Consider the following 61017-nt stretch of genomic DNA (forward strand, 5'->3'; position numbering starts at 1 on the left):
CAGCTGATAAGTATCTGGATGCTGTGATGAATGAAGCTATGTTTGCTGAATGGCACACACAGATTCTGAAAATGACATCAGAAGTGCTTTAGCTTGCTGTGATAAAGATTGGTAGAAGCTGAAGAGATGATTCCAAAGTTAAGAGTAATGACTGCTCTTCCAATAGACCCAGGATCAAGTCCTGCACCCATATCTATAACTTCAGTTTCAGGGGATTCAATCCCATTTCCGACTTCCTTGGACACCAGGCAGGGATGTGGTACACAGACATGCATGCAAGCAAAACATCATACACGTAAAATAAAATGTAGAAAAGAGGATGAAGAGGCACCAACAACTGGCAACATTCAGGACTGCCTGAGCTGATGACAAACGTGAGCCGTCAGCTTTAGATAGCAAATTGGATCAGTAGTGCATAGAAGTGCATACCGACAACTGGGGAATTCCAGCTACACTGAGTTCGTACATATCCTTACACGTGGAGCAAAAGACAAAGGTGACTAAAAGGAACTTCCAATTCCAGCCAATCATTCCTTGTTGCCACTTTGTGCATTTCTGGGATCTTTTTTCTCTTAGCATCCTTTGCATGCCCTTATATTACAGTTTTTATTATGTACTTACTGCAGTTGAGCACATATGTATGTTTACAATTAGACTGAACGAGACTGTCATTTCCAGAACAGAAAATGTGGTGACTAAACTTAACAGTGGTCTCATCGCTCCCAAATAACAATTCACACAAAACCAATATAGTTTTTCTATCCATAATTTTCTCTGAAAAACTATAATTATCCACAAAACAAATTTTATGGGGAAAAAAAGGATATAAAAGGAAAGGCTCAGGGCCAATTCTCATTCTTTTTTATTTAGGTAAACTAGAGACATTCACCATGTATGAATAATGTGGTTTTCTACATTTACTTAATGAATTTGTAGTTTTTCTCTGCAATTCAAAGTTTGAACACACCAGGCAGTAGTGGCACACTCCTTTAACTCCAGCATTTGGGAGGCAGAGGCAGGCGGATCTCTGAGTTCCAGGCCAGCCTGGTACAGAGAGAGTTCCAGGACATTCAGGGCTACACAGAGAAACCCTGTCTGGGGTGGGTATGAGGGGAAACAAGAAAAATAAAGTTTGAAGATGTTGAACTTGTACACATTTATTCTTCTTTGAACCTATAGTCCCACCTACTCAAGAGGCTGAGGGAGAAGTACTACTTTAGCTCAACAGTGTGAGGACACCTCACAACACCCAAACACACACACATACACACCAGATAATCTCTATGGATCCTAGGCTAGCCCAGTTTACACAGCAGGTTCTATGCTAGTAGGACTACATAATGATCTCCTGCCTTGGAAAAAAAAAAATCTAAAAGATGAAAAGTTAGGAATGATGATTCATTCCTGTAATGGGTTTGAGGCCAATCTAGGATATATAGTGAGTTCCAAAATAGTTACTATGGCAAAGGGCCTGTCAATATAAATATAATGGGGGGGGGGGTTTGAAGAAAGGATGAAAGGGAAGATGGCAGAATTATCCTATATTCCCACATTTGTCTCACACTTGTGAGGGTATGAACTGGTGTCATGGAAATCATTGTAGAGGTTTCACAAAATACAAACAAAAACCCCTAAAACTAAAAAAAAGAACTACCATATAACTTATACTCAGCAATACCACTCCTGGGCATATATACAAATGGCTCTATAGCCTACCTAATAGATACTTGCACCTTCACATTTTTTGTTTTTGGCTTTTTGTGAATTTTCCCCCCCTGCTCTACTCACAGTAGCTAGAACATGAAATCAGCCTAAGTATTCACTGCCAAAAAAATGGATAATGAAAATGTGATACATAGTGTACTGGCTGGTTTTGTGTGTCAACTTGACACAGCTAGAGCCATCACAGAGGAAGGAGCCTCACTTGATAAATGCCTCCATGAGATCCAGCTGTAAGGCATTTTCTCAATTAGTTACTCAATGGGGGAGAGGGCCCAGCCCATGGTGGGTGGTGCCATACCTGGACTGGAGGTCCTGGGTTCTGTAAGAGGTAGGCTGACCAAGCCATGGGAAGCAAGTCAGTGAGCAGTACCTCTCCACAGCCTCTCCATCAGCTCCTGCCCCAAAATTCCAGCCCTGCTTGAGTTCCTGTCTTGACTTCCTCCAATGACGGACTGTGATCTGGAAGTATAAGTATAAACACTTTCAACCCCAACTTGTTTTTTGATGATAGTGATTCATCACAGCAATGGAAACCCTGAGTAAGACATATACACAATAGAATTTTATTCATTCATAAAGAAAAAATATGCAAATATGCATACACTGGAAAGTGGAAAGAAATGGAAAATATACGTATTGAGGTAACCCAAGCTGTGCTGGTTAGTTTTATGTCAACCTGGCACAAGTTAAAGTCATCTGGGGAAGGGGAACCTCAGTTAAGAAAATGCCGCCATCAGATTGGCCCGTTGGCAAGACCATAGTTCATCTTTGTAACTGATGATTAATGTTAGAGGGCCCAGGCCATTGTGCACTATGCAGGGTTGGGTGGGTGCCAACCCTGGGTTGATAGTCCTGAGTACTATAAGAAATCAGGCTGAGCAAGCCATAAGGAGCAAGCCAGTAAGCAGCACTCTTCCATGGCCTCTGTATCAGTTCCTGGCTCCAGGTTCTGCCTTGAGTTTCTACCCCAACTTCCCTCAATTGATGAACTATGATGTGCAAGTAAAAGTTGAAATAAGCCTTTTCTTCCCCAAATTTATTTTGGGTATGGTATTCCATCACAGCAATAAAAATCCTAACTAAGACATAGGCTCAGAATGAAAAATACATGTTCTCTCTTGTATGCAGAGCCTAGCTTCTAATTTTCCTGTATGTGTATTTATGTGAGAGTGAGTATAGGAGGAGATCAGGAAAGTAGAAAGGATCCCTTGAAGAGAGGAAAAAGAGGTTCAAAGAAAAAAGATAGAAAGGTAACAGAGCATGTGATGTGAATGTGAAATGGGATATTATATGGGGCAGAAGTGTAGTGGTATAAGGAGACAGCAAAGAAGAAGGGATTGGGATGAGAAATAACCAAAATTAGTACTATGAAAATGCCATTAAAAATAGATTATGCTAGGGATGAAATTAAAACAAATCAAGCACACAGGAACACACACAATATACTATATACCAGGTATTGTTCTAAATACACATATTCATTTAATCCTAAAAATGGAGGCAATAGGCTGAATATGGTGGTGAGACCTTACCTGTCTCAAAACTAACAACAAAAACATGAGATACTAAGTTGTTTGATTGAGGTTTCACGGTCAGAGAGTTGGATAACATGGTTCAATGTTAAAAATGCATGTCCTAAAGCACACAAACTTCTGATCATGGCCATCAAAAGCAGAGCACTGAGACTCCACTGTATGAGAAGAGCTATCTGATAAAGGCAACATTTTGGCCCTAAGCTCCAGGAGGCAGCTCCATGTGGGAGTTGAGATTCTATGTTCTATGATGTAGTGATGACCTCAATAAACTGCCACTAGGCTGAAGAAAATGGAATGGCTCCTAGAAGACCTGCTTAGGGATAAGGGAGATATGGGTCTTCTCCAAGGCCAGCTGACCCATGCTCTGGCCTGCAGACACTGCAGCAGCAGCATCTGTCTCCAGAGTCCAGGGAATCTGGTGATACTATTCTTGTTCATGGTTTGGCAGATCCGAAGATGGTGGCAGCTTGGGACATGGCAACAGTTTCAGCCCTGGTGTTCTGGCAACATAATGATGCAAGGCAAGGTAGATGACCACTGACCTTGCACATGGGACAGGGTAAAACTACTAAAATGATATGTGAGGTCAAATGGAAGATTCTTGTTATGGATGTGCACACAGATAAGGGACTATAAGCCTATGGCTTAGTGACTGGGTGAGTGATCAGTGACATAGGTTTGAAAAGCAAGTGAGTACTCACTGACCCTAGGGTACACGAGGAAATGCTGATCTCTAAATGAGAGCTGGCTCTGACATTAACAATGGATGAACAGCCTGGTAAGCAGCCACTTACCGGCAGTGGCTGCCTTACAGCCACTGTAAGGCAGGTGAGCTGCATGTAGAACAGAGACTAATGAAAGGGTGACACATCACGTATCTCTAAGGAGCTGTCATACCTAATAGTACCATGCTCTATTCCCTAGGGCCTACAACTTCTACATCATTTGACCGTTCTTGATTGCCTGTGGAAGCAAAAATCAGAGGAGGAAGAGGATGGGGAAGAAAAGGAAGAATTATCTCTGGATCCACAAAAACCATATTTTCCTTCCAAAGACCCTCCCACTGGAAATCAACTCACTGCAGCCCCAGCCCAGCCATCCTGTAGTTTTGAGGGCCTCCCCAAGGCCACAGAGCCACAAGAACAAGTGCTTGCACAACCCTCAAGCCCTTCCAGATCTTTCCCTACCTTCCAGATCCTGACCAACCTGCCTGTGAGAAACAAGATAGCTTCAGGGAGGTCCCTGCAGCAGAGAAAAAGCCAGCTCTTCTGGGGTCTTCCCTCTCTGCACAGTGAGTCCTTGGAGACTATTTTCCTGAGCTCAGAAGGCCCCTCTCCACGAAAGCTATCTATTTGTCCTTCTGTCTTCTTCAACAAGGTTGCCTTCCTGCCTGTGTACAAACCGTTGTTTCCCTCTTATCACTCCTCAACTTGCTATCCTACCCCTGAAGCCCATATGATGGAAGATCTGGAAGGAACAGCACCTAGTTCTCAATCTTCCCCTCCTATCCCACTAGTGTCCTCCAATCTTAAGCCTTTGCCTATGGCCTGCAAGGGGATTATATCTGACACCAAGGCACATACACAGTGGTTTTCACACAACAACGAGGTTTCCTGTGTCTCTGAGAGTCGAGCTCTGTACCCACAGCCTCAACTCCAAAACATCAGACCCTCCACATTCTTATGTTCTTCTGAGGCCTGGAGAGAGATGTCAGGGGACCCCAGCCTCCATCAACACAACCCAGAATCACCTTCTGCCTCTCTGTCATATCCTGCTAATCCCCAGGAAGTCCTAAATAGGTTTAAAGTGCCATGGATAACCATGAAAAATGAACACCCAAAAGCCTCTGAATGTACAATGCCAACTGCAAGCCCACACCCAACTTGCCTGACAAAATGCCATAGAGTCAACCCTATTGGAGACCTGTCTGGATTGAAAGCTCTCTGGGAAACCACAATGCAAAAAGAGAACCCTCAGAGATATGAGATCCCAATCTTGGCCCCTTGTCAATTCACAGTACCCATGACTGAACCTCAAGGTACTGAACCCCAAGGTACTCACCTTCCAGGAACTCCCCCTAGATATGAAACTCAGAGGAGATACATAGTATATAAAGACAATCCCCAAGCTTTTGATCCCTTAATGTCAGTCTCCTATCAACCATCAGATGCTCTGTCAGAAGTAAAACATATTAACCCCAAAGGAAGACTGTCTGCACCTAAGGACTTCTGGGGAAACATAGGATACAAAGGGAACCCACCTGTTTCTAAGTCTCCAGTGTCAGACCCCTGTCCTCTAGATACCCTGTCAGGATACCAGAAGGAGAGTCCCCTTGAGGACCTGTCTGGATATGAGGCCAAATGGCAATGCAGAGAAAACTCAGGCAATCTCTGGGCCTTTAAAACTCCAACCTTGAATAACTTCAACATGGGTTTCTATGAAACCACCCCTGAATGTGTCCCATTGGGATCTAAGACTCACTTGAAGGGTAGACCTAGTACAAAAAATTCCTGTGTCTATGCAGACCTAGTTTCATCTCCTAGCCTTCCCTCTGCCTCTCTGCCAGACTTTGCAATAATGGGGCCCCAAAGAGTCTTGTTAGAACCTAAAGCTTTATGGGAGACAAAGGAGCAGAGAAAACATCTCTGGGTATCTGACTCCCCACATCCTGCCCACATACCACCTCTAGTGCCACAAAGAATCAATACTGTGGATGACTTCCCTACATCTGCAGCTACATGGAAGGATACTGGCAATACAGGAAAATGTTTGTCTTCTGAGCATCCACTTCGGAACCTCAACCCATACCCAGATCTTGCACAGCAAACCCTCAGACTTAGTCCCATAGAGAACTCATTTAAAAAATCTAAAGCTTGGTGTGGGGACAGTCAAAGAAAAAACCTACTGACCTCTGAGCTACCAGCTCAAAGCTTATCCCAATACCTGCTTGGAGCTAGACCCTCAGAAATCCTATCTAACTTTAAGCCTGCTGAAGAGCACATGCAGCAGAACGAAAACTGTTCTGTCTCTGCATCCTCAGTTTGGGAATTCAGTCTACCTCCAAACTCTCAGTTAAGTGAGCCTTCTGAAGGCCAGTGCAACTCTAAGCCTATGGAGTCAGCAGTAGAGCAGAGAAGGGATTTCTGGGTCACTGAACTACCAAGCCCCAGCTTTTTCTCTGCTCCATCACAAGAGCCACATTCCAACATTGAGTTTTTATGTAGAAATGTACAAGAAAAAGAGGCCTCCCAGGGTCCCAATCCGCCAGTAGAGAATCCTCTGCAACCAACTTCCATCCTAGCTAAAGCCCCAAAGTCTGGCCTACAGAAGGAAAAGATACTCTCAGAAGCAAAAGTAGAGGCTTCGTCCTCCCAGAGTGGGGCTGTCCCAGAGGTGTGTGACCAGCCTGTGATCCACGCCTGGCAATGGAGTAGAGAATTAAAGCTCAAACTGAAAAAACTACAGCAGAGCCCCATTTTCAAATCCCCAGGTTCCTATCACTCATTTTGCAGCTCCCCAGTCCTTAAACCCCTAACTCCAGAACCTTGGGGACTTTCCTCTTGTTCCCAACAGACCCATCCTCTTAATCTGCACCCCTGCTTTTCAAGTTGTCATGCCCCCAAAATTCAAAGGACAGAACCTCTGCCTGCCCAGGACCCTCACTTTTCCCACTCCCCTTCTCAACCCCAGCTACAAGCTGCCAGCAGAGCAGAACAAGAGTCTCAGAAAAACAAGAGGATGGAAAGGAAGGTAATGGTCCAAATCCCACCCCTGGGTCATGCTTACATGAAGGCTGATGAAAACTGTTCAGCAATGGGAGAGTCCTCTGAGGTTCTGATCTCTGGCCAGAGACAAGACAAGACTTTAGAAATACTATCAGCCCAAGGAAGAGGGAGTCCCAGAAAATGCAAAGCAGAGAGATGTGGACGAGGGGATGCAGAATTAGGATCATCCACTGTCACAGGGGAAAACCACCCTGCTCAGGCCTGCAGACCAGCAGAGGCCCCTATACACACATTTTCTAAAAAGTCTCAGTACAAAGCTCAGAGTTCACACACTGCTCTTGCACAGCAGCTTCTCCCAAATGCTTCTGGTCCCTGGGATCAACAAAAGACAAAGGTTGGTGATGCTCAGAATCCTCGCCATTATAAGCGGTGCCCATCCTCCACATCCAAGGCTCCCCCTACCAGAGGTATTCAAAGGTTGTTAACTAAATTTGTTGGTGTTCATAGACCCCGCCGACAAAATCCAGTCAGTAAAAGTATGGCAGTAACGGCACCCAGTATCCCATAAACCAAACCAAACCAGTTGTGGGTAGAGAAATAGAGACAAAGAGAAAATCCTAATAAAGTAGTTCAACTAGACAAATCCCATTTATGTCTTCTTTAAAGTCTAGGTTACGGAAGATGTCAGTTCCCTATTCTGCTAGAGCCATATCCCCTCTATTGGTTAGGTTCTGGAACAGCAGCTCTCAAGCTACAGGTCACAACCCCTTTGGGTGTGGGGGAACTGAACAACCCTTTCAAAGGGGTTGTCTAAGACCATACGAAAACTGGTATTTCATTATGATTAGCAGTAGCAAAATTAGTTATAAAAGTAGCAATAAAAATTAGGTTAAATGTTCACAGCATTAGAAGGTTGAGAACCACTATTCTAGAAAAGATAAAGCATTCTGTTGTTTGTCTTTTCAAACTTTAAGGAGTCCACAGATCTCTTCTCTCTAGGGTAAAGCTGCAGGGCCAGAGGAACAAAGTCTGATGCTGCTGGAGAGAAACACTTCATACCAAGTGAAAGAAAAACACATTCATTCACCTAAGTACCATGATATAAGCAGCTGTTTGTATACTGCACCTAGTCCTTCTCTTCATCCACTTGACCTATACATTTTATTTTGAGACAAGGTCTTGCTATGTAATAAGTCTCCAACTCATTATCCTCCTCCCTCAACTTCCCAAGTTTGGGGACTCCAGGTGTGTGCCATTTGTAGCTTCTGTATTTTTCTGACCATTTCTCCTCAGCCTTACATCTCAGCCCTGCTTTTCTTTCACTGAATCAGCTAATTTATCCCCAAGGCCACAAAACAAGTGTCTTTTCACATTTCGAACCCTTATTGACTTTTTACGATGTCTATTTCATGATTTATCTAGGGCCTTGAACTCCTTGGCAAGTGTTCTACCACTAGGATAAAACCATTTTCACATGTTTAAAAACTGCCAATTTACAATTTTTAACCCATTTTCCTGGTGTACTATTGGTTGGATATAGTACTAGCTTTCTCTGGTTGGTTTAACAATTCAGACAAAATACATGTATGCCAAAAATCCAACACATCTCTTATAGCTAAAATCAAGGAATTGGCTGAGATAGAACTCCTTTCTGTAGCTTTAACTAATACTCACCTTGGCTAACTCCTTTTCTCCATTTTCAAAGCTTTCAAAGGCAAGATTTCTCTCATTGCATCTCTACGGTCTCTCTTGTCTGTTGCTCTCCCTTTTGGGGGAGGAGTAGGGCTTGAACCCAGACAGGGTCTTGAACCTTCAATGAACTATAGTCCATTGAGCTATATCCCTAAACCAGCTTCTCTCACTGTTAAGGATCCTTACACCTAATGTGAACGTACTTGTACTTGTATTATCGCTTAGTTTATCAAACCCAGGGCTTTGTCCATGATAGGCAAGCACTCTTATAGGCCAGGCTTCTAAAGTAATTTCTGCAACATTTTAAATTTGTATATTTAGATTGGTAAGCAAACATTTTAGTATGGAATTGAGAATCTAATTCTCCCAAAATGATGTCAAATTTCCTCAATACCATAGAGCTCAATCCACTAAAGAGGCCATAATACAAAACAGGGCAATTTCAAGCATCACCAAATCTGATCCATAAGACCTCATTTTTTCTGACTTTGTGAAAAACTTATTTTATCTTTAACCATTCTTATAACTTACACATTTCCCTGTGAAAGGAGTCAAAATCACTCAAATTCTAAGCCCACCTTGTTTTTCAAGATAGGGTTTTTCTGTGTAGTCCTAGTACCCTTGATCTGAGATTCCTGACTGCCTCTGCTTCCCAAGTGCAGGGATGAAGGCACACTGCCACTGCCAGACAACATGTATAGCCCAGGCTGGCTTTAAACTACTACCTCTGCCTCCTTCAGCAAATCCTATGGGTATATATCACAACCACACTAAGCCCATCTTCTTAGTTCTTCCTATGCTCATCTGATGTAATCCATCAAGCCCTAACATACTCATAAAACCTGTTTCAGATCCATTTCCACTATCACTTTCTGTAAGTCTTTTTTCACCAAGTCTGTTGCCCTAATCCTTTCAATCTACTTTCTACTGATAGAGTTCTCTAGAAGTCACAATTTCAAGAGTTTGTCAAATTTTTTTGAGAAAAAGAAATTAAGTGCAGCTATCACAGTGCTCACCTAGCATGCACAGGACCCTGAATCCAACCCCCACAACTGTAAGGTAAAGCACATCTACCTCAACAAAATACTTCTGTCTCCACCCCACCCCCACCCCCAGAGAGAGGGTTTCTCTGCTGTAGCCTTGGCTGTCCTGGACTGGCCTTATAGACCAGGTTGGCCTGGAAATCACAGAGGCCTGCCTGTGCCTCCACAAGTGCTGGGATTACAGGTGTACACCACCACCACGCCCCACTCTCTTTTGTCTTTTTAAGACAAAGGTTAGAGACACAGGTCTCACTGTGTAGTCCTGGAAGGCGTTGAATTTACAATCTCCTTGCCTCAGTCTTCCATGAGGTTAACAAAACAAAACAAAACACTGATATGCATGGTGGCTTACAACCAACTACAATCCCGGCAGCTGAGGTACAGATATGAAGATCACAAGTTTGAGGCCAGCCTGGAGCTAAAGTGAGTTCCAAGCCAACCCTGATTCAAAAACACCCAACAACAAACAAAATACAAAGGCATGTGGTAGCGGCAAATACCTTGCCCTTGGAAGGCAGTTCTAGGCCAGCCTAGTCTACAGAAAGTTCCAGGCTACAAGAGAAACCGTCTCAAAAAAACCAAACCAAGCAAGCACAAAATAAATAAATAAATAGATAGATAGATAGATAGATAGATAGATAGATAGATAGATAAGTAAATAAAAATAAATCTTTGAGCAAAAAGAAAGATATAATTCGTGGTACTCGTCTAGTCACTATAGCTGCAAATGACATTTGGCTTACCAGCAAAAAGTCTGAATATGGTATGGCTTTCAGACTATTTTTTGACCCACAGGAAAAGAAAGATAAAACTTTGAAAGTTATGGCCACTGAGCTATGGTTCAGTGAATAAAGGTGCTCAATGATAGACCTGACAGCCTGTGTTCAATCCTCTAAACACACAAAGTCAAAGGAGAAAAGCAACTCCTCAAACTATCTTCTGGCCTCCATACTTATATAAACATGGCCAGCAAAAAATTTTATATATACAATATATATTATATACGTCTATTTTAAAATACATATTGTAAAATATGTATTTTATACATATGTTCACACACACGTACATAAGTGAATGTAAAACAAACCAGTGTAATGTAGTAGGAAGCCAAGCATGCTGGTGGCACACCTATAACCTTAGTATTCTGGACACTTAGGCTGAAGTTCACTTTCAATTCAATGCTAACCTGGGACACACAGTGAAACCTTATTTAAAAAAAAAAAAACCAGGCATAATGGCATATGCCTTTGACCTTAGCACTCCAGAGGCAGATAGATCTCTGTAAATTCAGCCAAGTCTGCACAGACCCTGTTCCCTACCCAAGAAAGAAAAGCCAGAAAAAGTATCTCAAAAAAAAAATTTTTTTAATGCTATATACTAGAAGAGTAGTACATACCTATAATCCTATAGAGGCAGAGTCAAGGAAAACCATTAAGTTCAAGGTCTGCCTGGGCTTGGAAATGGGACATTGCCTCAATAATTACAAAAAAGAAATTTTTTAAAATAAATTTATGTGGCACTTACGGTTTAGCTTAGTGGTAACATTCACCTAGCATAAGCAAATTCTCAGCATGGTGAAGAAAAACACATAAACAGACACTTATTTACACACCTACCTATATAAGACAAATAAAATGACTTCTAACCACTGGAATTATTTTTTGCTAGGCATGGCAGTGTGCACCTAAAATCCCAGCACTTGGATAGTTGAGGCAAGACAATCATCACAAGTTGTAAGTCAACCTGAGTTAAGAGACTGTCTCAAAAATAACTGTTTTTTTTTTCTCATTTCTATAAAACATTGCCACTTCCATAAGGGTAAATTATAAAGCTGTGTATTATAGCACATATTTCTAAGCCAAGCACTTGAAAGGATGACAAAAGAACTAAAGTTGAGGCCAACCCTTAGGGTAATCTTAAGTTATATGAGCACAATAATGTATATATAAATGACAAGACTTTAATTTTCTTTAAATTACAATTTTCTTTAAAAGGGCCAGCCTTGATGTTGTATACCTTTAATCCAGCACTAAATTCAAGACCAACATGGACTACCAAGAGCTCCAGGCAAGACAGAACTACATAGTGAGATCCTATTTCAAATAAGGCTCAGGGGATGGTTTGCTGCCAAGACAATCAATTTGATTCCTAGGACCCATGGTTAAAAGAGAAAACTGACTTCTGAAATTTGTCTTCTACTTGCACTTGTCTATCTGTGTCTGTCCCTCTCTCACACACACAGACATACCCACTAGGGGCCAGAGTGAAGACTCAGTGGTGACAGCACTGGCTGTTCTTCCAGAGGACTTGTGTTGATTCCCCGCACCCACACCACAGTTCACAACCACCTGCTGCTCCAGTTCCAAGGAATGTGACATTCTCTTCTGGTTTCTGAGGTTATTAGGCACACATACAAGATAACACACCCAACCACACAAATAATTTTTAAAAATAAATTTAAAATGCAGAAAGTAAAAATAAGGGAAAAAGGAAGACAGTGATTTTTTTTTTTAATGTGTGGTACTGAGAATGGAACCAAGGCCTTGCATAGACTAAGCAGATCTATACCCCGGCTCAAAAGTGAGTTAATAGCTGGGTGCCATGGCACCCAGTGTAGTCCTAGCACTCTGAAAGGCAGTTACTACTAAATCTGGCAATACTACTTTCACACTACCTTCATTTCCCACCTTTTTTTTTTAAAGTACAAAATGCACTTTTGGAATCTGAGGTGTTTTAGGTGGTTCCCGACCTCTCCAAGCTCACTCAGGTACATTCCTTTGTGTCTAAGCTTGTATCACTCAATCATGCCCTGTAACCTTTTATTCAAATGTTCTCCTCCATATCATTACCTCTACAGCTTTCTGAGATTCTTTATTTTGGTATGGTTTCCCTTGTTTTCACCCAAATTTCAGGGTCAAAAAAGATAGTGTGGTGGTTAAGAGCTCTTTCTCCTCTTCCAGAGGACCCAAGTTCAGTTCCCAGAACTTCCACAAACCACCTCTAGCTCCAGGGAATCCAACATTCTTCCGGCCTTCTCAGGAAGCACACAATGAATAAATTCAAACACAGAACTGAAAACTAGGCTATAGGTAACAGCAGGATGCTTGCTTACTAAGTAATCACAAGGTTCTAGGTTCAATTCCTAGCCACCACTACAAGATTAGTGATTAGCTGGGAAAGGTGGTACAAGCGTTTGACACAAGCATTTGAGAGCTCTGTTAAGTTCAAGAGAAGTCTCATCTACCTTAATGAGTAACAAGATAGTCAAGGTTACAATATCCTGTCTCAAAATTTTTTCACTTGACCTGAGAAGTTTGTGGCATTGTACATCCCTTAGCTGGACTTTCTCAAGGAAAATTCTTGGAGCTTATCTTGGATCCAAACAGATCTTAGGATGTTATTTACTCTATCTCAGCCTTTATTATGTTGGCTCTCTATTCTGCAGGGCAGTGGTGGCACACACCTTTCAAGGCAGAAGCAGGTGGGTCAGCCTGTTCTATAGAGTTCCAGGACAGGGAAGGTTGTTACACAAAGAAACCTTGTTCATAAACAAACAAAACACACAAAAAAGAAAGAAAATCCCCGAAAACCCCCAAGTTTTGTGTAAGCAACCGCAAAGGCCATCTTGTCTCATACAAGGTGGAACGACGTAAGGACTGACACTCCACACTGTTCTCTACTCTACTTATATGCAACAACATTTACACAAAAGCAGAGTTTAAAAACCGAATGTGAACTGTACTTGTTTTTTTGGAGGGGGAGAATAGCTGAGTAGGATGCAAACTTCCAAAAAAAAGAAGAGGCATATTGGCCAGAACTCAGGCTCCATTTTGACCCAACATTTATTGTCCTTTTACAACATGTCTTTATTTTTAATTTTTTTTTTGGTTTAGAAACTGCTTATGATTAGTCTTCCAACATGAACTCAAAAGCATGTAAAATAAAAATCAACCTACTTTCTATATAAACACCCAGCAAACTGTGGCCCCTCATACTCCTACCCGGGTTGGCTAGGGGTAAGGGAGAGGTTGGACAGCATTGAGTACAGATGCCTTACTGTGGTGATGGTGGGAGCATAGTGCCTTGGTTCACACCCCACAGGTCACCTGCAAACCCCAAACTACAAGAGAAATGGTGTTAGGCCCCAAGGCCCAATTCCTTGCTGGTAATCCACTCTTCAACTCCCAAATGAAAATCACTTTTATTTTATCGCTTTTGTAATTTTTCTTTTTCTTTTTTCTTTTTTTTTCAACAGAAAACCCCCGTCCAGAGTTTGACTGGAGCTGAACTGTTCAGACTGAGGAATGGAACAGGCCATGGGCGCAACCCTTGTCCCTTTTGGGCAAGCGCCCCCACCCCCAGGGAACAAGGTCCAGCCAGGCCAGCTCGCTGCATGCTGGCACATCACTTAGCCATACAGGTCATCGTCATTGTCTTCTGTGTACACACTGCCACCTGTGCCACCTCCACTGCCCTGGCTGGGGCCAGCTCCACCCTGGTTCCCAGAAGGGAATCTGTATATACAAGAAAAAATAAAATTAAATTAAATTAAATTTAAAAAGGCCAAAAAAAGGATATGGATAGAGCCTACCAAGGTTTCACAACTATTGCTCTAGACTCCTTATGATTCCCACCAGTTTCTACAAGTACCCCAAGTAACTTAGGAACTACCCATTGTGCCAACAAGATTACCTGAAGCTGCCGAAACCTCTACTTTGCTGAAGTGTCTGGGCAAACATTTCATACTTCCGAATGTCATTATCACTGACAGAACGACGGGCAAAACGCATGGCTTCCTCAAAGTGATCTCTGCGGATCTCAGGCACTGGATCATCCTCTTCTACTTCCTATAAAGTTGGTAAGCACAGACCACTATGGTAGTTAGGACCTAGCTTGCACTCTATTCCTAGCCTGCCTACCCTCCCATTATTGCAAGTAGCTTATCAGTCTGTATGTGACTCCAATCCAAGCTAAACCAGGAGCCAAGCCAAACTTCCTAAAAGTAGACCATTGCTCTGCTAAAAATGTGCCAGGGCAACCTGTAAATGGGAAAACTATATAGAAAGAATTCGTATCAGTGTTTGCCAGGGGCTTAAGAAAAATATATTAAATGGCCCAAGGAACTTTCTGTATCCTGTTGTTGAAGTTAACAAATTTAGGTATGTGAGAAACAAGCACCTAAAAGGGGTGTATAACTAACTGTAAGACTATACTGCCGTAATAAATCTTAAATTCAGAATCAAGGTGTCTTTTGTTTGAAAAGGATTTCTCAGTGTAACTGCCCTGGAACCAGCTTGTAGACTAGGCTGGCCTCAAACTCATAAGATATCAGCCTGCCTCTGCCAGGGTGCTGGGATTACAAATGTGTACCACTGCACCTATCTGATTTTCCTAATTAAGACCCTACTAGAAGTTACTTAGCCTCTTATTTTTTTTTATTCAAATCTCTTTTCAAAACCCATCTTAAACCCTACTCTTTTACTGAGAGTTAACTCCAATTGCTATGGTTTATGGGACTAATTTTTAGTGTCAACTGCTTTAAGCAGTTTCTTAAGAGGACAGAGTACTGTCACAAAGACACTCACTCTAAAAAATAAGAAAGTGACTTGCTCATTTTTAATTCATTCACTAATCTCCAAACAGAATGGAAGCACAGTAGTAAAGAAGTTGGATTATATAATTTCGTAGTTTTTACATTCTTATACACACATTTCCCTTTTGGGAGCCCGTGAATTCCCTTCCCAAGTAGGACAGAAAAGTCCAGACTCTTTTTAAAAATCCTATTCCAGGGGGCTGGAAAGATAGCTCAGCAGTTAAGAGCACTAGGCTGCTCTTCCAGAGAGCCCAGGTTTATCAACTCCCAGCATCCATATGGCAGCTCACAAATGTCTTTGACTCCAGCTCTAGGGCATCAGACACTATCACACAGACATACACATGCACAAAAAAAAAAAAAAAAAAAAAAAGAAATCCTGTTTCATCTGTCTGTCATACAATCATACTTTCATTTCCCTCAAGGCATCAAGTTTAAACTGAGCATATAGAAAAGCCATCTCATTCTACATGGTTTCATTTCCTGTTTTTGATAAGGGTCTCATGTAGTCCAGGTTGGCAAGGTACTTCTGTTCATCCTGTCTTTACCATTGATAGCAAGAATAGGCATACACCACTCTTCAGCTTAGCTGTTCAGTACTTCCTTTCTTGAATACCCTGCTTAACATCTCAGACAAGGGATTTCCTTTTACCTTCCACTCTCAACTCTGGGTCATGAAGAAGGGTATCTATACTGACTCACCATAGCTGATGGATTTGTCTGCCTCTCTCTTTCTCGCCTAATCTCACTCTCAATAGATTCACGAATGGCCAGTTTACAAGCGCGTTGGCAAATCTCTGTCAGATCAGCTCCAGAAAAGCCATTAGTCATCTTTGCCAGGAACTCCAAATCGACATCCTAAAGGAAGCAAAAGAACTACTTCAGCACTGTGCATTCCTCCCATGGAGCACACACATCTTTGGGATACTCACTCTAAACATAATTTATTCGGTATTCCTAAATTGTTCTAATGTTCACAAATCTTTCATGTTCTCTTTAGCTAACCCAGAAACCCCCAACATCCTATCCAGGAATCAAAAAAAAAAAACAAAAAAAAAAAAAACAAAAAACCAACCACAAAACACTTCACATTAGTTTCATAGAAAAAGTCCCTATGGCTAACAACTTTGCACCTGCCTTGGCAACTGGGGACTTGCGCAAGTTGGCTTTTAAGATGGCAACACGGGACTTCTCATCAGGAAGTGGGATGTAGATGAGCTGATCAAGACGACCAGGTCTTAGGATAGCAGGGTCAATGATGTCAGGCCTGTTGGTAGCTCCAATAATAAACACATTCTTTTTTGTAGACATGCCATCCATTTCTGTCAGGATCTGATTGATTACTCGGTCAGCAGCTCCCCCACCATCTCCAATATTACCACCACGAGCTTTGGCAATTGAATCTAACTCATCGAAGAAGAGTACACAGGGGGCAGCTTGTCGTGCCTGTGAGAGAAAGAAACCAACTCAAATACTAACATAACTAGATTTCTCAGACTTCAGAGAGAAAACAAAGTAATCAACAATGCCAACTGAGCTGTGACTCTGGAGACACAGCCTCTTACCACACCTTGTCCCCAAATGCCATGACCACTAGCCAGCCTCTAATAGCTCACCTTGTCAAAAATTTCCCTGACATTGGCCTCAGATTCCCCAAACCACATGGTGAGCAGCTCAGGACCCTTGATAGAGATGAAGTTAGCCTGGCACTCATTAGCAATTGCTTTGGCCAGCAAGGTTTTCCCACAGCCAGGAGGTCCATAGAAAAGAACACCTTTGGAAGGAGTCATGCCAAATTTGAGGAATTTGTCTGGATGCTCCACAGGATACTAAAAGAAAAGCAAACATCATTTAAGGGTAATCTCTGTATTTAAATAAAATATCATCCTGTGTTCTAAGATCCAAGTTTTTTACAGACAAGACAGGCCCGTGTGCTTGCTAGTCTTAAATCAACTTACCACACAAACTAGAAATTATCTAAAAGGAGGGGACCTTAGTTGAGAAAATGCCTCCATAAGATCTGGCTGTGAGGCTTTTTAGTTATTTATGGGGAGGGACCCATTCATTGTGAGTGGTTCCATCCCTGGCCTGGTGGTCCTGGGTTCTACAGGAAAGCATACTGAGCAAGCCATGAGGAGCAAGCCAATAAACAGCACCATTCCATAGCCTTTGCATCAGCTCCCGTCTCCTGCCCTGTTTGAGTTCTTGTTCTATTTCCTTCGATGATGAACAGAAATATGAAACCCCTTCCTCCTCAACTTGTCTTTAGGTCATGGTATTTCACTGCAGCAACTAACCCCAAGATAGCTCCTTACTACCTCAAACTGGTAACAGCATGCTTTTAAGTTGTATACAATTCTTAGTAAATTTCTGAGTCCGAGACCTAAAAGATTACTACATACTGAGGCAATGACCCACCATCCTAGAGCAAATTAGCCTACCTGAACCAGCTCCTGAAGCTCACGTTTGACATCCTCCAGGCCTCCAATGTCTTCCCAGGTTACTTGTGGCACCTCTACCACAGTTTCCCGAAGTGCTGATGGATTGCTCTGACTCAAGGCCCACTAAAAGGGGAGTTTGAAAATTTAAAGATGAGCGGGGTGGGGGGGGACGACGACACGACTCACACAACACAATACACATCTGTGTTCCTAATTCATTCAGGGATATGGTCCTTACCCGGAAGTCATCCATAGTAACTGCCAGGGAATTCATGACCTCAGCATCAATGGTCTCATCCTCTAGGTCAATAAGGTCCATTTTTTTCCGGATGGCCTGCAGAGCAGCCTCTGAACACAGGGCTGCCAAATCAGCACCCACATGGCCATGAGTCTCATTGGCTACCTGCAAAGAGAAGATCTACTGACCATCCTCAAGATCCAGCTGCCTTGGGAAGCCAAACAGAATCCTGACTCCATCCCATGGCTCACTCCTATCTGACTCTTATCTCCTTGAAGAGGTACACTATAGCAGCTCTTTTTTACGGCACAGGTGTTAAATACTCAAGCCTGGATTTGGGAGCTGGAAATAAAGCTGCTCCAACAATTCATACTTACTCTAACACAGCAACAACTAAGAAGTCCCGCCCTGAAATCATAATAATCTCTATCCAACTCTAAAAAACTAAAAAGACAGGATCTTGCTGTGTAGTACACACTGGCAGCAAACTCAAGATTCTCCTGCCCTACCCTCCCAAGTTTTGGGATTATTGATATGAATCCTCTCAGACTATATTTGTAATCCCTTGCAACCACCTAAACCAGAACTGTCCTAAAGTGTAGCCAGCCATCATCACCACTCCACCTGCTCCAAGTCCACATCATCTGCCAGTTTCATGTTCTTGGTGTGGATCTGAAGAATTTCCAAGCGTCCAGTAGCATCAGGGATTCCAATATCTACCTCTCTGTCAAAGCGACCTGTTTGACAATGCAGGAATGTAAAATAGGGATCATTTTTAGTTCACAGAAGTTACTCCAGAACTCCCATATTTAGAGTTAGAATCAATACCCCACAACTTGGAAATCTTTCAGGACTCTATGGAGTAGCAGGTCTCAACCTCTGGGTCTTGATTCCTTTAGCAGTGGAACAACCCTTTCACAGGGGCTGCAAATTAGATGTCCTACATATCAGATATTTATATTGATTCATAACAGTAGCAAAATTACAGTTATGAAATAGCAACAAAAATAATCTTATGGTTGAGGGTTGCCACAACATGAGTAACTGTATAAAAGTTTGCAGCATTGATCCAGAGGACACACAGAATGGAAAAAAGACCTTAGGTCTTGTCATGGCAAAGAACTTAAAGAAATGCTGAGGATTAAGTAACTAAAGATGAAAAGCATAGGTGAAACAAGGAAACCAAGCCCAGCAGAAATATACCAATGAGTAAGAACAAGTTGGGCTGGGCAATGGAGGTGCAAACCTTTAATCCCAGTAGCACTCAAGAGGCAGAGGTCAGCACAGTATACACAGAGTTACAGGACAGTCAAGGTTACACAGAGAAACCCTGTCTTGAAAAACAAACAAAAACCAAGAGGTCTTTACCAAATCGTCGTAGGGCAGGGTCAATGCTATTGGGTCTATTGGTTGCTGCCATAACTATCACATGTGCTCTCTGCTTTAGGCCATCCATGAGGGTCAACAACTGAGACACGATTCGACGTTCCACTTCCCCGTGAGTCTGTAAAAATGCAGTATGTCTGGTCAGAAGCAAAGTCAGGACCTTTCAAGTCCCCACCATGCCCTTAGGTAAGCTCCTACTTTCTCTCTTTTTGGTGCAATGGCATCAAGCTCATCAATGAAGATGATAGCAGGAGCATTCTTTTCAGCTTCCTCAAAAGCTTTACGAAGGTTGCTCTCAGACTCACCAGCCAATTTGCTCATAATCTCAGGACCTGAAAAGATCCAAATAGACAATAACCTTATAGTGATGGTTCATCAGGTTAAGATGCTTGTTGCAAAGCCTGATGACCTGAGTTTAGTCCTGAACACAACATGGTAAAGTAAAAAGAAGGAGCTAACTCCCTCAAGTTGTCTCCTGACTTCCATGTGTACATGAGCATATATATACAATATATCAACAAAAGTTTTTTAAGACAATGACAAAAATCCTCCCCAACCCCAAAAGAATCTTTTTGCAGTAATTTCTGTCTCTTAAGACTTTTCCACCCATTACTGAGCAACAGCTACCAGGCCAGACTATAGAGAAGCCAATGGACTCCACATACTATGTGGACTCCCATGGCATAGTTCCAACTGTGAGGATGACAAAGATGATTCGGTTAAAATGCTAGTTATTAATTACATTAGATCTCTAAAGACCTAAGTATCACTCTGAAGACACACAAATGATTCCTCAGCCCATATTCCCCAAATACTCTCAGATAAGAATATATCTTTAGCTGGGTGGTGGTGGCATACAGCTTTAATCCCAGCAGTTGGGAGGCAGAAGCAGGTAGATTTACACAGCCTGGTCTACACAGTTGAGTTCCAGGACAGCCACAACTACAAAGAGAAACCCTATCTCAAAACAAAAGCATCTTTTGATTTATTATTACAGCTTGTTTTCCTTAAATGTCTTCAGCTTATCTACAATCTTTCTCAAGGGAAGAAAAGACAGAGAAACCCAGCATTCAGGAGGCAGAAGTAGGCAACTTCTGTCAGTTCAAGCAGCTACAAGGCAAATTAGCCAGGATCATATCTCAACTCCCAATCCATTCCATACTCCTCTAACCCCAACAAGCATTCCACTTGTTATCTTTCCATAACATAGTCATCAGAAAATGCTTAAGTGAGGCTACACAGATAGCTCAGGCGCTAAAGAGCCTCCCTTAGACCCAAGTTGAGATCACGAAAATCTATGCTAACCCAAAACAGGCATGATGGCACACATTTTACATCCAACACTGGAGAGACAGGTGGACTCCTGGGGCTGTCTGATTAGTCAATCTAATATACTGAATAGTTCCAAGGCAATGCAACTGTCTCTAAAAAGATGGACTGTACCTGAAAAACATGAAATCATCCTCTGAACCCCACACATGTGCATGCATACTCTTATCCATGCACAAACATACACGTACACACAAAAAGGGCTAAAAGTTAGGCTGGAAGAGAGGACTCAGCAGTTAAGAGCATTGGCTACTCTGTCCTGGGCTCAATTCCCAGCACCTACATGGTGGTTCATGACCATCTGTAACTCCAGCTCTAGGGGATTCTGATGCCCTCTTATGATCTCAGCACTGCACACACACAGTACAAAGGCATACAGACAAAAAAAAAAAGTAACCTTAGTTAAAAAAAATTTTTAATGTGCTAAAGGGTATGGGTGCAAATGGATGTGTCCATGAGCTGCCCAACTCAGAAATGGGTCTAGTCAGATACAAGATGGACCAAGTTTCTTACCATTGATGAGGAAGAAGAAGGCTCCAGTTTCATTTGCCACAGCTCGGGCAATCAGGGTCTTCCCTGTCCCAGGAGGTCCATATAACAAGATTCCCCGAGGAGGCTGAGGACAACAGAGTGCAGTTAGGGTCCCCCAACTCCACCCACCCTAAACTAGTTTGACTAACTAGGGCACTAGCAAAAGGTGAGAAACGGCTATTCCGTTAAGGAAAAGCCCCTGGGGGCTAGAGAGATGGCTCAACATTTAAGAGCACTGGTTGCTCTTCCACAGAGGCTTCAGTTTGACTGTGGTGACAACCACCAGTAATTCCAGTCCCAGAGGATCTAAGGCCTTCCGTCCTCTGTGGACACTGTAAGCTTGTAGTGCAGTCATCCGTAGTAACAGAAGCAACACCCATACACATAAAATAATTTTAGAAGGAACAAGCAAGCCTCTGAGAGAAGTTTAGAAACCTGGTATGGGGGAATGAGGGAGCAAATACAGCTGGGATACAAAGTTAATAAAATGTAACTAATAATAAAAATAAATAAAAAAAGAAACCTGGTATGGTGGTGCATACCTTTAATCCCAGCACTTGGAAGGCAAGGCAGGCAGAGCTCTGGTCTACAAAGTTTCAGGACAGCTAGAGCTACACACAGAAAAACCCTGCCTCAAAAAAACAAAACAAGGGGGCTGAAGAGATGGCTCAGAGATTAAGAGCACTGTCTGCTCTTCCAGAGGTCCTGAATTCAATTCCCAACAACCACATTGTGGCTCACAACCATCTGTACTGGGATCTGATGCCCTCTTCTGTCTTGCAGGTGAATGTGCAGATAGAGTACTTATGTAAAATAAAGAAATAAATTAAAAGAAAAAAAAAACAAGGGCTGGAGAGATGGTTCAGAGGTTAGGAGCACTGGCTGCTCTTCCTGAGGCCCTGAGTTCAATTCCCAGCAACCACATGGTGGCTCACCACCATCTATAGTGAGATCTCGTGCCCTCTGCTGGTATGGAGCATTCATGCAGACAGAACATAATAAATAAAAAAACAAAACAAAACAAAACAAAAACAAAAACAAAACAAAACACTTTTAGATTCCTAGCTGAAGGTGGAAGGACTGCATGCTTGAGGCCAGACTAGATTACAAGTTCCAGGATAGGCAGGGATACATAGAGATCCTGTCTCAACTTCCCCACTCCCTGCTGCCAAAAACAAAAACAAAACAACAAAATCACAAAGAATGAGTCCTTGGGAATAAACACTAAGCAATCAAATTCCCCTACATTATGGCAAGAAAAGTGATTCCAGGAGGCTGTTAATGTTTATATATGCAACTTGCATAGGAGAATAATGCCTGGGGGTTTTTTGTTTTGTTTTCAATCCTTATATGCCTATCATGCAAGGATAGCGAAAAACAAATTACGCCAAGAGCTCAATTTTTGGCAAACCAGAATCCAAGGGATATACTAAAGCAAGGTCTCTTTTTCACTATTACAGGTTTTCATTCAGGTGTTCACAACCTTCTAGGACTGCAGTTTTCAATCTGTGGGTCATGATCATTGGAAAACATACATTTCCAATGGTCTTAGGAATGACCACTGGACTGACCAACCCAAATTTTCATTGTTACTTCATACTGCACTTTTGCTACTGAATGGTATCTCAGTTCCTAAGACTAGGTGTTTTCCTGAAGCCAGGCATGGTAGTGCATGCCTGCAATCCCAGAACAGTGAGGCAAAGGCAGGCAGATCTGAATTTAAGGCCAGCCTGGTCTACAAAGGACTTCCAGGGCAGCCAAGGCTATAAAGAGAACCGATGCCTGGAAAAACCCAAGGGGGAAAAAGTGTTTTCCAAAACTGGGTTTATTATCAGGTTAAAATGTCTTTTGTTCTTCAAAACAAGGTTTCTCTGTGTAGCCTTGGCTGTCCTGAAATTCCCGCCGTAGACCAAGCTTGGCCTCAAACTCAGAGATCATGCTTCTGTCTCCCAAGTCCCGGGATCGAAGGAGTGCACCTCCACGCAATGTCTTGATACACTGAAACTGCCTTCACTGAAGTCAAAACTACTTATATGCTTACTGGGCAAAGTAGTCACTTCATCTTTAGTGTAGTCTACCATAAAAAAAAAAAAAAAAAAAAAAAAGGGGGTCAGGGGCTGGAGAGATGGCTCAGTGGTTAAGAGCACTGTCTGCTCTTCCAAAGGACCCAGGTTTGATTCCCAGCACTCACATGGCAGCTCACAACTGTCTGTACCACCAACTCTAAGGAATCTGATACCTTCACACTAATGCACATAAAATAAAAATAAAAATTCTATAAATTTTTTAAAAAGTCAGAAAACCATATTCTAGACAGGTGGTTCTCAAGTGTTTAAACTCAGGATCCAAATCCTCCATATTTCCTTCTTTTATTGAATAATCGTCTACAACAAAGACTGTTAAACTTATGGCTAAGCTTTTAATAGGGTGCATGAGAAAAGAACTATTATTTGAAGTATATTATGTATATGTGTGTATACATAACTATGACACTCAGTAGCTCTAATGAATTTAGAGCATTCGTAGACTCCCCACAGAACTTAGCACTCACCTTCACACCAATTGCCTTAAAGAGTGCAGGGTGTCTCAGTGGCAGTTCCACCATCTCCTTTATCTGCGCTAGCTGCTTCCTGCAGCCACCAATGTCATCATAGCCTACTTCATTCAAAGATTCCTCCTCATCCTAAATTTGTAAGAGTAAAAAGAACAAAAAACAAGAATAGTATTGTCAGTAAAAATACAATTTCTCCAAATCCTCCCACTATTTGGTATGGGAAAAATATGCTGTGTGAGAAGATTCTCTTCTACAGAGATCTTAAGTCAGGTATAGTGACACATGCTTGTAATCTCTGCACTTGGAAGGCAGAGGCAGAAAGACTAAATTTGAAGACAGCTACAAAGGCTACAAAGTGAATTCCAGACAATAAGCAATACCCTGAGGGAGAGGGGGAGACAGGGGACAACAAACCACCCTTTCTCAAAGTCTTCAGTCTCACTGATAAGGGAATCCTAAAAAAACTAAAGCTGGCTGGGCATGGTGGGGCACACCTTTAATCCCAGTACTCAGGGACACAGAGGCACATAGATCTCTTGTGAGTTTGAGGCCAGCCTGGTCTATAAAGTGAGTCCAGGACAGCCAGAGCTACACAGAGAAATCCTGTATCAGAAAAACGAACAAAAACTGAAAGCCGATCTACACGATTGGGTCCATCAACACCCCATCTTGAATGGGCTAGAGGAGCTACAGGTAGTTAACAGCTGCTGAAGACAGAATCATATTTTTTGATGGTATAGACACTGGTAAGCTGTAGCTGTTCAATAAACCCCCACAGCCACAATCAATTTTAAATAAATTCAGTGGGCCCAAGAAAGATAGAAAGGGAGAAAGGAAGGGAGGGAAGGAGAGAGAAAGAGAGTCACAAAAGTAGCAAGACAATAGAAAGGAAAAGATGAAAAAAGGAGTAATGAAGAATATGATCAAATACAGCCAATGGGTGTTGGAAGAGCCAGTGCTCTTAATCAAGTCACAGGCCATTTATATTTTTTGAGACAGACCATGACATGTCAGACCACCATGCTGGACTCAAACTTACAGCAATACTCCACACCTCCACCTCCTTAGCATTAGGATTAGCATTAGCATTGAGCACCACACTCAGTGCCAATCATTTACATCTTTTAGACTTCATCTCAAATTCATGGCCCTGGGTTCTTTCAAGAAATACTTAGGTGGTTTTCTACGTCCATAAGACCATCTAATCTCCAAAAGCAAACAGCCTGATAATAAGCCTATAACAAGCCTAATAACAAGAATAACATAACAACTGCCATTTAAGTGGTAATGTTTGAGAGATGTATTTCAGGTGCAAAGTACTAGCTTAACATGGGGTTCAATTCCCCAGCACAAATAAAACTGGGAACTGGGATTAAGGAGTAACTCACCTCTCGCTTGATTGGCTCCCCTTCACAGTGGATCACTGTGTCTGGAGCAACAATACAGTAAGGGCTGGGATCTGTCTCCACTACTTTGAACTCCACAGCACGCATCCCACCCCGGACAAGGAAAATATCTCCTACAACACAATGTAAGTGCAATTAGAGATGTCAAGTACAAGACCAAGTGAAAATTCTTCACTTGATCCCATGATCTAAAATACAAAGCTCAATAACATATTATTTATACCCTCCTTCCCTACACCAGGCAATAGTAAAACTCTACTCTGTGTTACATTCTCTACTACTCAAGCCTAGTATACATAACGATAGCACAAAAGCCCCTTGTAACTATTAGGGTATAGACAGCCTAAACTTTCAGTACAACCAAAAATGGTAGGGCTGACAGCAAAAGCAAATCATCCTTCACAGATACAAGAGAACTGTTTACTTCCTGGAGCACAGAAAGGAGGTAAAAGGACAAACAATTGAATATGCGTGCAGGATACATATATGTATACACATATTTATGAAAATAATATGGAATTGGTCACAAATTTACTCAAGCAACAACCATTCTTACACTCTGTTTCTCTCACCTTTCCGGATGGGCCGATAAGCTTCCAGGAAGTACGGCTTTAGGTATACCTCAAAGAGATTGCCAGTGATGCCTTCCACCGTGTCATCGATGGGTAGCACGTGGATACGTTTGCCATACTTTACATCAGGGCATGGCTGGATGCTGAGGATGACAAGCAGACTCCACATTACCAACCACACTGCAGCCCCAAGCACTGGGTGTCCGAAAGGGCCTGGCACAGACAGCTGATGGCAAGCGAAAGAGAAAAGGCAGGGATGGCCTTAGGTGAAGAGAAGAAGGAAAGCAGGGTGGGAGAGAAGGCAAAGGAACGAACAGCCAAGCAGAACTGACAGGTCACATTCATGATGTGGTAACAGAAATTCACTCATCACTAAGCCAAAACTTAAGAATATTTGGAACCCTGGCATATGAGCCATTCTTCCACTGCAGTCTTCATGATGGGATATTGAAAAGTGATAATCTTTTCTAACACTGACTATCTCGTGTGTCTTCAAGTCTAAGATTACTGGGAATGTACCACCACATCCAGCCTTCTAATTAATATTGATATCCCAGTATTTCAAACGGGGAGGAGCAAAGTTTGACAAGTAAATAAAAAATTGTGATGCCAGTGAAAGACGTGAAAAAAGTCTCAGCTACATGATCAAAACACCATAAGAAATTAACTAAGCAGTCTCAAGAAGAAAGTCCTTACAACATAGAAAGACTTCATTAAAAAAAAGTTCAGATGACTGGAATTTGTGGAAGCCTTGAGCCTAGCTGGGTAGAACAACCAAAATCACTCATACTATAGCAATCCTACGTCTGGTTATAACTGTGCTCCCCTCCCAAGGTTTGCCTATCTTTTTTTGCTTTTTTTTTTCCCTTTCTGAAAACACTATAGACTCACTATATAGGCCTTGTTAACCTACTTGTCTCCCAAGTGCTGGAGTAACAGGTCTGAGTGTGCCACAAAGCCTGGCTTAGGTTTACTTATTTTTTTTTTAAAAGAATTCCTTTGTACTCACATTTTCACTGTATTTCAGCACTAGTCATTAGTCACAGTAGATAGACTATATATAATTTAAAAGATATATTAATGTCTATTTATATATCTATTAAGTAATTAATAGATATATATAATGTCTCCATTAATAAGTATGAGGTATTTTACTTCCCCAGTCAAAAAATAAATAAAAGGCCATCAAGAAAGCCATGGAAATGCCAATTTGTCCTAAGGACCATGCAGAGGTAGATTTAAGTCTAGGAATGCAGTACAACAGACAACCCTGAAGACTTCCCATGACCAGGCAGGCAGACTTCCTCCGTCTACAGCTGCCAAGGGCTCCATCCTGGCTGTTGTAAAGCAGGAAGAAGTGTCTCTATAAAGCAGGCTATATCTGGCCTCCTAGCTAATAAGAGATCAAGAATCCACCCCCAACCCTCACCTGATGACATCCCCTAGGCGAACACGGAGGTTATTCCGAACAACTCTATTCATTCGAATCTTCTCATCAGAACACGTGTCATCAGAAAGTACAATGCACACAGCTTCCCGTCTCTTTTTTCCTTTTAGCAAGACTGTATCACCTCGGAACAACTGCAGTTCATCCATCTTGGGCTTAAAAAAAAAAGGGTTAAGGACTTTGGGTCACTGAGCTTTAGGTAGAAGCCCTCTAGGCTAGAATTCACAAAATCCACTGCAAGGAAAATGACAAAAGCTGAGAAATCTCCCTAGTTAACTGCAGTAAAGACTATTATACACCGAACTTACCTGGGACAAGGACACCACACTGTTATCTTCATTGATGGCTTCATCAACAATTAACCGATTGGGACGGTTCTTCTGTTTGAGAATGGCTGTTGATAAATCATCACCTTTTGAACTAGAAGGGAAAAAAAAATGAGGTCAGGCCTAATAAATACTGAGACCCATCAATCTCTAAAATTCACTTAGGCAAGAAAGAACAGATAGACAAAGTTTAAAAGCGCAGATAAAAGTCCAGCCAAGCTCATGAGGAACATAGCCAGCATTTACTTCATTCTCATTTCAGTATCTCAGTATCTTGAATGCTGCTGTTGCCATTTCTTAGGCCCCAAGGGATCCTATCCCAAGGTCAGGAAACTGGCCACAGAATATTAAAAGATGTAACGGTAGTAAAGGCTCAACAGCAACCAAGAGAAAAATTAAGTCTTAGACTATACAGAACAGGGGCTCTACAGTCAGACCAATTAGGTCTAAATTTCAACTCTGGCAATGCTCACTTATGATCTCACCAAGTTAGTTAACCTCTTTGGACTTTGATTTCCCCATCTGTAAAATGGAGACTATAACTAACTACGTACATCAGGGCTCATTCTTACATTCTGAGATTAAAAAAATGTAAATGCTCTTTCATAATGCCTGACACATGGTCACATGATTAATTCCAGAGCATTGAAAAAGTTCTCTTATTGCTTGTCTTCCAATGGAATGAAGTGAACCAGACAAGACTCAGGGAGGCCACGTTCCACCAAGCAAAACACAATTTTTAGCACTATCCTCCTCAAAAAATAAACCTGATGAATCCAAGATCATATCCTAGTACTACAAGAACACCAAGCACAAAACAACGAACATACAACAAAAAGTAACACACAACAGGATAAAAACCTATCTAGAACCTTCAGAAAGAGGATCCAACTCAAGGAAACTGCTTTCTGCAAAAGCACAATGGTTGTTCATTCATAAACAAAATCAAGAAAATTCAAAAAATGGAAAAGTTCAACTCCTCACTTAAATTAATTGACTAAGTTGCTTCTTAGAAGTTTATTGCCATGTGTTAATTATACATGATGGGGTGATTTCACTGACAAATATTTTCACACACACATTTTTATATTAACCCCATCGCCCTCTCTTGTCCCTCTCCCACTGATCCTTCTTCCTAGCAACTGGCCTTTCATGATTCTTTGTGTATGTGATCCAATTAGTTTAAGAACTTACATAATGAGGGGTTATTTAACAAGAGCAACTTACCAGAGGCTACACTACTTTTGAAAATATGCCCCTTTACCTGAGCAACTCCTAAGGGACTAGTAGGACCTTTTGGGTCCCTACCCCAAGTAACTAATTTTCTATCAATGTCCTAGAAGCTAGTATTATTCACTGGACAATGATAATAATTTCTTTCTCTCTACATGTATTTATGTCTATCCGTGGACTACTATGTTACAGTAGCTGCTCTCTCCTTCCTCCATGTGGGCTCAATGGACTGAACTTGCATTGTCAGGTCTGGCAGCAGGTACCTTTATCTACTAAGCCATCTCTCTGGCACCCATGTCATAACTCGCCCATCTCCAGCCTTCACTTACTGGGCTCAGTGGACTCTCCCTTTGATAAATTACATCTGGCCAGGCACAGTGGCACAAGCTTTTAATCTGAGCCCTTGGGAAGCAGAGGCAGACTTGGGTCTGGCTCCAGATTGGTGTACAGAGTACATAGTGAGAGACTCTATCTTACCAGAAACACACACACACACACACACACACACACACACACAATTCTCTTCTAAGGGTTTGAAAAACATAAATATTAACCAGAACAGAGGTCAAAGCTGAGCATGATAACACACGCCTTTAATCTGTGATCACCGTGAGTTTGAGGCCAGCCTGGTCTACAAAATGAGTCCAGGACAGTCAAGGCTACACAGAGAAAACCTGTCTCAAAAAACAAACAAACAAAAAAAGGTCAAACGATGGAAAAAGCAAATGAAGTGGAGAAAAAAACTATTTCTTCAACAAATTAATGAAAGCCAGGCATAGTATAGTTCATGCCTGTATGTATCTCAGCAATTGGCAGAAAGCTCCAGACCGGCCTGAGCTGCATAGCTCAGTCTGCACAGCAAGACTGTTTTAATAACAGTAGTAATCATAAATGGGTGTCTACAAAGCACATTATTCTAGGAGCTGAGATGAGACAGCAAAACCAAACAAAAAAAGCACTGCCACTGGGAATATCTTACTCTTTGTTGGCTTTCTGTTGTTTGATAAAGGATCTTGCTATCCATAGCCCTGCCTGGCTATATAAAGCAAGATGACCTTGAACTGGCAGGAATCCTCCTGTCTCTGCCTCCTGATTACAACACAAGCATTCCATCAACACACTCAGCTATAACATCTTCAATTACTTTAGATACACTAGTTTCCCAGAGTAGTTCCTTAGTTTTAACTTCAAAGGGTGTGTCACTTTGGCTACAGTGCTTGCTGAGTTCCTAAAATTAAATGTTTGTAAATCCAAATTTCTTACTTCTCCATATTTATCAAAATGCCTTTCCCCAGAATCTGCCCATCTTCTTGTTTGATTTATAGGAGTGCCCCAAATTATTACTTCACATTTATTCTCAAAACTACATTTGAGGACAAATTCCAATCTGCCTATCAGTCCAGACCCAAGCTCTAGAAATGGGTGGTATGCCCTTAAAGGCCTGTTATTTTCCAACTACCCCTAGAGACTAGAGCTGGTAACCTCCAAAAGAGCTGAGGGCAACTGCAGCTCTCCATGTTCTTTAGGGAAATCTCCCATCATGCGCATGACTCAGGTCCTTTCCAGAACTGAAAGACCACAAAGGAAACTTGGAAATTCAGATAAGAACCACTAAGTGACCTAAAGGTAGAAACTGTATGATGCCAGATTTCAGGTATTTTAATTTAAAAAAAAAAAAAAATTCTAGATATAAATGGGGCATACTGTGACACTTCTGTAAATCATTACTTTGGGAAGTGGTGGCAGCAAGACCAGGAGCTGAAAAACAGTGCTGACTACATGGCTGAATTTGATGCCCTGGTCTCAAAAATAAAACACAGGGTAGTGGTTGCTCATGCCTTTAATCCTAGCACTCAAAAGGCAGAAGGAGGCAGATCTCTGAGTTTGGGGGCAGCCTAGGCTACAGAGTGAATTCCAGGGCAGCCAGGGCTACAGAGAACAATAAAAACAAACAAAGACAGAATATTTTTAAAATATTTTGTTTTTTTTGAGACAAGGGCTTACTAGGTAGCACAGGAACTCCCGATGTAGACAAGGCTAGCCTAGAACTTGCTTTTCTTTTAAGTGCTGAGATAAAAAATGTGCACTACCCCGCCCACGCTGGCTCTTACTAACAGACCTTTTACCCAAACAACTGAATGAATACTTCATTCCAAGGAAATGAAAGTTAGAACACTCAAAACACCTAATCTTTAGTTTCCTACACTTGCTGGTTTTTGTTGTTGTCATTTTTCTTTTGTATGAGAAGCTCTAGTTTCTAAACAGAATGGGCTGAAGGGGCTAGGCTTTATTTGATGAAAGTCCCAAGGCCCAGAGAATCTCTCAACATAGGTACGTGAAGAAGAGGTGTGTGTATTTTGAAGAGTTAAGCCAATTCTAACCTGAAAGGTCTGAAAGCCAAAATTCAGAGTGCAAAACCAAAAACAACTTGGATTCTAACTTCAGTCCCTTAAAAATGGCAAACCACCTTTCTAGTCAGTCCCTGACCAAAATAACAGAGCAAGAAAAACTAGATAACGCTTCCTGGGATTTACAACAGCCATGGGGAAATTTTGCCATCTGAAAAAGGTGCGACCTGGACGCCCCCAACAGCCCCTCACTACCCAGGGTGCAAAAGATGCCAACTTCGGGCCGGACGGCCCAGGCTCCACCAAGACCGGCTTGGTCTTCGCTCAGGGCGCCCGGCCCGGCCTTCCCCGGAGTCTCAGGGCTCCCGAGGCCTTCACGTGTCCCCAAGTCCACGCCCACTGGGCCCGGTGGGGCCTCCGGCTCGCAGCGTTTTCTCTCCGCAGGCTCAGCGTCTTCCGCGTGGGCTCGGCGAAATGGCCGACCGGCGTCCCGGCGCCAAAGGGCTCCGCGCGGGAGCGTGGACCCCAAGGCCTAAGTAGGCCGGGCCGCCGGGCCGAGCGAGGGCGACTCGGGCTGGCCGGGGCCTGCATGACACAGCACCATCTTGCCCAGGAGCCGACCCGGGCCCAGCGCGGGCCCGGCCTAGGGGGCGCGCGGGTGCGCAGCCGGCCCGAGGCCGCCGCTCTCCCTCCCGGCCCGGCCCGGCCCAGACGCCGCCCGCCGGGCCTACCCAGCGCCGCGGCTCCCACGGTGCGCGCCCCCGCCGGCGGCGGCCGTGCACGCGCGCACTTACTCGGCTCCAGAGGCCATGGCGCGCGCCTCTCCCGGTCGGCGGCTGTGGCGGCCTGAGGGTAACGGCTACGAGAGTGGCAGGCGACCGACTAGGCCCGGGCTCGGCTCACTCAGGCGGCGGGGCGGCGGCAGTGGCGAGCCCTCCGGCAGCCTCCCTCTCGGGTCCTCCCAGCAGCACCGGGGCGGCGGCGGGCGGGCGGGCGGGCGACGCTAGCTCCTGATCCGCGAGGGGGGCAGCGGCAGCGACTAATCAAACGACGGCTGCAAACGCTTCACCCAGACTGAGATCAGAAAAGCCGAATCATCGGAAGGAAAGCTGCTCTCATCTCAACCAATCAGCGCCTGCCTTGCGACTCGCGCCCGCCTCTCCGTGCCTCTCCCCAGCAACCCGCAGACCGTAACCAATCGGAAAATTCGTTTATGGCCTGGCCCCGCCTCAAGGCTGCAACACGCCTAGTAACGCCACGTCAATTGGCCGCAGCGCTACGCTTCCTCGACGGATTGGGATTCTTGACCAATCGGCAAAAGCAATAGGCCAGATCGTCTGGTAAAAGGAAGGTCTTTAATCCTTCGAGGAGGCCTCTCCTACTTGGCTCCTGCTGATTGGCTCCTTACTTTATAAGCAGCTGGCACAATGGCTTAACACTTAACTAGTGTAGTCGGGTTGTAGGAATAACCCACAAAGTCCTTTTCTCACCAAACCTAGGGATTCTCTTACTCCACCACAGTAAGACCCTTCGTGCTTCTTTAAAACACTAGCTCCAACGAAGGGCGGGATGGATGGGCTAGGTCTTAAGCGTAGCAGTTGAGAAGCTGAGGCAGGAGGACTATTAGATGAGATCAACCCAGGACACAACCTTTTCTGAAAAACAAAACTAGGTCGGCTATAGTGGCACGTATCAATAATTCTAGTCTCAAAACAGTATTTCAAAAGCAAATTTTTTTATAAGTAAATTTTAAAGGCAGTGTGTGGTGGCACATGCAGAGGCAGGCTAGGTTTTAAGTCAGCCTGGTCTATAGAGTTCCAGCCGGACCCTGTCTCAAATAAAATTTTAAAGCACGCAAAAACAGCTGGGTATGGTGGCGTACACCCTAGATCCCAGGATCCAGAGGCTAAAGGCATGAGAATTGAGTTTTAAGCCAGCTAGTGTGGCACAGCTAGACACGATCTACCAAACGCCACTAGCTCTGGCCCCTTCTCTGGCCCCTGGTTCTGAATCAGCAGCACTGTTTTAATCCACTCTATTGCCACTGCACCCTAATCACACAGGCTTTACAATTTCTCAGGGTTGGGAGTACATGCTCCTCACTGTAGAGTATAAATATTATCTGGGGAGGGGGGGCACTCAGGTTCAAGGAGGTCAAGGACAACTGCAGAACACACAGCAAATTCAGTACTGCCAAGAGCAAGAAACTCCGCGGTGAGGTTCTTCTGCCCCAAAAGATAATTGGCTCCCCGGGGGCTGGAGAGATGGCTCAGTGGTTAAGAGCACTGTCTGCTCTTCCAGAGGTCATGAATTCAATACCCAGCAACCACATGGTGGCTCACAACCATCTATAATGTGAACTGATTCCCTCTTCTGGCAGGTGTAAATGCAGAGAGAACACTCATATACATAAAATAAAGAAATTTAAAAAAAAAAAAAAAGAAGAAGAAGAAAAAAAGATAATTGGCTCTCATTATAGTCAAGACCATTAGCTTTGGGTGGCATCCTGACTCAATTCACCCTCCACCTCCCACCTACACAGACTGACCTGAGACAGTTTGTTTCTAGAGACAGTTACTCTGAAAAACCTGTTTCTCTTTTCCCTCCCTGCCCCCATCTATTTTTTTTTTTGTTTGTTTGTTTGTTTGGTTGGTTTTGGTTTTGGTTTTTAACAGGGCCTCTTTTACATAGAACTCACTATGTAGACCGGGCTGGCCTCAATCCCACCTGCCTTTGCCTCCCTGAGTGCTAGGATCACAGGCATGCGGCACCACCGCGCTTGTCCCCACCTTCTCAAGCATCAAGTATCCACTCTTCCTTAGGAGGCCTGTCAAGATCACTCTGTGTCACCTAGTACAGATTCCTGGGTTCTGGCCTTTGATTTTCCGTACCTGAGCTAGAGAGATGGCTCAGTGGTTAAGAGCAGGTAACTGCTCTCCCAGAAAACATAGGATTCCCAGCGCCAACGTCAGCTGGGTCACAGCCTCCTGTAACTACAGCTCTGAGAACCCAACACCTCTGGCCTCCAAGGGCACCCACACACATATGGATGGCATACACACACAACTTAAAATAAGTAATTAAAAATTTTAATAATAACTTAAAAAGGACTATTTCACTCTTTCCCCACAAAGATTAATGTAGCCTCTTCCTCATACTCACACTTCAAGCTCCTAAGATAGATGGGGTAGGTGAGGTAGAGGGACTGGGGACTTATGTGTGAGGAACTGGAGTTTAGTCCCCAGAATCCAACCTACCAAAAGGAAAGTGGGAGGGAAGAGAAAAGTTGGGGAATCAGGGAGGGCAGACAGAAGATGGATGCTGGGAATAGAACACCTTAAATACCCAACACCCAAGTAGTCCACCATGAGCCTTCCCATTCATCCATGCATAGTGAACAGATAAAAGATAAATATGAGATGTTACTCAACACACACAAGGAGAGGAAGGAAGGAAGGAAGGAAGGAAGGAAGGAAAGAAAACAGAAAAGAAAAAAATAGTGCCACAAGCAAAGTCAATGATTGGTTGATGGAACGATTCAGGAACTAGACTGGCAGTAAGTAGACCAAGGTTCACAGGACCAACCAACCGCACAGGTGGAGTGTACATAGAAACAATAAGTTCTAGCCATTCTCCAAAGAGGATACGCAAAAAAAAACAAAAACAAACCAAAAACCCTCCCCATAGAGATGGCCCACACAGGCCAAAGTTCAGGCTCCTGGAAACAAGGAGATTATAGGTCACAAGACTCCAACAGCGCTGTCCCAAACTCCTCCAGGAAGACTTCACAGTTAGGGGGACGGATCCAGCTCAAACAGGTTTCTAAATACAATGGAAGAGACCTGAAAAGCAAGAATGGTGATACCTAAGAGTAAAAGGTGGACAAAGGCTTCACATCCCACCTTCCCTTCTGTTCCTCAAAACCCCTGCTAGGTCTCAGAACAACAAGATTCCAATGCCCCCTCAGCCCCAAGCCAGCAAGACTCAGTTTACCAGGCAGCTTCTTCCTGTGGCTGCTGGGTTTGGGCCTCCCGCCAGAAAGCAATGGCCTCATTCTTCCGATCCAATCTTTTCAGAGTCTGAAGCAGGTAAAAGGAACCGTCTCTGTTGCCTATAGCCCCATCCCAAAAAATAATGACTTAAAACCAGATAGAACCTTAGGTATTGTTTTGTTTTGTTTTTCCCCAAGGGAAACCAGATCAAGACCTAGCAAGAGGAAGCATCTCATCTACACACAGGAAACCAGAACAAGGTGACCTAACTGACCTCTTACACAGGTCCCTGCCTGCCCACTACAAAGTGATTGCCTGGCCCTGTTCCTGCAAACCCATCCAGACATAATCCTGGCCTTTGTGTCTGAGGATGACAGGGAAAGCAGGGAACTCCCAGGAGCCTTACACACATGCTTGTTTGTACGTGCACACATGGTACCTCCTGGGTATGTACAGCAAACCTTATTCTTTCTTCCTTTCTTCCTATCTGGGAATACCATCCTTATACTTCTGTCCTAGTGCCACGCCCTCTTATACAGTCAATGCCATGCAAGCAGACATACCTGGGCGTATCTGCACACTGAGGAGGAAGTCTCTCAAAGCTTTGTTATCTTGGCCGCTGGCCACCCATTCCAGTCCACGACTAATCAGTGCAGTCACTTGAAGCTGTTGCAGTGCCACATCGGAAGTGTGTTTCTGCTCACACTTGGAGCCTGCACCTACAGACTACCACCCATATCAGCGAGCATCTTCCCTTCACCAGACCACGGCCACCAGACCCCCAAGTCTCCGTCCTCCTCATGCCCTCCCCAGTTTTCAGTTTTCTTTTTCCTTTCTTTCTTTCTTTTCTTTTTTGAGACAAGGTCTCAAATAGCCCTGGTTGCCTCAGCACTTGCTACATAAATCAGGATTGCCTCAAACTCAAGAGATCTACCTGCTGGGAATGCTGGGATTAAAGGTGTATGCTAACATGCCCAACACTTTTCAAGAGTTGAGAAAAACTGTTAATGTAAATTAGAGTCGGGCATGGTGGCAAACACCTATATTGCCAGCACTTGGGAGGCAGAGGCAGGAAGAACAAGAGTCCAAGGCCATCCTTGACCAAAGTCGTAAACTTGAGGCCATCCTGGTCTATATGAGACAGTGTTGGGGGTGGGGGGAGGAAGGAAGAAAGGCAAGCAAGTAGGCAAAAAAGGAAGGAAGGAAGAAAGGAAGGAAGGAAAGAAGGAAGAAAGGGAGAAAAAGAAAAGAGAAATTTAAAAAAGATTAAATCACCTTGTTTGTCCTTAGGTAGGACCCGAAAGACCAGCTCAAGACACCTGAAATGGAACATAAATAGCAGGAATAAAAAAACCAAGCTCAGGGGGGGCGGAGAGATGACTCAGAGACAGAACACTGACTGTTCTTCCAAAGGTCCTGAGTTCAATTCCCAGCAACCACATGTTGGCTCACAACCATCTATAATGAGGTTTGGTGCCCTCTTTTGGTGTGCAGGCACACATGAAGGCAGAATGCTGTGTAAGTAATAAATAAATAAATCTTACCAAAAAAAAAAAAAAAAACTCAGAAATTAAGTAGCTACTAAGAATAAAGTCCACCAAACCAGGCCCCATCAGAAAGCCATCCTTCCACACCTCCCAGTCTTGTCCTCTTGGACTCACTGGCTAAAATCACTAAGTGCCTCTTTTTGAGCCTTTAGTTTCGACCAGGCCTGGCCCTGAAGCAGGTGGGTGGCAGAGACCCAAATTGGGCAGTATGGCAGTTCTTTGGTTCTTTTTCTGGCATTTTCCCACAAGGAGGACATCTTGGGAAGCAGAGATGAAGTACGGCTAAGCAGTTCCTCACATACAGTCAAAGCATCCAAGGCTCGGCCTGCCTGGATCAGCGCCGCTGCTGCCTCCAGATACAACTCTGGCAAACAGGACCCTGGAGAGGAGGTGGGTGGGGAGAGCTGGGGTGGGAAGAGGATACAGTGTCTTAAAGTGCCATGAGCCACCATCCCTGAGCTATTTACCAGGCCCCAGTACTATGCAGAGAGAACTGGTCCCCCAACCCTCCCACCTAACTGCAGAGAACCATAAAGACACACCTACCTGTGGCTCTGAGCTACCCAGCAACATAGCCAGTAGGTCCAGGTAATGCTCCGCAGCATCTGCCGCCCTGGAGAGTCAGTCAGCCTGTGAGTTTCACCAAGGACCCTGGCTCCCCAAAAGGTTCCAGAATATTCTCTTGGCTAATGGAAGGATGCCTCAGACACTGAAGTGTAAAGGGAAGAACTGGATCTGGGAGCTCTGACCTTGGCTCAGGATAGATCATTTCAAGATGGATGGGGAAGGGCACTTCAGCATTTCAAATAGAAGAGGCTACTGTCTGGATGAGGACCCCGATTTAAGGCAGGAGGCTAAAAGTGGGGACCTATATCTTGTCAGTGCGTTACTCATAGGAATATTCTCACTAGAGAAAAATGGGGAACATGGTTCAGTGCATAAAGTGCTTGCTGTGTGCAAGCATGATGACCTGAGTTTAGAACTCCAATACTCTCATAAAAAACCCACACTCAGGGAGGCAGAGGCAGGCAGATCTTGTAAGTTCGAGGCCACGTGGTCTACAAAGCTAGTCCAGGACAGGCAAAAACCAAACAAACAAACACAAACAAAACAAAAGTACAACAATACACTTTTTTTGTTTGTTTGCTTTTCAAGACAGAATTTGGATCCCTGACTGCCCTAGAACTCACTCCTTGAACTGAGATTTGCCTGCCTCTGCCTCCCAAGAGTGGGATTAAAGGAGTGCACCACCAGCACCACAGGGCAGCAATACACATTATTAAGCACAGCACCTAGGGTGAGGGAGGAGTCAGAGACAGGCACATCACAAGGACCCAGTTGCCAGCCAGTCTAGCCAAAACTCCAGGTTCACCAAGAGATCCTGTCTCAACAAACACAGTAGACAACAACAGAGGAAGATACCCAATGTCAAACCTCCACACACCCCAAAATAGCAGCGTGGAAGGGCCCCCCCACATATACCTCACATAGCAAAACTAAATAAAATCTTAGAGAAAAATAGAATCACATGTCCAAAAAAGCATCAGAAATGGGAAGAGGGGCTCCGGTAAGCAGAGGGGAGGTCTCACCTCCCTGTCTGTAGGCATCGACTTGCTAGCAGGTGCTTGGCCTGGCTCTGTGTACCACAGTAAAGAGGAGACGCTGGGTCAGGTTGTGGAAGTAGCAATTCCACCTCAATGAAAAGTTTGAGTGTTTCGGAACTATGGGTGGCACTCAAGGCCTAAAAAAAAACCAGAAATAATTTAAATTGTTGAGAATCACACACTTCCGTCTGGATGAGTCACCCCAGCACGAGCATCTCAGCACTCCTCCACAAGGTGTCTCCACCTGCACACTCCTCACCTCAACCAGCAGCCCCAGACTGTCTAGCTCTGCTGCTGTGTCTCCTAGTTGCCGATACACTCTGGAAGCCTCCAGAAGGGGAAGGGCACAAGCGACTCCCACTTTGAGGGCTTCGGTCAAGTACAGCAGTGCTCTCTGTGGGTTTCCCTAGGGCGCAGAAAGATACAAGCCTCAGCTACCCTCACAAAGCACGATGTCCATGGTTTCCCGCAGTTCTCAGGGCTTTATCTTTACCATCTGACGGAGACATGTCCCCAGCGCTGTGTACACCTGGACTAGCACAGATGGTGGACACACACCCGAGGCTGCTTCATGCAGGCTGCTCTGAGCACGGGATAGGCTCCCTGCGACTAGCTCCTGGAGGCCTGGGGGCAATCATGGTACACGCTCAGAGAAAAAGCTCAAGTGGCAGGAAGCATGATGGGAAACATAACCCAGAGAAACTCCATGGAGCTACAAAGAGCATAAGCCCAAAGGACCCCTTAGAGAAAGAAGGGATGAACTGGATGCCAGACCTTGGCGGCAGGCAAATGATGTCAGTAGGACATCCCTCAACCCCTCAGCATCCTGCAGCATCAGTGGAGCAAGTGACTTCTGAGCTGGGGGGTTCCAGGACTTCAGCAGTACCAGCAGATCCTCAGTCTGGAGAGAGGGGGACAGTCAGAGAAGGAGAACGATGGAACAGTGATGTGGGCAGGAAGAAAACCCTAGAAAGTGCTGGCGAAAGGTCCCTGTCACTTATATGCCCAAGGACAAGAAAGATGTTTGGATTACTAAGAGAAAATTGAGGCTGGGAGGTAGGTTTAGCACAGCCATGATAGCCTTGTCCTTATTTGGATATTTTAAGATGTTTTTTAAAATGACCCCAAAGAAAATCCACCAACAAGGAGCTAACCAGAGCAGGGTCAGTAAGAAAACCTGTTGGGTTTTTGTCTGTTTAGTTTGGTTTGGTTTTGACAACTATCACAACAGCCTTCCCAGCATGCACTAATGCTATAAGCAGAGAATGGTGATGGTTACTCATACTCTAAAGGGTCAAGCAAAAGGACCAGAGATTCAAGATCTTGAACACTGGCTACAGAGTAAGTTCAAGGCTACAATGAAAAATTTAGTAAAGTTTCATTTCTAAATAAAAGGTAAAAAGAGGTGTTGCAGGATATCTGATCACACTGTGAACTCCAAGACTGTGTTGTTTACCAGAAAAGAAACTGTTTCTAGTCATGGTATGGCTCAGCCCTAGCATACACCTTTAACCCAAAAGCTTTCTGCTTGAGTATTATAAACAAAATTAAATAAAGTCAACCATAGATTAAGAGGTGGAGCAAGCAATCAGTTGATAAGAAGTGAAGATAGGATTATTAAGAAAAAAAACATCTTTAAAAAAAAAAGAAAAGAAAAAGAAAAAACCATAGAGAGTAAGAGGAAGTCAGGAGGAAGGAAAGAGAGATGCACAGGAAGTAGAAGATAGGAACATTAAATTTGAGGGTTTTTGAGAAATTGTGGGAAGAGACAGTCCTTCTGGGATTGTCAGCAGAGTAGGAAGGTCAGCTGTGTGCTTTCTCCGCCACTCTGAGCTAGCAAGGTTTCACCCCAGCATCTGGCTACCAAGTCTTTTGTTGTTGTATGGGTTTTTGTTTGCTTTGTGTTTTTGAGACAGGGTTTCTCTGTGTAGCCCTCGCTGTCCTGGACTCGATCTGTAGACCAGGTGGCCTCAAACTATCAGAGATCTGCCTGCCTTGCTGGCAGATTACAGGCGTACACCACCATGCCCAGCTGCCTAGTGAGTCTTTATTGGTAAAACAGAATGATTGAGATTTTGTTACAAACAACAAAGAGTTGAGAACTAGGCGGTGTTCACACCTGTAAATCTCAGGATTGGAGAAGCCGAGGCAAGGCGGACTGCAGTCAGTCTGCAGCCGGGGCACACACAAAGAGCCTGTTTCAAAGACAAAGTGGGAGGCTGGGCATGGCGGTGCACTCCGCTAATCCCTGAACTTAGGAGACAGAGACAGATGGGTCTTTGTGAGTTTGGAGCCAACCTGGTCTACACTGAGACCAGGCTACATAGTGAGACTTGTCTCAAATATTTTGCATGCATGCGTGTGTATGCATGTGCGTGTGTGTGTTTTAGGATGGGGGTAGACTAGAGAAATGGCTCAGTGGCTAAGAGCACTTGTTCTTACAGAGGACCCAAGTTTGATTCCTAGTATCTACATGATAGCTCTGTAACTCCAGGGTCTGACCCCCTCTTCTGCCCTCCATGGGCACGAACAAGGGACACATACATATATGCAGGTCAAACACTGCAGCAGCTATGGGAAGAGAGGAGGTACATTCATCTTTACTTCCCCAGTTACCTGGCTGCCATTCAGGGTTTGCAACAGCAAGGTCAGGTCCCCTAGGTGGTCAGTACTCATCCATAGGACAGCTTGAAGGCTGGCCAGGCAGTGTAAGGCAGGCAGCAGCTCCGGTAGAAGGGAGGAAGCAGAGAGGACAGAGTGCCACAGCTCCCTGAGTCTGGGCTGCGACTTGGGCCCCAGCTGATTCTGGGTCTCTAGCACTGTAGAACACACACACATCCAACTCTCACCTCCCCAGACTCTTTTCTTTTTTCCTTTCCAAGAGCCCAAAGATTACAATAATACACCTGCCTGGTCTGAGGAACACACGGGGGATCAGAAAAGGGCATCTGTCTCCATGGAGATGACAGGTTTTGTTCCGCTCATAGCCTCCCTACCACCACCTGCCCCCTCCGACAACCCCCATCTTCCCCTAACCCCACCTCCACCCCAGCCCAGCCTCACCCCAAAATCCAGACTGAAACTACCTAACCTCGCTCTAAGCCCCTTTGAACATCCTGGGAAAGGTCTTCAGTGAAGTCCTGGGCCAGGCTAGCCCTCAGGATTATATAATTACAGATGACGGTCAACTCCAAAGGGAGAGCAGGAACAGCAGCAGGGAGTCCTGGAGCAACAGGATGCTGGTCTCACAGGCTGTCCCGTGAAGTAACAACCCAACCCACCCCAGCGCTCAACCCCACTCCAACCAAGATGGCTTCAATTAAGCATTCCATCTTTTGCTCAGACAACCTGGAACAAGCAGTAGGTTCTCTAAATCTCCTGAAAAAAAAAAATCACTTCTTCAAACGTTGCAGTATGCATGTTCATGTAGGAGTGAAAGGCGAAAAGGAATTACCCTATTGAAAGACAATTCCACCCAGTCTCTTCCGTGCTTTAAACAGGATTTCCTAACCCCCCAGAATAATCACCTCAATCCCAGAACCTCGTAAGAGAGAGGCTAAGCTGATCTTTGGCTGCTGAGGAGGGGAACCGAGCCTCCTGGTAGGTTTCTCTTACCTTGAAGAGTGAGAAGGAGCTCCCCAAACCCTTCCAGTGTGTCTTGGGCCAATTGCTGTCGCCTCAGAGAAGGACGAGAATCCTTAATCAGCTGCTGAAATTAGGAGGGAGCCACTGAGGGTCAGTCCTTCTCCCTTGTGGCAGAGCCAGGGGGCGGGGGCACATTTTCCAATGGTTCTAAGGACCAATGTCAAGCTCGGCTCCTTCCCCTAGGCTAGGGTGAAATCATTGCAAACCCACTTTCTGGGATCTTGAGGATACACGGCGTGGGTCCCAGCCATTCACTTACCCTAGCCCGTCCAACAAGCCGGTCGTTCTTTTCCCTCCACAGGTCCAGGTTACTGGAAGATGGTTTGGGGAGGGCTGGAACGACCTGGCTGGACATTGTCGCTGCGGTAGAGCACCGTTACCCGAAGCGGTCTTCTGCTGGGTGCGAATGGTCGCACTGATGCCTTCGCCCTAGCCGCAAGGATGCTGCCCCACTCACCCACCCACAAGTGCACCGTGGGACACCGTCGGGTCGCAGCCGGGGCTCTCCCTAGCCAGAAGCACAGCACAGTTGCCGCCACCGCCCACCACTCTGGTTGGCCAGGCTGCAACACTCCGGGCCGCGGTTGGTTGTTTTCAAGAGTCGTTTCCGCGGGAAACTGAAAAGAAACCCGGAGCAACGAGGCGGGGAGACAGAGGCCAGCCACAGGCCAGAGAGAGCCTGCTGGGCTTGCGGGGCCTCCGCGGGGGCCAGAGTACTGAGACCGGGCTAGGGGAAGAAGGCTCCGCTCGGCTTTAGAACCAACGGCAGACCCGGTTTTCCCCTCGGCGGCAGGGAGACGGCCCGCGCGGTGCCTGATGGGGGTTGTAGTACTGCGGGGAGCACCCAAGAAAGGATCCCCACCCCGCCCCACCCCCCGCGCTCCCGGAAGAAAATGTCGCTCAAAGTAATCTTTCCTTCCTTTCTTTTTGAGCAAAATGCCAGGGGAATAGGATACTCCCACGCAAAACGAGAAAAAAAAAGTGCGTGACGCTATGTATGTAACATCATTGAAAACGATTTACAAAGAAATACAAGAACCCCAAATACCCAAATAAAAAGCTTAGAAAACAAGAGATCACCTTCGCGGGTTAACAACTTTTGGCTTTTGCTTTGTTGTTGTCCTCTTTGAAAGCTTGCTTTTTTGTTTTTTGAAGTATGTGTATGTGTCTGTGGGGTAGGTCGATGTGAGGGCAGGTGCCTGAGGTAGCCAGAGATGCCCAGTGCCCTGGACCTGAATTTCAGACCTGAAACACTTGGCTGGGTACTGTGAACCGAACTGGAATACAGGCCTGCAAGAGCATGACATACTGTAAACAATGTTATTTTCGAGAGAGTCTCACTATGTAATCCTGGCTGACTCCCCCTGGTGTTAATCCTCCTGCTTCAGACTCTCAAATGCTGGGATTACAGGAGTGTACCACCGTGCTCAGCAGGTAATGAGGGTTTTCTTGCTATTTGCTTGTTTCTTTGTTTATTGATTTTCATTGTTGGTGATGGTTTTGTTGGTTGGTTGGTTGGTTGGTTGGTTGATTTGGTTTGGTTTTTCAAGACAGGGTTTCTCTGTGTAGCCCTACTCTCCTGGAACTAGCTTTGTAGACCAGGCTAGCCTAAAATTCTCAGAACTCCACCTACCTCTGCCTCCCAAGGGCTGGGATTAAAGGTGTGTGCCTGTTGTTGTTGTTGTTGTTGTTGTTTTTGTTTGTTTTTGAGACAGTGTCTCTCTATGTAGCGTGGCTGTCCTGAAACTCACTGTGTAGATTCTCAACCTGTGTTTTTCAGCCTGTAGGTTGCAACCCCTTTGGGGTCACATACCAGATATTCTGCATATTACATATTTACATTAGGATTCAGAATAGTAGCAAAATTACAGTTTTGAGGTACCAAGGAAATAATTTTAAGTTGGGAGTCACCAAAACAAGTGTAGGAAGCTTGAGACCCACAGGTAGAGACTGTGTGGTCTCACACTCCTACCTTTCCTCTGTCTTGGTCTCAAACTCCTTACCTCTGTCTTTTGGCGCTGGTATTAAAAGTGTGCACCACCACGCTCAGCCAAAAATTTTCTTATTGGGTTTATCCTGAGAGACCAAAAGATTAAAAATCAGCCGTTATTATTGGTATTTAAGGCCTGAACTAGCTGGGTGAGGTCCAGTAATGCCCTAAGGGGAAGAACCTGCCTTACTGCATTCTTTCCCCACCCACTAGAGATACAGTTGCTAGGAAACTGGCCCATCTCCCTAGGGAGGGACACCAGATCATTAATGGTCTGGGGGCCTTCCTATAGCCAATCAATTCAAAATGCCTTGGGCATGCTGGGAGGGACCAGAATCTTTAAATCACCCAACTAACCTGAGTACGGGGCTCTCAGCGCTTCACCACTTCAGCAGTGGGGGTGTGAGCCCAAGCTGCAGCTTGTAATTTGTAATAAAAAAATGCTCATGTGGTTTGCAACGGACTCGGCTCTTGGTGGCGGTCTTTTGGAGTATCATGATTCGGGCACAACAATCCATTTTTATTTTTTGTGTGAGTATTTTGTCTGCTTATATAATGTGCACTGCAGACATGTTTGGTGCCTGGGAGATTAGAAGGCCTCAGATTCCCTGGTCCTGGAGTTAGGGGAGGTCAGAAACCAACATGTGGATGCTGGGAACTGAACCAAGGTCCTCTAGGAGAGCAACAAGTGCTGGCACCCAGGGAGCCAACTCTCCAGCCATTAAATAGATGACTAAGCATGAACAACAAATAAAAATAAAAAACGAGCAATGAAAAAAACTGAACCTTATTAAAATAAAAATCTTTAAACTGGGAGTGGTGGCGCTTGCCTCTGATGGAAACAGAGTGATGGGAGTGGTGGACAAAGGGAGACCTGAGGGAGAAAGATTGACAATTCAAGGCCAGCCTTGACCACTTGAACCAACCAACAAACAAAAACAATAATAAATAAATCTCTTGCTACAAAGAGAACAATATTTGACTATAAGAAAAATCAGGTGTGTGTGTGTGTGTGCACACGCCACAGTTCAGTGGTAGAGTGCTTTGGTGTTTGTTTGTTTGTTTGTTTTGTTTTTTGAAACAAGGTCTAACTATGTAGCTTTGACTACATAGTTACTTGTCCTGTAACTCTATGTAAACCAAGCTTGCCTTGAACTCACAGAGATTCACCTGCCTCTGCCTCCCAAATGCTGGAATGAAAGGCTTTCTTCACCATACCTGGCACTGGCAAAAGAAAAAAATAGGTAAAGCATATGAATGATCATTTCTCTAATAAGCACAGGAAAACTATTCCACAATTCCTCAGGAAAATGTAAAACTAGGGCTGGGGAGATGGTTCTGAGGTTAAGAGCACTTACTGCTCTTCCAGAGTTCCTGAGTTCAATTCCCAGAAACCACGTGGTGGCTCATAACCATCTGTAATAAGATCTGATAAGATCTGGTGCCCTATTCTGGCATACAGGGAGAATACTATATAAATAATAAAGATAAACCTTAAAAAAATTTAAAACTAAAGTACTCACATCCACTAGGATGACTGAAATCAGAGACATGTAATAAATAACAAATATTACGTAGATGCAGAGAAATCAAAACCCATATTAGGAGGTGTGGCTCAGGAGCAGAGCCTTTAGTTAGGTGGAAATGTCAGTCAGTGTTGTGTTTAGGCAACCCCCAAACTCAAGAGCAGGACTGGGGCTGGAGAGATGGCTCAGTGGTTAAGAGCACTGGCTGCTCTTCCAGAGGACCTGGGTTCAATTCCCCATCACCCACATGGCAGCCTACAACTGTCTGTAACATCAATTCCAAGGGATCTGACACCTTCATACTGATGTACATAAAATTAAACTAAATAAAAAAAAAAGAACAGAACAAAGGATCAGACCCAGTTCAGGCCATCTTTGGCTAATAATTGAGGTGGAGGACAGCTGGGCTACAGGAGACCCTGTCTCAACAACAGAAACAAAAGTAAACAATGCTGGGGAGAAGGTAAAAATGGTAGGTAACTTTACAAGATAAACTTTTATTCCTTGAGACAGGGTCTTCTTGAACACACCTTGACCTCCCAACTGCTGAGGTCACAAGCATGTGTGCTGCCACCATGCCCACCTTGTATGCAATCTTTTCTTTCTTTCTTTTTTTTTTTTTTTTTAAGTTTTTTAGTTTTTACTTTAAAGATGTATGTACGCCTTAAAAATTTTATTGGTTCATTCAGTGTACATGGTACTGGTTTCCATAGGACATTTCATACAAGTAGAGATGACATTTTGAGCGTATTATTCCACCGAATATCCCTAATCTTCCCATTCTCACTCCCCTTTCTTAGTTCCCCGTTTCTCTAGTAAGTAGTCCTGGCCTGAGGGCCACATGTGCTCCAAGATAGCTATATATGTGACCCAACACAAAACTACAAACATATTTAAAACATCATGAAATTACTTTTGCATTTTTTTGTAACATGATTATATGGTTCTGAAGCATGAATTTTTTACAATATCAAAATTTTGGACATGTCTTTAGGTTTCAGTCATATTTAAAAAAAAATATTGTCTTGGGCCAGGCATGGCCATGCTAACCTTTGATCGCCATACTGCATAGATAGAGGCAGTCTTATTGTTCAGAGTCCACTGCTAACTAGGTCTACATAACAAGTTCCAGTCCAGCCAGGTGTAATACAAGTTTTGGTTGTGTTGTGTGGATAAGTCTTTGTTGTAGTCCCAAGTGAGGGATGTGGGGATGCTGTGTCTATAGCTGAGAGCAGCCTTGTGAGAGGCTCATGATCTTTTCCAGCTTCGAGGGTATGTGTATCCTTGTCAACAGGAAATTGGCTTGTGCAGGGGGCATGGGTTTTGCCAGCTGAGAAACATCCTGGTGCAGACTCTGTTGTAAACAGCGATTAATACTTACTATTGGTTTATCTTTTATTAAAGCTGCTGTTAATCCTAAACAGCTGTATAACCAAATCACCACACAGAGACTATGATTTATTTAATTAATCTAAAAGACAATGCTGGGCAATAGTTACTCCATCCTAAACCTCCAAGCCCTTATAGTTTCCTAACATTCAGATTCACCCTTTATAATTGCTTTTTTATGAAATCTTAGGTCTGGTTCATCTCTCCATGTCTTTCCAAGACTTCTCCTCCAGCCTCTGCTTTCCCAGCCTCTCCTGCCCTTCTCTCCTTCTCTACCTCCCACACTTTCCTGTCCTCTGGCTCCTCCCTCTCTTCCTGCTTCCTTTCCATTGTTCAACATTGTGGCTGGTTGCTTTATTTTGGCAGGTTTACACAAAGTTGAGAAAGGTGATGTTTAGAGTAAGTATCACAATGCAATGTCCAGATTGAAACCGGAGAGTGGGGGAGAGAAATCAGCATTTGAATGAACAAGGGTAAAGTGTATACATTCCAAAAGAACATTACACCAAGAGTCTTACAAGGTATAAATAGGAGCCCAGAGGGAGAGAGGGAAACAGGGACAGAGGAAAAGAGGAGAGAGGGAGGGAGGGAGAGGAAGGAAGGGAGTTTTTTGCTCAATTTCGCTCCTAGAAAGAAAAGCTCTGCTGAACCCTGCCGCTGCTGGTGGTCTTTGTTGCTGCTTTTGCTATTACTGGATTGCTGAACTGCTGGTTTGCTAGTATCCTGATGGCAAAGATCGCTCCGAGGAACGATGTCTAAAGAGGGCCACATCCCCATCCCTATTAACCTTCTTTATCTCCTACCTAAGGCCAGTGGGTTGGAAGGGAGGTACAGGTGTTTAGGAACCCAACAACCCTAACCAGCAGGAAGTAGCTAAAGAGAACTATGCCCTGTCTCCCCACTAACCTTTCTCTCCTACCTGGTGTTGGGGTGTTGTAAGGGATTGGGGTGGAGAAGGGAGAAAGAGACATAAGAAAGCCAAATAAAGTAGGTTTAAAAAAGTCAAAGCCTGGGCTGGAGAGATGGCTCAGAGGTTAAGAGCACTGGCTGCTCTCCCAGAGGTCCTGAGTTCAATTCCCAGCAACTACATGGTAGCTCACAACCATCTATAATGAGATCTGGTGCCCTCTTCTGATGTGAAGGCATACATGCAGATATTGTATACATAATAAATAAATAAATTAAAAAACCCACTTGGTAAGTCATTTGACTGTTTCACAGGGTTCACCTAAGATCATCAGAAACACAGATATTTACTTTATGGTTCATAATAGTAACAAAATTAGTTATGAAGTAGCAATGAAAATAATTTTAAGATTATGGAGGTCACCACAGCATGAGGAACTGGATTAAAGAGTCACAGCTTTAGGCAGATTGAAACGCACTGCCTTAGACAGTCTCTCACTGATCTAGCTGTTTTGGATTTGGTAGATTGCTGTAGGTAGGAGGAGGGTGCTTATCAGAGTTTGAGAGGGTGAGCTATTCCAGAATTGATAGTTGTGATCCTTGCACATTATATACGCTGTAGCCCTGGGTGACCTAGAACTTGCCATGAAGACCTAGTGGCCTTAAATGTGTGTATGGCAGCTAACCTGCTTCTTTCTGCCTACTTTTTGCTGAGACCATATGCTTTAGTAAAGATTTATTTATTTCTGTATTTATGTACCTTATGTAATCTGACTGCATGCCAGAAGAGAGCATTAGAACCCATTATAGAAGTCTGCAAAATGCCATGTGATTGCTGGGAATTGACCTCTGGGAGAGCAGCCAGTGCTCTTAACTGCTGAGCCGTCCCTCCAGCCAGTTATACACTTTTAAAATTGTTCTTCCACTTATTTATTTGGGCATGGGGACTGTGCATGTGTGGAGGACAGGGGACAACTTTTGAAAGTCCATTCTCCTTCCAGCATGAATACCAGGGATCAAACTCAATCTTTACTTGCTGAGCATCTCTCCAGCCACCCTATCCCCTTTAATATATATATATATACATATTAAATAATATTAACCTTAGGAAAATATTTTATATTAAAATATATTTACTTTAGAATATATAGATATTAATTTCACCATTTAGAAGTATATATTTACTTTAGAATAAATGGTGAAATTTGTAGTCATGATAGTACATGCCTATAATCCTAGCACTCAGGATGGCAAGGCAGGGGTGAGAGGGTGGGATCAGGAGTTCCAAGTTATATAAGACCCTATTATATAACAAAAAAGTTAATTATCTAAATTTTGTTTGTTTAGTACCAGAGTCTCACTCTATAGCCCTGGTTGGCCTGAACCTCACCATGTAGAACAGGCTAGCCTGGAACTCAAATAACACTGCCTGTCTCCTGGGTGTAAGGATTAAAGGTATCTGTCACCAGATACCTTCATCTCAACTTTTAAAAAGAATGAATAAACATTAAAATACTTCAGTCACAAAAGGTCATGTTAGAGAATCTCATTTTGTGCCCACAGCAGGCGAATATTGACAGAAAGCAGGTTAATGGAGGTGGCTGTGATGTCACATGACTGCCATTCTAGCACCTTAGGAGACAGGAGGATCCAGAGCTCAAAGCCAGCTTCAGCTGTGCAGGACTGTTTGCCAGACAGGTTACTGAGTCTCCAGAGTTGCAGGGTGGCTTCTTCTGAGGGGTGGACTAATTACGTAACCTTGTGAACACATACAAACCACTGAATTATATACGTCAAATGGATTTTCTTCTAAACGATGCCTCAACTTGGCTGTCCTGAACCTCACTCCATACATTAGGTGGTTTCAAACATTTGGAGATCTTCCTGTCACTGTCTCCCAAATGCTGGAGTCACAAGCCTTTTCCATCATACCAGGCTTCTTTTTTTCTAATGCTTCTTACAAGTTAGCTGGGGACTAAATCTCCCCTTTGCATTATCAAACTTGTTTTTGCCAGTGTAACCAAAGATTAGTTAATTTGCCGTATATAATATATACTTTTCATCTATTCAAAACTAGGGTTTGATGGCCATTACAATTTGAATGTTCTCCTAGCCACTAAGACTCCTGCTGCCCTATTGTTCTGTTGGTCTTTTTAATTTAAATTTTTACGTGTTTGTGCTTGAGTGAGTGTGTGTGTGTGTGTGTGTACGTACTGTGTACATACAGGAACCTATTGGAGTCAAAAGAGGGTACTGGATCCCCAGAGCTGCAGTTACTGGTAGCTGGGAGGCAGCATGTGGGTGCTCTTAACTGCGGAGACACCTCTCCCGCCTCAGCTGTCGGATTTTTCTAAGACAGGGTCTCCTGTAGCTCAGGCTGGCCTCTAACTAAATATGTAACTGAGGATATCCTTGAGCTCTTGATCTTGACTACACCAGGTACTGGGATCCAGGTGTGCGCCACCATATCTCATTCTCCCAGTTTTAACATCTGTTCACCTGCTGTCTATTAGTTCCGTCTCCTGCTGACCGGAGCATTCTTAAACCTCCAATGCTGTCCTAGCCTTTCTCTCCAGAGCCTCTTCCCAAGTCCAAATTGGGTGAGTGGCTGGAGAGACAGAGGCACAGGAGGACATACAAGAAAATCATTAGCCAGGCGAGGTGACACACACCTTTAGTCGCAACACAGGGAGGCAGAGGCTCTGAGTTCAAGACCAGCCTATATACATATATATAGCCTATATACATATATACATATCTCCAAATCAGCTAGAGATACATAATGAGATTTGTTGTTTTGTTGTTTTTTTTTTTTTAAAGCATTCCGTTCCATTTTGGCTTTAACTTGGGAATGACAATGGGCAAGAAAATTTGATAAAGGTAGCACAGGCTGAAAACCTAGAGAGAGGCTTCTACAGCTGTGCGGCGGGAAGGGAGCCAGGGTGCCCCTGCTAGACACACAGTGCTGCTTAAGGCTTCAAACACTGAAGTCTGTGTGCTTCATGACATCAGGCTTATCTTCTCCGCTAGCTGTTAAAGCACAGAATGACCAAAAACAAGCAAACAAGGAGGAGGGCAGGACAAATGGAATACTAGAACAATTTGGGAAGAAGTCAGTGAATCCAGGCAACATTTTGCAAAGGGTTCTCCGGTGCAACAAGGCTTGCCTAACATGACATGTCTACTTGTGCTTGGTGAGAGGAGAGCCTGATGTGCCTCTGCATCTTAGATACACACGTTTACACTGCCACTTTATTCCATTTTGGTGACCTTGTGTCAGTCAGATGCATCAAATCAGGAGCCAGGGCTCAGGTGCCAGGTGATTCTCAATTATAAAATCATCAGTCCCAGGGTAAGCAGTCTCTGGTTACTTGGTGGGAAGAAGTGTGTTTGAGTGTCTCTTGCAGAATATCCAGCACCAGTACAGGTCAGGCCCGATGATTCTCCAGCTCTCTCCATGGCCAGGTGCCAACACACACAGCCTGGGCTACCTCTGCTGGGCCAGAACTAGTTTTCTGAACCAGGAACTCACAGCACCATCCACTCGCATCACCAAAGCTATGCCCAGGAGAAGTCCCACACTGCTTACGATGAAACCTATGGCCTCAAAAATGAACCTGTGGGGAAAGAACACAGATAACCGTCTAATTCCCTTCCCTACAGAGGTAGGACCTTGTCAGCCAAGGACATCATAGTTCTCTCAGGGTCTCTTCCTCCATAGCACTTCCTCTCAGGCAAACACTTACCTGGGGGCAAACACCTTCCAGACCATGAGATGCCTGCGGAGGATGGAGGCTGCCAAGGCACAGGCTAGAATCTAAGGGAAGGGGGAGGGACAGTTACTTGGGAGGAATTGCTGCAGAGCCTGGCAAGAGATAAGAAGAGGGGGAAAGCAGTGTATACTACTGGAAAAACCCTGGGTTAGGAGTTAGGAAGCCCAGTTCTTGTCTTGGTCCAAGCACTGACTCATGTGATCTTGGGCAGGTCACTATCCATCTGTGATGCCGACATTCAGGTTCTGTCTTACAGCATGGGAAGATGATAGTAACACATCTGCCTCAGGACCACAGTTTGAAAAAGAATCCTTGTTATGACCTTGGCTTTTCTAGTATCTGAAATGCAACTAAGAGGGCCCAGATCTACACTGCAAAGAAGAAAGGATCCAGGATTGGAATAAGAAAACTCAGCCAGGTCTCAAATCTGCCATTTGCTGCTGAATTTGAGCAATCACTTCACTTATTTGAACCCCTGTCAAGGATCTTTCCCAAGGTATTTGAAACTAGGAAAGTGCACCATGCACATCTGGGGCAAGGTCACGAGCTGTGTTGTCTCCCCCGTACCCACCTGAAGTCCGAGCACAAAGAGGTACTTGAGGCCCAGTTGCAGCAGGGCTGCATGGAAGTGATGTGGAGCACCCCGCAGGCGCATCTCCATCAGCGGCTCCTCGCTCTCCTCCTCAGGCCTGACTCTGGGATCAGTTTCACTCTCTGGGAGCTGCTGCCTCTTCCTTGGCCCTTGACTCTCACACAGGAAGGGCCAGAGCAAGAGCAGTGGGCAACCGACTGCCTCAGGGAGAACATGGCTGGCATCAAGGGAGGACCCTGGGACCAGTACACCATGGTCCCCCACCACCCTAGCTGGCTCAGGCTGAAAAGGGCTTAAGGCCAAAGGACTGTGAAAAGCCAACAAATCTTCCTTTTCACACCCGAAGTTTTCCTTTATTTCCACAATGCTGGAGTAAAGAGAAGTTCCAGAGGGAAAGAGGTACCTGCAAAGAGGAGGTGGGAGGCGAAGGTGTTAGCGCCCACCAGTAAAGCAGGTAACCAAGTACGAGAGCCATGACCTTCTGGGAATCCCACGAAGGCTGCATGCCAATGGATGGCTGAAAAGACAGGCTGGTGGCCTGTGGAGTAGAAGGTCTGGGTAGCCAAAAGGGTCCAAGCTGAGACTGCTGGCCACAGCACAGTGAAAGGACCTAGAAGAAAAGATCTACATCGTTACAATTGCATCTCCTTCCATAACCTACAGCCTACTGTTCTGGGGTCATGCACTCCTAGCACTTGAGCCAATTTTTGCAGTCATATGCTACCCCAACCTTCCGTACAGTCATTACTGCTATTCTAATTCCCCCAGTGCTACAAATCATATCATAAGACCACAGTGTTCAATCTCTTTCTTTCTCACAAGGAGTTCACAGTGCCATAATATTTCATAATGTATCAATTTTATAACTGAAAAATCAGGCTATGTGCTCATGGAGAGATGGCATTTCTCTAAGAAGTGGGTCCTGAGGGCCTTATCTCCCCTCTCTTAGGGGCAGGTTGTTAGCATGGTGCTAGCAGGTAAGGGAGGACATCAGGAAGACCCTTTCAAATGCAAGGACGTGAGCACCTCTGACACAGTGAGAAACAACTCCCTAAGACAAGTCACCCCGGGCTGAGGTTTACCAGGGGTGGCAACTGGTGTCCCAGCGGCAAGCAGATGGAGGAGAAGGAAGCTCTGCAGAAACAGGAGCAGGAACACGAGGCTGACACGCTCAACATGCAGCAGCAGGAGGGGGAAGGCCAAGAGGACGAGGGCTGTGACCATGGCAGCCGAGTAGACACTTCCCAGCTGATACGCAGCCACAGTTACGGGACCCTGAGCTTTGGAACTCTCTAGCCGGCCCTGGAACTCCTCCTGCATGTGGCGGTAGATTTGTGGGACCACATAATCTAGGTCAGCCTGAGTAGTAGGGGGGCCTGAGAAGGGAGTAAGGATAGTCCTGGTCCTTGAAGCAGCAGCCCCAGCCTTCACCAGCACCGTCACAGGCCTCCACAGCAGCAGCACGAGCCCTGAGGCAGCCAGCCCAGCCACAGCCCGAGGCAACACAGCTGATGCCCCAGAGACAAGGGCTCGGAGACGCGGTGGTGCTTCCTCCGCCCCTGACGCCAACGCCCAGTGGGCAGCGGTGCCTAGGACCATGAGAGGCAACCCCCAGCGCACAAAGAGCACAGGGGGCTCTGGACTCTTGAGATTACCGTAGCGCCGAAGCCACAGGCGAACCACAACTAACAGGGCCACCAGTGCCGCAACACAAGCTCCATACCACAAATTTTTGGCTCGACCTCCCACCATAGATGCCAGAGGACTCAGCCAAGGAGAGGAGTGGCAAGCAGGTGTCTCTTCGGGGCAGCGGTGAAAAAGCCCAGCTAGCCTTGTACATAAAAGCAATCCAATTCCAAGTCTCAGGGCGTAAGTGCCACTGTGCTGTGGGGGGCCTGTTGGGGCAGAGGGGCCAAGGCGGGATACAGTGAGCAGTTTAGGTGGCAGTAGCTGGCCCTCCCAGTGAAGCTGAGCAACCAGGAATAGGACAAGAGAGGACAAAAGGAAAGGGGTGGCCCTGGCCTCAGCAACAACAAAACTATCAGAGAAGAAGGTGGCCAAGCGAATAAGCAGGAGTAATAGGACAGGTCTAGGGACAGGAAGTAGGGGAGCCAGGGTCCTCTGGGACCCCCAACTAGCCCAAACTTTCCACAGAAAAGGGAGGACTGAACCTGCTGCCACTACAGCCCCTAGAACCACTGAATCCAGCTTTGACCCAGTAGTTACCAAGAGCCCAGCATATAGTAGGGCCCAACTTAGGCCCCATACTACAGGTATTAGCAGTAGTGGACGGAAGAAAAAGCCTGGGGACACTGCCAACTGGGATGCAAGCAGGCAGAGAAGGCAGGCAGCAGCCAAGAGGGCAGCACCCCCTGCCATTCGGACCAGAGAGAAGCGGGCCCAAGACTCGATGCAGATGGCCCGAGCTCCCCGCAGGAAGTTCCGAAGGTCAGCACTCAAGGTGCTCAGCATGGCCTCAGCCTCCTGGGGATTCTGCATAAGTTGCTGATAGCTTGCAGAGGCCTTGGAGAAGAGCTCCTGCAGCCGCTGGAGCTCTTTAACTTGGAGGTCCTGAGTTGCAGCTGAGTAGGTATGAAGAAATCGGGACACCTGGCAGAAACGGTCAGAGATACAAACGGGGGCAGAAGTAAGGACAGGTGTTATTCCGAGAGGTGCCTGGGAACCTGGGGCTCAGCTTCTACCCAAGATGGGGGAGGAAAGGCTAATGGAAGAAAGGCACAGTGGTTCTGGTGAGGTGAGAGTAGAACAAGGGCAATGGCTGGGCGTGGTGATAGGGCACGCCTGTAATCCCAGCACTCAGGGAGGCAGAGGAAGGCGGATCTCTGTGAGTTCCAGGCCAGCCTGGTCTACAGAGTCCAGAATAGCCAAGGTTACACAGAGAAACCCTGTCTTGCAAAACAAAACCAACCAACCAACCAACCAACCAACCAACCAACCAACCAACCAACCAACCAACCAACCAAAGAAACAAAAAGATTATGGGGTCATCAGAGTGCACTATTACCCAGAAGTCCTTTCACCTACCTGCTGGGCATTGATATGGAGAGCGGAGACTTGGGCCAGAGCAGAGGAGTGAGGGTGGGAGTCACTGTCACCTGAGAATAGCTCAGCCATCACTTCCCCGATGTTCCCAAACGGAATGGGCAGGCCTAGCAGCAGAGCCAGCGTGGGCACAAGGCTGACCTGAGGGATCACCTCTGGCTCCTAGATGGGAAGGGGGGGTGTCAGTGGATTCACCAGGCTGTGAGAAGAGTGGAGGCACTGTCTGGAGATGGCTCAGTGGCCAGAGCATGTGCTGTGTGCGCGTAAGGACCTAAGTTTTCACCACAGAATCTGTGTAAGAAAGCTGGGTGTGACCGTGCAGGGCTATGAACTGGTGCCACGCTGGGCAGATGGGAGAATTTCTGGCCACAAGGCCAGCTCCAGGTTCACTGAGAGGCCCTGTTTCAGTAAAATAAGGTGACAGAGCAGAACACCCAAGGTCCTTTGGCTCCTTGCGTACACAAGAGTGTGCAGACCAGCACACACATATGTACACATACCACATGCATACATCACACACAAAAATAAATAACGATAAATGAGAGTGGGGCCAGAGCATGGTTCAGGGAGCCTAAAAAAAGGCATCACAGTGTAGGGAGACTGGAAGAGGGGACAAGGCAGGCCTCACCTCGGGTGGGACGCTCGGAAAGAGGGCTGTGGGACTGTACAGGAAAAGTGCAGCCGAGACCTCCAGCTCACTGTCCCCTCCATGGTCCCCATTCATGGTCATCCCATGGTCACCAGCTACCACCAGCAGTGTGTCATTCTCCAGACGTTCTATAAGTCCCCTGGAGGTCAAGAACTGTGTCAGGGGATGGGGGAGATAAAGATCCTTCTCAGGGGCCCGCTCACCCACACCGACTTCCATTAACAGAGCTTAGAGCTCTGCCAAAAGAAGCCTCTGAAGCTCAGAGCTACACACCAGCATCTTCAAAATGGATGGTGCCTCTAGGTTTGGGGAAAAGGCCTGTATAAAATAATTCAGAGCTGCTGGGCAGTGGAGGCACATGTCTTTAATCCTGCACTCAGGATTCCTGAGTTCATGGCCAGCCTGGTCTACAAGAGTGACTTCCAGGACAGTCAGGGCTACACAGAGAAACCCTGTCTTATTTAAAAAAAATGGGAAAAATTCAGAGTCAGGCAAAGTGGCACACACCTTTAATCCCAACGCTAGGAAGCCAGAGGCAGGGGGCTCTCTGTGAGTTTTAGCACAGCCTGGTCTGGTTTATACTGCAAGTAGCCAGAGCTACATAATGAGATCCTATTGAAAAATGCACACACAGACAGAACTCACCCAGGAGAGAGGCCACAAATAAGATTTTTTTTTTCTCATGTAATCCCATATCCTTAGTCTCCCCCAGCCAATGTCTCACACTCACTGGATCACCTGGTCCATCTGGCTAAGCTTCTTGGCCATTTCCGGGTGGTGAGGGCCATGCTTGTGGCCACAGTGATCCACACCCAGGAAGTGAGCGATCAGCACGTCCCATGTACCACTGTCCACTGTGGAGGAAAGAACACTGGACACAGGGCAGAAAAGCCTAGGCCTCGCCCCAGCCAGGCACTGACTTCCCGCTATACCCGAGGTACAAGCAGAAGCAGAAGCAGTAGGATAAAAGCCGCTCCCCAGCTCCCAGAGCAGGACCATGCTCACTGATAGGATGGAGGTGTTCCAGGATGCCGCTATCCACGGTGTGCAGGTCTCTGACATTGAAGGAGGAGAAGAAGAAAGCTTGGGAGAAGGCTCCAGGGAAAAGGTCTTTCCAGGTATCATCTCCCATGAAGACTATCCGTCTTCCTGTAGAGATAAGAGGGGCATCGGAGCAGATCTTGTCCATGTGAGAGAACCAGAACAGGGGTTAGTGTGAAAGAAACTTAAAAAAAAATCAAAGAGCAGGCGAGAGAGCTCAGGGGGCAAAAGGGCTGCCATTAAGCCTGAGTTCTGTACTCAGAACCCACATGGTGGAAGGAGAGAATCAACTTCCAAAGTTGTCCTCCTCCCTCCACACGTGTACCATGGTATGTGCATTGTGTGCCTGTGTGTTTGTGTGTACATATTCAACAGAAATCCCACAGTGCAGTAATTCATTCCGATCACCTAAAATTTCACATCAAGAAGCTTTTTCTGATAGTCACGTTCCCTCTAGACCTGTCACCCCCATCCCTACAAAACGATCTGCTCCGCCTCTATCCCTAGGTATGCACGGAATGCATGCTCCTTTGTTCTGAGACAGATCTCACCACAGAGGGCAGTCCTCCTGCCCCCGCCTCCTGAGTGCTGAAGGTGGCACCATACTCTGCCTGTGACCTGTTTTCTTCATAGGCAGTAAATGAACACAATTTGGATACCTTTACTCTTTCTCCACACTTGTAAGCCAAGGCTCCTGTCTTTATTTCTTCCTTAATTGGGAGTTCCCAAAAGTTAAACAAATGTTTTGTGAAATTAGAAGCTTTGTCAAGGACAAAAATCTCTTGAGCTCTCTTTCTCCACAAGGAAGTTGTTTCCTGACACTATAGCCAAACATACAACTGGGTACCCTAAGTCCTGGCTCCCTTTCTTTCTTTTTTGGTTTTACGAGGCAGGGTTTCTCTGTGTAACAGCTCTGGCTGTCCCAGACTCGATTTGTAGACTAAGCTGTCCTTGAACCCAGGGATCTGCCTGCCTCTGTCTTCCAAGTGTTGGGATTAAAGGCGTCACACTCTAACAGCCCGGATGCACCTGATTTCCAAAGGGGCACATACTGACCTGCACTGTTGAGCTGCTTAATGAGATTGTCTTCCACTACAGCATGGCTGCCGAAGTTACTGCCGGCATCAATAAAAGTAGGCAGTGAGCCGGTGGTGAGAGCCTTGAGACGCTGCATGGTGGTCGTGGGGGGGTCCACCTGGGATCTGTACAGCCGGGCATGGTGGGGCTGAAGCTCTAGCATCCTCTTCAAGGAGCCTAATTTTCCCAGAAAAGGCACGGAGCCAGGAGGTTCCCCTGGCACCTGTGAACGCTGGGGCTGGGCAAAGTCAAATCGCAGAGCATCTATCAGCACCAAAACAACCCTGGAGAACCGGGAAGGCATCCAGCAGGCCCCAGGCTCTCCTTGGCTTCCCCATGGCAGGGAACCAGGGCCTGGCAGCTCTTGACAGCTGCTCTGGTTGGTGAGCTCCAAACGCGTAAGAAGGAAGCCACTGGTGAAGAGTGTAATGCCAGCGTAGAAAAGAAAACAGACCCAGGCTAGGAAGAGGAGCACTGAGCCCTTCTGCATCCTGGTGGAGAAGAGGAAAATGTTCATCGTGGTGCAAACAAGGAATGCACATTTTGGCCCTCAAAACAATGCCCAACAACGGTCACTGCTATAAACTCCAGGGCGCAAACAACTCATAGCCAATTCATTCTGGCTATTCCTACCAGTCCTACCATCTGAGGGAGCGATGCTCAGACTATGGATCTCAACCCGGAGCCCACAATACACCTACTGATTTAGGCTCTGGGGATGTGCATATATATCCAAGCAGGAGATCTAATGCTGTCAACCACAGTCTACGAGAGAGGCTTTTCCAAATGGTAGGTAGACTGCTCTCTGACAGTCCATTTCAACGACTCTCTTCGGACTATCTCAACATTCCCAGGGTGGCAATAGAAAGCAGCCACAAGGATAACTGGACTGAGCAAACGGCGCCGCCTGGCGGGGACCGAGGAGACGGTGGGGAGGAGTCACGCTCGCTTCCGGGCGGCCAGGATCCACAGAAAAGCGGAGGAACCCTGGTATAAACGGGCTCATTGAGCTAAGCTGGGATCCAGATGTCCCGGCGGCTCTGTCTCCTCCGGTGGGAACCCGGCCAGCACCTGGGCACTGGCACCCCGGCGGCAAACTGAGGCGCCCGTACTAGGGGTGACAGTAATAGAGGATTCTTGGGAGTCCTTGGCTCACCTGGATCCGCGCCGGAAGTGCGGCGACGGTGCCTGCAGCCTGGCACCACAGAGATGTGCACACCAGACAGAGCGCCCAACCGGGAGGTTCGTCGCCACCTGCCGGCGCCAGGAGAAAGTTCGACAAGGAATGTAGAGCTGGCAAGTTTGATGGGAGTTTCAGAAACACCTAAATGGGAGCAAGGATGACCGGCTGTGTTACATAAGCATGAAAGAAAAAAGTTTAGGGGACCACTGTCCATTTTTTTTAAAAAACGTGCATTTATGTGTATATGTGTGCCAAATGCATTTGATGCTGCAATTGCTTTTAACCACTAAGCCACCTCCAGATGCACTGTCAATTCTTTGTTTTTTGACACAAGGTCTATTATGTAGCTCTAGCTGTCCTGGAACTTGCTATGCAGACCAGGCTGGCCTCAAACTCGCAGAGATCTAATTGCCCTACTTAGCATTTAAGGTGTGGGTCATCACACCTGGCCTTCACTGTCCATTCTAAGAGTATGACTTTTGGAATTTGGCTAGAGCCCTAGCTCTGTCAGCTGTCCATTGTATGAAAAGGGGTCTGAATCTTTTCTCTAAAAAGATAAATAGAGCCGATGAACACATGGAAAGATTCTCAGCATCATTACCCATCTGGGAGATGCCAGAGGTAGCACTTTAGATCTACTAGTTAAGCTGTGGATGCAGTTCAGCAAAACAGTTATTTGGCTGGTAGGCACAAGTTCAGTTCCTAGCACCAAAGAAAACATAACAGCTGGAATGGTAGCTCATGCTACCCAGGACTCAGGAAACTGAGGCACAAGCTCAAGGCCAGCCTGGGCAACACAGAGACCTTATTTCAAAAAATGAACACAAGGAGGAAAAAGGATAAAAGTATTAACAACGATAATACAGAAAGTGGAACCTTCACACAATGATAGAACTGTAAAATGGCAGGGCAGCCCTAGGAAACAGCTTCTCAAAAGGTTTAGCTGCTGTATTACTCAGCGGTTTCACACCTAGGTAGATACCCAGATATGGTACTTAACATTGTCAACTTAACAGAATCCAAAACCACCTGGGAAATGGGCTTCTGGGTATCATGATTATGTTAATTGAGGCTGGAAGGCATGCCCACTGTGGGTGATGCCATTCCTTAGGTAGATTCTGAGCAGAATGAGACAGTGAGCTGAGCAATAAGCATGCAGTGAATGAATGTTCTAGCCACAGCAGTTCCCTTGCTCTTCCCTTTATAAGATATGCTCTGGGGCTGGAGAGATGGCTCAGAGGTTAAGAGCATTGGCTGCTCTTCCAGAGATCCCGAGTTCAATTCCCAGCACCCACATGGTGGCTCACAGCCATCTATAGTGAGATCTGGTGCCCTCTTCTGGCCTGCAGGTACACACGCTGGCAGAATGCTGTATAAATAAATCTTAAAAAAAAAAAAAAAAAAAAAAAGATATGCTCTGCCTGTGGACATCTGTAAACTCCTGACTCCTTCATTTCTAGATCACCAAATGAGCCGTCTCTCCCCTCTCCTCCCTATCTAAGCCCAAGTTTTCCGCGGGCTTCCTGGAATTCAATGTATGTTAGCCCTCTCATCAATAGCACCGACACACCAACCTGCGCATGTGGAAGTTAGAGAACAACTTCATGGATTGCTTCTTTCACCTTTTATGTGGCTCTAGGGATCCAACTCAGGTCATTTGGCTTGCACAAGAGGCTTTCCACTGAGCTGCATCACCAGCTCTGTATGACTTTCTATCAGTCCACTTCCCTGTATTGCCTACGTGACCTTGGCTTCTGTGAAAGCAGACGCCACTGGGGTTCGATTGTGTTGTTGCTGCTGTGAGGAGGGTTTCACTAAGAACTGTAAGGCAGCCTAGAGCTCTCAGCCCTCCTGCTTCTGTCTACCAAGTACTGGGACTTCAGGTATGCAGCACCACTGACATCTACCAAGTACTGGGA

The 61017-nt window shown here is 45.1% G+C and overlaps 4 protein-coding genes across 7 annotated transcripts; 1 reads left to right on the forward strand and 3 right to left on the reverse strand.

Annotated features, from left to right (window-relative positions):
- The first annotated feature begins 3546 nt into the window (after positions 1 to 3546).
- Positions 3547 to 7550, forward strand: CUNH9orf131 (chromosome unknown C9orf131 homolog). The gene is made up of 2 exons (XM_055597639.1): positions 3547 to 3675; positions 4182 to 7550. Exons 1-2 carry the CDS (start codon positions 3547 to 3549, stop codon positions 7548 to 7550), a joined length of 3498 nt encoding a protein of 1165 aa, XP_055453614.1.
- Positions 7551 to 13541: 5991 nt separating this feature from the next.
- On the reverse strand, positions 13542 to 32129 carry Vcp (valosin containing protein). Its single transcript, XM_055597601.1, has 17 exons — positions 31916 to 32129; positions 27523 to 27634; positions 27197 to 27369; positions 25768 to 25910; positions 25178 to 25308; positions 23787 to 23918; positions 21218 to 21320; positions 19574 to 19707; positions 19358 to 19493; positions 18614 to 18726; positions 17990 to 18154; positions 17752 to 17874; positions 16927 to 17139; positions 16448 to 16756; positions 16013 to 16168; positions 14410 to 14564; positions 13542 to 14231 (listed from the first exon to the last, which is right to left on the reverse strand). Exons 1-17 carry the CDS (start codon positions 31930 to 31932, stop codon positions 14126 to 14128), a joined length of 2421 nt encoding a protein of 806 aa, XP_055453576.1. The 5' UTR covers positions 31933 to 32129; the 3' UTR covers positions 13542 to 14125.
- A 2059-nt stretch (positions 32130 to 34188) lies between these two features.
- On the reverse strand, positions 34189 to 42439 carry Fancg (FA complementation group G). Of its 3 annotated transcripts, none has more exons than XM_055597655.1 (14): positions 42169 to 42439; positions 41880 to 41970; positions 41356 to 41487; positions 40881 to 41083; positions 39039 to 39165; positions 38758 to 38888; positions 38524 to 38670; positions 38250 to 38401; positions 37207 to 37273; positions 36775 to 37064; positions 36389 to 36432; positions 35677 to 35832; positions 35115 to 35232; positions 34189 to 34963 (listed from the first exon to the last, which is right to left on the reverse strand). In XM_055597655.1, exons 1-14 carry the CDS (start codon positions 42262 to 42264, stop codon positions 34855 to 34857), a joined length of 1863 nt encoding a protein of 620 aa, XP_055453630.1. In that variant the 5' UTR covers positions 42265 to 42439; the 3' UTR covers positions 34189 to 34854. The 3 variants fall into 3 exon arrangements, with proteins under 3 accessions (XP_055453630.1, XP_055453629.1, XP_055453631.1); XM_055597654.1 differs by having other exon boundaries at positions 41880 to 41973; XM_055597656.1 differs by lacking the exons at positions 34189 to 34963; positions 35115 to 35232 and having other exon boundaries at positions 35513 to 35832; positions 41880 to 41973.
- Positions 42440 to 50365: 7926 nt separating this feature from the next.
- Positions 50366 to 59318, reverse strand: Pigo (phosphatidylinositol glycan anchor biosynthesis class O). Of its 2 annotated transcripts, XM_055597670.1 has the most exons (11): positions 59072 to 59318; positions 57895 to 58406; positions 56803 to 56946; positions 56528 to 56651; positions 55777 to 55936; positions 55131 to 55310; positions 53168 to 54695; positions 52489 to 52695; positions 52065 to 52282; positions 51467 to 51537; positions 50366 to 51337 (listed from the first exon to the last, which is right to left on the reverse strand). In XM_055597670.1, exons 2-11 carry the CDS (start codon positions 58403 to 58405, stop codon positions 51208 to 51210), a joined length of 3273 nt encoding a protein of 1090 aa, XP_055453645.1. In that variant the 5' UTR covers position 58406; positions 59072 to 59318; the 3' UTR covers positions 50366 to 51207. The 2 variants fall into 2 exon arrangements, with proteins under 2 accessions (XP_055453645.1, XP_055453644.1); XM_055597669.1 differs by lacking the exon at positions 59072 to 59318 and having other exon boundaries at positions 57895 to 59013.
- Positions 59319 to 61017: the final 1699 nt, after the last annotated feature.

This window comes from Psammomys obesus, unplaced genomic scaffold (genome assembly GCF_907164565.1).
Source record: "Psammomys obesus unplaced genomic scaffold, mPsaObe1.curated_primary_1811, whole genome shotgun sequence".
Lineage (NCBI taxonomy): Eukaryota > Metazoa > Chordata > Mammalia > Rodentia > Muridae > Psammomys > Psammomys obesus.

What these genes read in the sequence shown, in the direction of transcription:
- Fancg (XM_055597654.1), bottom strand. Translation starts at nt 42,264, where the DNA reads ATGTCCAGCCAGGTCGTTCCAGCCCTCCCCAAACCATCTTCCAGTAAC. An exon ending in ATCATTTGCCTGCCGCCAAG is followed by an intron (nt 38,889 to 39,038) that starts GTCTGGCATCCA and finishes GATTGCCCCCAG; the next exon opens with GCCTCCAGGAGCTAGTCGCA. An exon ending in CAGTGTGCAGATACGCCCAG is followed by an intron (nt 35,233 to 35,676) that starts GTATGTCTGCTT and finishes ATGGGGCTATAG; the next exon opens with GCAACAGAGACGGTTCCTTT.
- CUNH9orf131 (XM_055597639.1), top strand. Translation starts at nt 3,547, where the DNA reads ATGGAATGGCTCCTAGAAGACCTGCTTAGGGATAAGGGAGATATGGGT. An exon ending in TCCAGAGTCCAGGGAATCTG is followed by an intron (nt 3,676 to 4,181) that starts GTGATACTATTC and finishes TCTATTCCCTAG; the next exon opens with GGCCTACAACTTCTACATCA.
- Vcp (XM_055597601.1), bottom strand. An exon ending in TTAAGGCAATTGGTGTGAAG is followed by an intron (nt 21,321 to 23,786) that starts GTGAGTGCTAAG and finishes TGTTGTCCTCAG; the next exon opens with CCTCCTCGGGGAATCTTGTT. An exon ending in CCCTGCCCTACGACGATTTG is followed by an intron (nt 18,727 to 19,357) that starts GTAAAGACCTCT and finishes ATTGTCAAACAG; the next exon opens with GTCGCTTTGACAGAGAGGTA.
- Pigo (XM_055597669.1), bottom strand. Translation starts at nt 58,432, where the DNA reads ATGAACATTTTCCTCTTCTCCACCAGGATGCAGAAGGGCTCAGTGCTC. An exon ending in TAAGCAGCTCAACAGTGCAG is followed by an intron (nt 56,947 to 57,894) that starts GTCAGTATGTGC and finishes TTATCTCTACAG; the next exon opens with GAAGACGGATAGTCTTCATG. An exon ending in CTCCCACCTCCTCTTTGCAG is followed by an intron (nt 52,283 to 52,488) that starts GTACCTCTTTCC and finishes TCCCTGAGGCAG; the next exon opens with TCGGTTGCCCACTGCTCTTG.